General features: G+C 45.4%; 2 protein-coding genes across 2 annotated transcripts in view; one reads left to right on the top strand and one right to left on the bottom strand.

Moving 5' to 3' along the window:
• P2RX7 (purinergic receptor P2X 7) overlaps positions 1-14,070 on the bottom strand; it is a 22,472-nt gene extending 8,402 nt beyond the window's left edge. Inside the window, exons 1-8 of the mRNA XM_056859289.1 lie at positions 13,943-14,070; positions 10,754-10,886; positions 9,921-9,992; positions 9,295-9,367; positions 7,908-8,004; positions 6,522-6,602; positions 5,612-5,741; positions 1,270-1,406 (exon numbers count right to left, since the gene is read on the bottom strand). Of these exons, the coding sequence (XP_056715267.1) occupies positions 1,270-1,406; positions 5,612-5,741; positions 6,522-6,602; positions 7,908-8,004; positions 9,295-9,367; positions 9,921-9,992; positions 10,754-10,886; positions 13,943-14,067 (848 nt within the window). The 5' untranslated portion in view covers positions 14,068-14,070. The remainder of the gene's footprint in view (positions 1-1,269; positions 1,407-5,611; positions 5,742-6,521; positions 6,603-7,907; positions 8,005-9,294; positions 9,368-9,920; positions 9,993-10,753; positions 10,887-13,942) is intronic.
• A 6,632-nt stretch (positions 14,071-20,702) lies between these two features.
• Positions 20,703-70,731, top strand: IFT81 (intraflagellar transport 81). The gene is made up of 18 exons (XM_056859341.1): positions 20,703-20,851; positions 23,547-23,650; positions 24,842-25,022; positions 27,655-27,744; positions 29,965-30,030; positions 30,353-30,463; positions 31,027-31,111; positions 40,196-40,359; positions 44,926-45,021; positions 47,459-47,605; positions 60,400-60,549; positions 62,490-62,618; positions 63,421-63,510; positions 65,026-65,112; positions 65,507-65,578; positions 65,713-65,798; positions 69,323-69,368; positions 70,533-70,731. Exons 1-18 carry the CDS (start codon positions 20,708-20,710, stop codon positions 70,713-70,715), a joined length of 2,031 nt encoding a protein of 676 aa, XP_056715319.1. The 5' UTR covers positions 20,703-20,707; the 3' UTR covers positions 70,716-70,731.
• The last annotated feature ends 331 nt before the right edge of the window (positions 70,732-71,062 follow it).

Below are 71,062 nucleotides of genomic sequence, written 5' to 3'. Positions count from 1 at the left end.
GACACCTTCACCGCATTGAAGGGACGATGGACGGGACCATGTATCGTCAAATCTTGAGTGAGAACCTCCTTCCCTCAGCCAGGGCATTGAAAATGGGTCGAGGATGGGTATTCCAGCATGACAATGACCCAAAACACACGGGCAAGGCAACAAAGGAGTGGCTCAAGAAGCACATTAAGGTCCTGGGGTGGGAGACCTTAATCCCATCGAAAATCTGTGGAGGGAGCTGAAGGTTCGAGTAGCTACACATCAGCCTCGAAATCTTACTGACTTGGAGAGGATCTGCAAAGAGGAGTGGGACAAAATACCTCCTGAGATGTGTGCAACCCTGGTGGCCACCTACAAGAAACGTCTGACCTCTGTAATTGCCAACAAGGGTTTTGCCACCAAGTACTAAGTCATCTTTTGCAAAGGGATCAAATACTTATTTCATTCATTATAATGAACATCAATCTCTGACTTTTGTCTTCTGGGTTTCTGGGGGTTTCCCTGTTGTTATTCTGACTCTCACAGCTACAATAAACCTACCATTAAAATTATGGAATGATCATTTCTTCGTCAGAGGGCAAACGGGCAAATTCAGCAGGGGATCAAATACTTTCCCCCCTCACTGTACAAGATATGTTGATGGTCACTGGCTCAGATGGATTTAAAAGGGGGTTGGACAAATGTATGGAGGAGGGGTCTATCCCTGGCTGCTAGCCATGATGGCTCAATGGGACCGTCAGGGGAAAAATGCCTCTGATTGGCAGATGCTAGGAGCAATCAGGTAAGGGCTGCTGTCCAGGTGTCTTGTCTGCAGGCTTTCCTGGAGTATAAGACTGGCCACTGCTGGAAACACGATGCTGGACTAGGTGGGTCATTGGTTTGATCCAGCATGCCTGCTGTTATGTTCTTATGCTACATGTTATCATTAAATTCCAAACTGAAGGACAGTGTCCTTCAGTGTTACTCCTCTGAAGATGCCTGCCACAGCTGCTGGCGAAACGTCAGGAAAGAAAATACCAAGACCATGGTTACACAGCCCAGATAATCTACAAGAACCAAAGACTGTGTTGCATTCCCATGGTCTCCTGAGCAGGATTTCCAAATTCTGTTGCCCTTCGGAAGGAAAAATAAATAATGCTTCACAGAATGGCTGCATCCATTTCCTCCTGTCCCTGACTGGTAATTGTGGGGTATCTACTATATATTCGTTATTATTTTATGTATTTATTTATTTAGGTGAGCAGATGCCTCCTGTGGCAGCAAATTCAATGACATCCTTACCTGAAGTTGTAGCCAGGGTATAATGCTTCACTTGCTTTTTTGTCATCCAGGCGCCGGAAGCCATACTTGGGGCTGCAGCGATGGAGCCATTGGTCCAGATTGCAATCCCAGTTGATCTCGATACCCACAATGCCTCCCTTGAATGAGACAGTAAGAGGTACAATTAAAAACAACAACGATGGGGGTTGACCGACCAGATGCGGCAGCTGGCTCACCAAAATCAAGAGAGACTGGTCTGTTCTCCATGAATTTCCCAATGCAAAGACATACTTTGCACACTGAAAAGAGTTCTACTTTGCCTCTCCACACAAGCATCTCTGAGGTAGCTTACAATATAACATGCAAACTGATAAAACAACAGAGCAGTTTACTTCAGTTCAGAAATCATCAACCACAAAAATTAGTCTTCCAGCTGTGTGCGTGTGTGTGTGTAAAGTGCTGTCAAGTCGCAGCCGACTTATGGCGACCCCTTATGGGGTTTTCGAGGCAAGACACTAATAGAGGTGGTTTGCCAGTGTCTTCCTCCATATAGCAACCCTGGACTTCCTTGGTGGTCTCCCATACAAATACTAACCAGGGCTGACCCTGCTTAGCTTCTGAGATCTGACGAGATCAGGCTAGCCTGGGCCATCCAGGTCAGGGCAGCTGTACTGGAACCCAATATGACTCTGTTCATTTTAGTTTATTATTACTACTTTATTAATTTGAAAAATCGTTTTATTTTACATCAACGTACTGAGCACTATTTAGTATTCATCCTGTTTTTTTCAGGTTACTTCCTCACAGGGATGGTTCCCCCATTTTTCTCCCATTGCACCAACAAAGCCTATAGCTACAACTTTTAAGTGCCATACCATGAGTTTGGAGGACCCTAGGAACCCTCTGTAAACAGAGGTAATAAATTATTTTAATAGATATTTTCCAGTGGCCTTAAAATAAGCACTTGCTACCAGAGATCCTTTCAAAGATATCTGAAGCACACAGAGAGCTTATCATCTTTCCTCTCTTAGTCTCAAAGACTCAAAGAGCAGTGCAAAGGAAGAATAAGGCACTTCAGTTTGGAACTGGGACATAATGCTTATGGGTCAGATCTCCTCCGCGGGACAAGGCAGGCCTCTCATCAGAAACATATTTTTAACAATGGTTACTTTTCATCCCATTTTCAAAAGTGGGGGTCGGCCTCTCTGAAAAGCCAGCTAAATTCCCCATTATTTGGTGTATATGAACACTGAATAATGGAGGCAGCTATATCATGAATTGTTCTTCAGTAAGATCCCTTGCTCAACGCTCGTTTGCTCTTTTTCCTGTGTTTTTCTTCTTTTCTGTAATTACGTTTTGTTCATTATTATTTAGTGTTTCCAGACTGCAGTTTAAAATAACTTTTAAAAATGTTGTCCGATAATGGGCTGGGGGACGACGACAATGGGATTTTTTAATGCCTTTGTTCGTTCATTTATTCAAAATATTTTCAAAGGCCGTCTCCTGGGGTCCCCGACCTTTTCCAGCCTGTGGGCACCTTAGGAATTCTGACACAGGGTGGTGAGCTGAACCACAAAACAGCTGCTGGAGGAGGTGGAGCCAACCACAAAGTAGCTGTTATGGGGCAAAGCCACAAACACAGAGGAACCCCAAGTGCAGAGGGGAAGAAGGGCAGTTGTAGATTTTGTCCATTTGACACTTGTAGAAGCCCTTGCTGACATGAGTAGGGTTGCCAGCCTCCAGGTACTAGCTGGAGATCTCCCACTATTACAACTGATCTCCAGCAGGTAGAGATCAGTTATGGCATTGGAGCCCCTCCCCTCCTCAAACCCCACCCTCCTCAGGCACCGGTGGCGAAGAGCGACCTGGCAACCTGGCTGATCATAGGGAGAGGGGTGGTCCCACAAATAAGAAGGGCCAAGGCCATAAACAGCTTTGTATGTGATAGCTGTAATGTAGGAAGTCCGAATCAGCCAAGAAGAGCGTGCATAACTATATTTATTGCTGATGTACATCATAAGGCCTCAGCCAGGCCTCCATCTTCCAACAGCCAGGGAACAGGAACAACCACGCTCCACCCCTCCACACTCAAACATGCCCAGTGATATTCCCCAACAATTATTACATAAGGCCACTAGGTGGCAACAACTGAACATATATTATAACAGCCAATACCTTAAACTGAGTTCATACAACTATAGTGCTATATAGTGGTTAGAGCAATGGTAACCACTCTGAGAGTCACCAAGAGCCACACAGGCAATTACCATCAACCAGAAGAACCACGTTCATTTCCATCCCAAGCAGGAGGCCTGCACTTCACGGAGGCTCGCAGCTTTTCTGTTCCTTTGGCAGTAGCTGTTTCAAAGTGAGAACCACCTGCCAATCAACAGTCAAGGGCCTTGCTCACTTTCCTGAAGACAGGATGGGTGCCACACTGGGGAATGATGTTCAGACAAGCCACAGGTGGCATATGAGAGCCACATGTGGCTCCTGAATCACTGAGTGACTATCATTGGGCTAGACAGGGTTGCCAACCTTCAGGTACTATCTGGAGATCTCCCACTATTACAACTTATCTCCAGCCGATAGAAATCAGTTCCCCTGGAGAAAATGGCCACCCTGGCAATTGGACTCTATGGTATTGAAGTCCCTTCCCTCCCCAAACCCTTCCCTTCTCAGGCTCCACCCCTAAAATCTCCAGGTATTTCCCAACCCAGAGCTGGCAACCCTAGGGCTAGAGGAATAGATGTGGACTTGCAATTCCCTGAGCAACCATGGTTCACTGGGAGTGAGTTTGTCTTTCAGCCTAACCTCCTCCAGAGGGTTGTTGTGAGGATAAAATGTGGGAGGGAAGAGCTGCCCCCGGAGATTCCTGGCGGTGGTGCAGAATAAAAACGTGATGGATTTCTCTTGACAATAAAACAGCCAAGAACCATACTACCGACTAGAATACTCCGCTACATCAAAGCAGTGTTAAAAGTAGCAGAAACTAAGAGCAACTGACTGAGAAGAGACATGAAACAATTATGGAAGTTAGCAAAAGCCCAGGGCTTTAAAAAAAATCTATTTTAATGACAAACTGAAACATCTTGCAAGTGTCTCCTGGCAGTTTGTCAAAAGACAGAAGGAAAAAACAAGGAAGTTCTTTCTAAAAATGCACCCCTAACTGGGACCCAGGACTTAGCAAGCCACCCCCCTGGACAGGGGGCAGAGTATGGGAAAGGGATAAAATTAGGTCAGAGACTAGGCCCAGTTCACACAACCCTGTGCACAGGGAATGGAGATTTGTAGCCAAGCAAGTGAGAGCCACCCAGATAAGGTTGCCAGCTCTGGGTTGGGACATACCTGGATATTTTGGGGGCAGAGCCTGAGGAGGGTGGGGTTTGGGGAAGGAGGAACTTCACTGGGGTGTAATACCACAGAGTTCACCTTCCAAAGTGGCCATTTTCTCCAGGTGAACTGATCTCTGTCGCCTGGGGATCAGTTGTAATAGAGGGAGATCTCCAGCCACCACCTGGAGACTGGCAACCCTAACAATCAGAACTGGGATCACCACCTTTCAGATCAACTTGAGGGACCCAGAATGAAGACCCTTTTAGAGAAAGAGCTTTTCTCTTAAACCCGTAGATCGTCTGAATCACTGCTTTCCAGGGCAATCTCTGCCTTCCCATGGAAGGTTACTAGGTCCCTCTTTGACCGGAGGAAGGTTTTTGGGGTGGGGCCTGAGGAGGGCAGGGTTTGGGGAGGGGAGGGACTTCAATGCCATGGAGTCTAATTGCCAAAGCGGCCCTTTACTCCAGGTGAACTGATCTCTATCGGCTGGAGATCAGTTGCAATAGCAGGAGCTCTCCAGCTAGCACCTGGAAGTTGGCAACCCTATCCCCATGGGAGTTTTCACAGGATACTGATAATCCTAGAGGAGTAGCTTGCGGCAAACATAAACAGGAGTCCTGTGAGTTCCTAGATCCGGGTTGGGAAACACCTGCAGATTTTGGGGGTGGAGCCTGAGGAAGGCGAGGTTTGGGGAGGGACTTCAATGGAGTATAAAGCCATAGAGTCCAACACCAGGAGGTTGGCAACCTTGTGAGGCTCCTCCAAGACTAAGGAAGTTTTATCCTAGCATAAGTTTTTGTCAACTACAATCCACTGTATATCTGACAAAGTAGCCTCTAGACCACAAACGTTTGTGCTAAAATAAACCCTGGTTATTCTTTAAGATGCTACAAAACCTCTGTTTAGAAAACACCTGGTTGCAAGGAACTAGTCACCTTCATGCTTACCGTTTTAGAATTTACCTACTAGGAAGCACAGAACACTCATGAGTATCGTTGTTGTTTTTTAAAGGAGAAATGCCACATACCTGAATGGCCACCTCTGAAAAATTCTCTCCTGCTGTGTGAAGAATATCTCCCAGGCGGAAAATGGGGCAATATGGAGCAGAGATTTTGTTGTATGTGCAGGAAATATTGAATTCCGGTGAAATGTTTCTTCTGCAGGGAAACCCCACACACAAAGTTTTTAACTCAACAAGTAACATAAAACTAAATTGTATCAAATGTTATACCTTTCTGAAAACAAATTGTTTAAAAAAGCGTAAACATTCCATACATCTGCATTGTATCTCTATGGATTCCTTCAACATTTAAAAGAAAATTGAAAGCGATTGGAAAACCATTTCTTAATTTTGTTTCTGTACTACCGTATATACTCGCGTATAAGCTGAGTTTTTCAGCCCAAAAAAAGGGCTGAAAAAGCCGAACTCGGCTTATACGCGGGTCAATTCGGTAGAGGGGGGAGGGAGGAGGGAGAGGGGAACTTACCACCGCTGCCGCCGCCGCTTTTCCCCAGCCGGGGGTGGCCTCCAGAAGCCTCCTGCGGCTGCAGGGAGGCCGCGCCGCCGCCCCCGCCGGGTCCGCACCGCTTTTCCCTGGCCGGGGGCAGCCTCCAGGGGCCTCCTGCGGCCGCAGGGAGGCCCGCTGCTGCTTTTCCCCAGCCAGGGGCGGCCTCCAGAAGCCTCTTGTGGCTGCAGGGAGGGCCGCCGCCGGCGCTTTTCCCCGGCCGGGGGCGGCCTCCAGGGGCCTCCTGCGGCTGCAGGGAGGCCGCGATGCCGCCCTTGGCCAGGGAAAAGCAGTGTGGACCCGGCGGCCGCCCCCGCCGGGTCCACACTGCTTTTCCCTGGCCGGGGGCAGCCTCCAGGGAAAAGGCTGTATCTTAAAACAAAAACAAAAAACCAGTCTTGTTTCGGAGTTACAGAACTTTTCAAAACTTACTTGGTATAATTAAATTTGGGGAAGTGGATGTTGTTTTTGATGAGGACGGTGAAGTTTTCGGCACTCCTCAGAATAGCAGGCCTAGACGGAGAATGATTTCAGACAAGTTCCTTCTTGTTAAAGACTGCAACCATGTATCACAAAATTCAAGGGCTAGCCAGAAAGCCTGTGGTGTTTCATAGGTGGAAACGAAGACGTGCTTGCAACACCCCGAATCCCATACCAAGAATCACAAGCCTTTTCCCCCCACTCCACATTACTCAAGGCTCTTCCCTACCTACTACGCACTGCATACATGCATTCCATAATAGTTTGGCCGCCACTGTTTTAAAAGCCCAGAGCGTGACAGTTCTTTGGACTAATGATACCCCAGAAGAAGAGTTGGTTTTTCTATGGCAACTTTCTCTACCACTTAAGGGAGAATCAAACCGGCTTACAATTGCCTTCTCTTCCCACAACAGACACCCTGTGAGCTAGGTGGGGCTGAGAGAGCTGTAAGAGAGCTATGACTAGCCCAAGGTCACCCAGCTGGCTGGAGTGGAGGAGTGGGGAAACCAACTTGGTTCACCAGGTTAGCCTTCGCCGCTCATGTGGAGGAGTGTGGAATCAAACCCGGTTCTCCAGATCAGAATCCACGGCTCCAAACCACCACTCTTAACCACTACACCACGCTGGCTACACCAGAAAAGCATAATGCTCCTGGCAATGTATTTTCAACCACTGAAGACACACCTCTTTGTTTCCAGTGTGAAACAGCAGATGGGAGACCACCCTAGTGCCTTTAGTGTTCAGGTGAATCCATTTACTTGCATCTACACTAGAGTCCAGATGGAGCCATTGACATACTCAGTTCTTTCTCGAGCAGGGATCTCCAATTTGAGCCTGAGGCAGGGTTGCCAGGTGGGTGGTGTTGGTGGGCAATTGCCCGCCAAACCACCTGGCAGCCCCAGCCCTGCCCCAAAGAAACCTCCCACCGATGGAGAGGGGGGTATCTGGCAACCCTAGCCTGATGGCACTTTTGGAATTTTGAGAAACATGGAGGTTGGCAACTGTAATTACAATGCTAGTACTAAAGACATTAACAAAGCATCCCCCAATGCGAAAAAAGGGGCAAAGTGGATGCCGTGATTTTCCAGGAACAGGTTCCATAAAATAGGGACCATTAGAGCATTTGAAAAGTCATGACACATCTAACACTGAATGGGTTGTAAAGTCCCCAGGAACAGTAGATGAGATTTACAGCTATTACTGGAGATGTAGAAACATCAGATAGGCCTTCCATTATCCCCAGGACTGGGACAGTGTGAGTAATTAACATGCAGAGTATTAAAAAAAAGAGCAGCGCATTATAGTGAGCTTATAAAAAGTAAACAAAAAACGCCTTACCTTGGAGCACTTTTGATGGACTCCACTGGGCACCAGGCAGCGACCTCACACGTTTTAAGGGTAGCGTTGTACTTCACGCACCTGCCCGTTTGAATTCCTGTAGAGGGGAGCTTTTATTATAAGGGGTTTGCTTAGTTTATTCCCATTAGAAAAAGCAGAAATATCATTGTCCTAGAGTAGGGGTGTCAAATTCATTTGTTATGAGGGCCGAATATGACAATAAATGTCACTTGGTCAGGACAGGTCATGTTTACCATAAAGCAGAACGCCAGGTACTGGAGAGTCAAACTTTATAGAAGACACCGGCAAAGCCAATTAATGATTTTATTTTTTACTTAAAATATAAAGGTAAAGGTCCCCTGTGCAAGCACTGGGTCATTCCTAACCCATGGGGTGACGTCACATCCCAACGTTTCCTAGGCAGACTTTGTTTTATGGGTGGTTTGCCAGTGCCTTCCCCAGTCACCTTCCCTTTACCCCCAGCAAGCTGGGTCCTCATTTTACCGACCTCAGAAGGATGGAAGGCTGAGTCGACCTTGAGCTGGCTACCTGAAACCAACTTCCGTTGGGATCGAACTCAGGTCGTGAGCAGAGCTTGGACTGCAGTACTGCAGCTTACCACTCTGCGCCACTGGGCAGATAAGAGCTCTCAAGGGGCCAGATCTGTCCCTTGGGCCTTATGTTTGACACCCCTGCCCTAGAGGCTGAATAAGATCGACTGCCTGGCAAGTGGCCACCACATTCTTTCAGTAAATATTATGCTCATACCTGATGCTGGAGCCAAAATCTGTTAATTCTTAAAATGCCCAAAGATTTCTGCATGCTAATAGGCAACATATTTGTTAAAGTCAATTTAATGTCCAAGAAAATAATGCAGCTTTCACTCAGTCTATTAATTTACTACATTTTTATTTCATCTTTCCTCCAAGGAAGTCAGAGTGGTATATGTGGTTCTCTCCTCCTTTGTTTTTTCCCTCATGATAACCCTGTGTGGTATGCCAGGCTAAGAGAAATTTATTGGCCCAAGATCACCCAGTAAGCATTGTGGCTGGGGATCTGAACCTGTGTCACCCCAGACCTAGTCCACTGCACCACACTACTCCTAGTGGTGTAATGGCATTGTTGTTGTTGTTAAATTGAGCCTCCATGTACCAGAGCAGTATATCTCTGAATACTAGATCCCAAGGACAAATACCACGGAAGGCTCTTCTAGGGCACAGGCTCTGTTCATTTGGGGCACTGTTCGTGTCAGCTGGCCTATGGCCGTAAATTGAAGGTGGAAAATCAGTCATGGTGGGCAGTTTGCCTTGTATTGCTGATGTATTGCTCAGAGATGCAACAGAAGAGGAAACTCCTACAATGCGCTGGCAAGATAAAATCCACCTACCGTTACTCTGGGGGTCCATACGACCTTTAACACAGCTCTTGTCGGTAGAGCAAACTGCTTTGGCTTTGGGGAACTAAGCAAAAGAGAGGAAGGGGAAAGTCGATTCACCAACATACACATGGATATCGAGCTTTATAAGATGTTTAGGCTTCCACCTCCCCTCACCTGCCTTGCAATGGGCCAAGTACAGGAGTGGACTGGAAAGTGAAAACAGCCCTGGAGCAGGACCCTGTGGCGCTACAAGCCAGAGCTGAAAAGCCAATCAGCCCAGTGAGGCCAGCAAACGGGCGCTGGGTAACCTATTGCATTCTCCCCTAAACTCTTGAGGAAACAACTTGTGAGCTGACACCAAGCGTCAATCAGGCACCGGATGCATCCCACTGATTCCCAGAGCCAGAAGATTCAAACTGAACAAAAAAATGCAAAGAAAGATGGCTGGACAAGTCCTTGCTTGTTCACGTTTTACCCAGTCACATCAAGCAACTGAAAAAAGATGACTCAACATTCACTCGCATAGGATCACCACAGCTATAAGACACTAATTAAAAATCTGCTGCTGCTTACTGTTTCCAAAGAATGTGTTATTTTTACAGAGACGATATGATCGCTTGCAAACATAAAGTTACCTCAGGGCAAAGTCCTTGGATTTGGTTTTCAGTCATAATGATGTTTGTTACCACAAAGAAGGAATCTATTCCCTACACAGGAAAAAAAGAGAAAAAGAGAAGAAAATTAGTTTGTTACAATCAACACCCTAGAAGATCAGGTTTTCAACTGGTCAACCAAGATTTGAAGAGGCCAGTGGATTTCCTCAAGGTTCAAACAGAGGAGGGCTGGTAGGTCAGCCCCTAGGGTTGCCAGCTCCAGTTGGAGAAATTCCTGGAGATTTGGGGATAGACTCTGGGGAGGGTTGAGTTTGGGGAGGGGAGTTCAGCAGGGTATAATGCCATAGATGCCACCCTACGAAGCAGCCATTTTCTCCAGTGGGAGTTATCTCTGTAGTGTGGAGATAAATTGTGATTCCAGAAGATCTCTAGGCCCATCTGGAGGGTGGCAACCCTAGCCCGCTTCCTACTGCCCCCCCAATGAGCTTGGGCTTCCAGTTGTGACCCCCATCTTAAAACCACTGGAGCACCCATATACCCATATATGAGGGATGATCTTGATCTTTAAAGCCCTTTCCAGACTTGACCTTTAATGCCAACAGAAAGCTTGTGAGGTAGGTGAGGCTGAGAGAGCTCTAACAGACCTGTGACTGGCCCAAGGTCACCCAGCAGGCTTCATGTGTAGGAGTGGGTAATCAAACCTGGTTCTCCAGATGATAGTCCACCACTCTTAACCACTACACCACGATGGCTCTCTTGAGACCCATAATGGAAGAAAGGAAGCAGGAGAAAGATATCTTAACAACTGACAATAAAAAGTGGCTACTTGTGACACGGGGAAAAAAGAAACTCACTTGCATGGGGACAGTGTACTCTGCTGTATCCCAGATTCTCTGTTCAGTCTGAGCTACCCCTTTCACTTTGGTATGCACTGAACTGATGACGGTGTCCCTCTTTTGATAGCGTTTGTCAGCAATCAGTACAATGCTTGAAGAGATGACAAGACAAGAAGGACATAAATTGCCAACCTCATTCTTCCCGAGAACATTTGGCATGTTCTTTTTATTCCCATTTTACAGATTGGGAATTGAGGCTTAGAGAGATTAGTTCCCCCTCCCCTGGCCACCTACTGAGTACGTACCAACTGACCAAATAAGAAAAACAAGAACGGCCACACCCCAGTCCCTGTACACATTTGCAACTGGTCTCCTTAGTTCTCTCAAAGAGATGACAATTTTAAAATGAAATGATGTCGTTATTTTTTAATGTTTCTTAATCTGTTTTGTGACAGACTAAGGAAGCATACATTTCCCCTTCCTTAACGTTGAAAAGAAGTGTGGAACTTTAAGTGTGGAACAGTTAAGTCACAAGCCCATCCGGCGTGAGTGGAAATGTCAAGTGTCAAACGTACAATGCTGAGCTTGTCTAGAAGACATTTCTCATGTGAACCAAATGCTAAATGATACATGTCAGAGATAAATCTACATTTCAGACAACTGGGCCAATTAATACACTATCAATATAAGTGGAAAAGCTTTGCAGCTCTGGGAGTTCAAGTCCCGACGCTGGCCTGTGATGTTTCCAAGTTAGTGCGGATAGGAAGGGCCGCATGATGTGTGATGTTGAATTTGCACACGTGGAATGCTATAATATTTATTGGTACAGTCAATCAGACCAGTAAAAACTATACAACAATAAACCTCGCATGAACAATATAAAAAAAGTTTAAAAAATGAGACATATTTATATAAATTTTAAGAACACTTTACATTTAAGTGGATGGAGTAGAAAAAAGTGCAATAAGTACCAATAACATAATTCTAGCAGAAGTCTATGAAGCTTCATAGAGACAGCACAAAATTTGGCAACCTGAGTTTAACCTGAGGGTTCTCGCCGCTTAACAATTTCGCGACCCTATCCACTGAGTCCTGGCCTGGGAATCTTACCAACAACTGAGAAATCACTTCAGCATGAGCATTTTCATGAAGAGGGCAGAATAGTAAAATGTGTTCCGTGGTATCAACTTGCCCACTGCCACACAGACAAAATCTTTGAACCCTGGGGATTTTTTTATAATGACCCTCTAGTAAGACTGAGGGCAATGCTGAGCATCTGGCATGTGTGAATGTTTTTCTATGTCTATTTGCTTCAAGGGAAAGCAAATATGTGGCTGGCGCCAACAGGTATCTAGTTGTGGCTGAGGCAATAAAGGATGGTGTTCTAGTCAAGTCTAATTGTCGTCCAATGTCCTTAACTCTCTGTTTAACTGATGTTATAGCCTGATCTAAGCTTAGCTCTAATATAAAGTGGGTAGAAAAACCTAAATGTGCTAATTTACTTTGGACACTTACAAGCCATGACGACTGAAATTTGTCATGTAATATCAATGACGACAATCCCTGAGGGTTTTTGTTAAGTTTGAGCCATTTTGTAATGGATGCCGTGCCAGATGTGTTATTTGACTCTAAACAGAAACCATGAGGTGGGGGGAGCCTTCCAGGATGGATCTAAGCTGGGAAAGGATGTTAAATTGTCCCCGTTTCCCAAACTGCCTGTCTACTTGGTCAAGTCTAACAGAGCGGTTCCTCAGTGGAACAGGCTTCCTCAGGAGGTGGTAAGCTCTCCTTCCATGGAGGTTTTTAAGAAGAGGTTAGATGGCCATCTGTCAGCAATGCTGATTCTGTGACCTTAAGCAGATGATGAGAGGGAGGGCATCTTGGCCATCTTCTGGTCACTAGGGCTGTGGGAGGGGGAGGGAGTTGTGAATTTCCTGCATTGTGCAGGGGGTTGGACTTGATGACCCTGGTGGTCCCTTCCAACTCTGTGATTCTAAGTCAGTAGTATTGGAGCACCATCTTGAGACTTGCCTGGTTTTAGCTAAAATGTTATTGTCTTATTGTTTTAAAATCTTATGGCTGATATACATTTTAAATGATGTGACCCGCCCTGAGCCTGGCCTTAGCCGAGGAGGGCAAGCAAGAAATCAATCAATCAATCAAATAAATAAATAAATAAATGAATGACAAAGACATCTAGAAGTAAAATTCTTCTCATAAATCATGCTGTTAGCAGCACCATCCTTAACAGGTCTACTCAGAATCCTACTCAAGCCTATTTAATGGGGCTTACAGCTAGGAAAGCGTTCTTAGGACTGCACAGTAAGTTAAGCACCCTCCCTTTCCTTGGGATAAAGTAGTTAAAAATAGATAGGTTGTAGTTCCAGACAATAAACTCCAATTCTGAATATACATCTCAATTATTTCAGTCTTTATATTCAGGAATGCAGTTTCAGTTTCTTTTATTTTAACACGCTGTATTAGCTAAATTTGCCACGTTCAAACTCTGAGTAAACTGGTACCTTTAGCCTTTACAGCGAGGGAGAAAATTCCATCACATGCAGCTTCTCCCATCACTGCATCAGTGTGACTGATAAAAGCTACCCCAGACAGAATTCTGGGGTTTGTCTGCTGATCTTGAGCAAACTGCTCTTCCAACCCGCTTCACAGGTTTGTTGTGTAGACAAAAGGCAGGGAAACAACGGGGTGAAATAAATGCAATAATGGCTTACAGTACAATCCTAAAGAGAGTTACTCCAGTCTAAGCCCATTCATTTCAATGGGTTTATACTGGAGTAACTCAGCATAGGATTGTGCTGTTAATTTTCTGGCAATACATCTGCTTAAACCTCTGTGGCAGCCGTATTACCAGCACAAACCAAAAAAGAGCCTGTGGTTCCTTAAATGCTGGCAGATTTATTATCACTCAGTCTGGAATTAAAGTTCGTATTTCAGTCAATCTTTGAGGTCCCATGGAACGCCTTTTTGTTTTCAACTTCACTTAACCAACTGGTTTCCCCTGATACTTTTAGTGCAACTTAAGAGTTTTAATCGATGAGGGACTCTTACAACTTGATCGCAGCCACGTTTAGAGAGGCGAATCCCATTGATTCTGACAAAAGTTATATGTCAGGATTGCAGCCCGCGCCACTTCCCCTGTTCACTCAAACCTCTGGCCTATTTTCAATGTTTTTCTTTTCAACTTACCAGACATACAAGAAGACGACGGAGTGGATGGCCCACTTAATGCTCCCGTAGTAAACACTCTGAATGCGTACCACTTTAGAAGTTTCATATTCACACACACTCTTCAAACTGCAGCAAGCAGGCATGGTGGAACTGAAGACACCCGCTCTTTGCGCGGCAGCTGTTTGGTTTCTGGCTTCCTAGACACACACGCCCACCCGACACAAAGCCAAATCACACCACTTAAAGGCACAGCGAGCCAGCCAAAGAGGAAAGGAAGATGAACCAAACAGATCAGAAGACCTGTTACTTGGTGATTTGTGCCTTAAAAAAAGAAAGCTGCAGAGAATAAATAAAACAAACAGAAAGGAAAAACATTAAACTCATCTCTCTTTCTTTCTCTCATTCATATATATAGACTGCCCAATGGTGTGGTGATAGATTTCAGGGAGAAACATTTCTGAATATGTTTTGTTTAGGCATTAAATAACAAAAGAAATAACTTACTGTTGCAGACCGCATCGACATTATCCTTCCAAACCATCGCTGAAGTGGTATGGCCCCCACACACATTCCAGATGTAGGACCGTTTGGATAACGTACCCTGGTTTATGGAATGAACATTTAGGTATCTGGAACATGAAAATCTTTTCTCTGGATCCAGCCTTATTAGTTGAATATTCTTGGGAAATATTCTCAAGTTTTCCAGCCAAATGCAAGTGCTCAATTTGGTATTTATTTATTAATAACATTTCTATGCCACTTTCCACCCAACTCAGGGGTCCCCAAGGAAGGGAACATTTCAAACACTGAAACAATGTTTAAAATACAAATATATACAAAATATCTAAAACAATTAAATATATAAAAATATAGAAATGGAGGGAGAGCTAATAAGAATTAGTGAGAGAATGCTAAGCAAAACAGAAAGTCTTCATCCTCCAGTGGAAGGCAACTATAGAGACAGATGTATCCCCCTGGGAAGGGAGTTCCAAAGTTTCAGTGCCACAACCAAGAAGGTCCTTTCTTGGGTTGTCACCCATCTAGCCTCAGATAGCAGGGGCACCCCAAACATAGTCTCCAAAGATGACCAGGGTAGAAGGGTAGTAGGCACTCCTTAAGGTATGCTGGGACCAAGCCATATAGTGCTTTAAGGGTCAATATGACCTTGAATTCTATGTTGAGCGCCAGTGTTGTGTCTGCGGTCCAGTTCATATGGGGCAAAAACGCATGGTCACTTTGTGTGTGTGTGTAAAGTGCCTTCAAGTCGCAGCCGACTTATGGCGACCCCTTTTGGGGGGTTTTCATGGCAAGAGACTTACAGAGGTGGTTTGCCAGTGCCTTCCTCTGCACAGCAACCCTGGTATTCCTTGGTGGTCTCCCATCCAAATACTAACCAGGGCCGACCCTGCTTAGCTTCTGAGATCTGACGAGATCAGGCTAGCCTGGGCCATTTAGCCTCCTTTATTCCCTGTTTCACCCAGGATTTAGCCAGGATCAAACGCAGGCGTTTTGCTGAACGTGCATTCGATCCTGGCTGAATCCTGGCTGAAACAGGGAATAAAGGAGGCTAAAGCGACCATGCGTTTTTGCCCATACTTACAAGCCACAGACTGGGGTGTGGGGGGCTGTGATGCATGATAAGAGCACTCAGTGCAAAGGCCCAGGTATGTATAGATTTGATTTGTATGCTGTCTCTACCCCCTTTTTATTTTTGTACTAGGAAGAATTATTACATTAGGTGTATAATGGAAAGGGGCACATAGACTATGGAGCTTGGTTGCAGCCCGGTAACATGCCATTGGTATTACTTATTAATTTATTCCCCACCTTTCTCCCCAATGGGGACCCAATGCAGCATATATTGTTCTCCTCGTCTCCATTTTACCCTCACAACAATCCTGTGAGGTAGATTAGGCTGAGAGTATGTGACTGGCCCAAGGTCACCCAGCAAACTTCCACAGCAAAGTGGGAATTAAAACCTGGGTCTCCTAGATCCTGATGTGACACTCTAACCACTACACTACACCACACTGGTCGGGTACAGAGATCTCATTAGGATAGTTGTCATGTGTACATGGACTCAAAATATGGATGCCAGCATCTAGGTAGGACCTGGGGATCCCCCGGAATTACAGCTTATTTCCAGACGACAGAGATCAGTACCTCTGGAGAAAATGGATGCTTTGCAGGGTAGACTCTGTGGCATTGTACCCCGCTGAGGTCCCTGTCCTCCCCAGGCTCTACCCCAAATTTATAGGAGTTTCTCAACCTGGAGCTGGCAACATTACCCCCTCCCCCACCCCGGTGGTCAGGGGGGACCTGGCAACCCTACTGGGCAGGTGGAACCACAAATTAAGGCTTTGCCCAAACTCAGGGTCTTATTAAATTGTGCTGCAAAGTACCTACTTGGGATTAGTTTGCATGCCAGAGATCTGTAGCCCTTACAAATATTGTTCTGGCTTGCTCAACGGTGTAGCTTCTTTGCATGGTTTGCAGCACAACAAGACCCTAAGCCCATGCAAAGCTCTTTTGCCTCATCAGTCACCAGCATCAAGTTTAAAAATAGTTTACTTCACTCATCTGATGAGAGCATCAAACCAGAAGGTGGCAATAAAGCACAATTTTTAAACTGGAGATGTCTGGCAAAACTAACTGCAGAAGAGTACCCCCAGCAAAAAAAACAAACTGTTGCCCAACTGTGGTTGTTTTTAATCTGCTGTTTTAAAATTTCTGCGCCTCTATTAAGTTTAACCAATCTAAATGATTTTATTGTTTATTTTTAAACTGTGATGTGAGCAGCTTTGAATAATCTTTTTGGAAAAGAGGGGTAATAAATACATTTAATAATAAACGGGAAGCAATTTTTACTCAAACGTTTTACTATTTCAGGAAGACTAACATTTGATAAAGAAATCTACAGCATCTGATTTACACTGATATTTAGCCAATGCTGCATGAGATTGTTCTAAAAGTATGAAAGATTTTCTGTCCCCTTTGGTATTCAGAGGTAGACTGCTACTGTTCGCTGAAGTTCCATTTGGCTAAAAGGCACTCTTGCTGCTTTTAATAAATTGCATTTTATGCCACTTTATATTGCTGGGATTTTATGTTGTGATTCTGTTGAATTGTCTTTCTTGTTTGAAGCTGACTTTGGAAGGTAAACTGCTTAAAATAAATAAAATCCTTCATAAATTTCTTATTGTTTAAAAGACATTTATAATAGCAGATATCACTTTACCAGCACTTTTTACCCATTTTCCCTATATAACCAAGTCTCTCTTTCACACACACAGGTATGGAAATAAAAAATGATTATATTTATTCTGCCATGAACTTTCATAATCCAGAGTCCACTTCATCAGCTGCATGAAGTATTACCCTTATAGTGCAGTATAAAGGTTAGTGTCAGACTTGGCTCAAATTCCCACTCAGCTATGAAGTTAGTCACTCTTAGCCTAATCTACCTCACAGGGCTGTTGTGAGGGGCGAAATGGTCAGAACCACATAGATCCCCCCTTAGCTCCGTGAAACAAGGTATTTTAAGAAAAGTGACAGGTACACGAGCACAGCAATTCATGCACCTACAGAAACGAGATCTCTAGTCTGCAAAGGTTTGCCTGTTAGCCTTTAAGGCAGCTTTTCTCAACTGGGATTTCCCGGAACCCTAGGGTTCTGTGAGAAATTGTTAGGGATTCAGCGAGAAATAGTGATGAATAATCATATGCAAATCATATGTTACCGATACAGTGTTACGGAGTGTTACGGATATTGTGAACTGCCAAAAAACCAAATCCGTGGGTTATAGATCAAACCAAGCCTGAACTGACCCTAGAAGCTAAAATGACTAAACTGCGGCTATCGTACTTTGGTCACATTACTAGAAGGCAAGAGTCACTAGAAAAGACAGTCATGCTAGGAAAAGTTGAGGGCAGCAGGGAAAGAGGAAGACCCAACAAGAGATGGATTGACTCTATCAAGGAAGCCACAGCCCTCAATTTGCAAGACCTGAGCAAGGCTGTCAAAGACAGGACACTTTGGAGGACTTTCATTCATAGGGTCGCCATGAGTTGGAAGCGACTTGACAGCAATTAACTGAGACATGGGTATTATTTCAAGGGTTCTGCAAGGGTAAAAAGGTTGAGAAACGCTGCTTTAAGGCGACACAAGATTTTTTTGAGCTCGTTGCCATAAAATAGTATGGACTTTATTACTGTTAATGCAGGAATTCATTTATTATATAACTACTATGATTAATAGTAGTTATATAATAAATACTGTGTAAATAAATAAATAAATTTGGAATACTGTGTACAGTTCTGGTCACCACACCTAACAAAGGATGTTACAGAGCTTGAGAAGGTGCAGAAAAGAGCAACCAAAATGATTAGGGGACTGGAGCAACTGTCCTATGGGGAACGGTTAGGACGCTTAGGGCTGTTTAGCTTGGAAAGAAGGCGGCTGAGGGGAGACATGATGGAGGTCTATAAAATTATGCATGGTGTGGAGTGGACAGGGAGAGGCTTTTCTCCCTCTCTCATAATACTAGAACACGGGGTCATCTGCTAAAGCTGGAGGGTGAGATTCAAAACAGATTAAAAGAAGTATTTTTTCACACAACGCATAGTTAAACGGCGGAACTCCCTGCCCCAGGATGTGGTGATGGCTGCCAGCTTGGAGGGCTTTAAGAGGGGAGTGGACATATTCATGGAGGAGAGGGTTATTCACGGCTACTATTCAAAATGGATACTAGTCATGATGCATCCCTATTCTCTCCAGGATCAGAGGGGCATGCCTGTTATACTAGGTGCTGAGGAACACAGGCAGGATGGTGCTGCTGCAGTCGTCTTGTTTGGGGGCTTCCTGGAGGCCCCTGGTTGGCCACTGTGGGAACAGACTGCTGGACCTGATGGGCCTTGGTCTGATCCAGCAGGGCCTTATGTTCTTAATAACCACAACTACAAGTGGGACTTGCGCTTGCCCACACAAAAACAACCCTTAACCCTCTTTTGCACGTTCTGGTCGGAGGCCTCTGCGCCCCTCCGCGCCCTCAGCCTTTCTGGGCGGGAAACGAAAAGCAAGACAGACCGCCTCTTTCGCCTCAAAAATCTGCGCATGCGCAACGACGCCCTCGCGCGGCTAACGCCTCCCGTCGACTTTGAGGCGGCGTTCTCCCTCTCGCTTCCCCGCTCGTCAGGCGCCGCCGTGTTGGTCACGTGAGCCGACGTGGCGGCGCCACCGCGCCTTAGCAACCGTTACCAAGGGCCTGGCGACTCAGAGGGAGAGTCTCTTTCCGCAAGGGAGGGGGGAGTTTGGAGGAGCGTTTCGGGTCAAATCTGAGGTAATGAAGGGCGGGTGTGTGGGGGATGGGAGAGGACGTAGTTTTAGGGGGTTGTTTTTTTTAAGTTTAGGAATGGCTATTCCCTCACCCCGAGAGGTGCAGCACGAAAAACCTCTCTTTGGTGTGTCGTGGACCTTGTCGAATTGGGTCGTTTGGGGAACAACCACCCCCCCAGGGGCATTTGGAAGGGTCATTCTGTTAATGGGGGCCACCTTGTTGAAGAAGGAGGGGTGTCCCTTGAAATACGGGAACCCGAAGGAATGTCTTTCGTTGAGGGGGGGGATTGTGGTCTTGTTAGTAGTCTGTTATATTTTAAATCTCATTTTCAGATAGTTGTCTTCCAAAGTGACATTCTTGTTCTTGGGTAACGTAGTGCCATCAACGTGCGCGGTGTGTGCTTGTTAGTAGTCTGTTATATTTTAAATCTCATTTTCGGATAGTTGTCTTCCAAAGTGACATTCTTGTTCTTGGGTAACGTAGTGCCATCAACGTGCGCGGTGTGTGCTTGTTAGTAGTCTGTTATATTTTAAATCTCATTTTCGGATAGTTGTCTTCCAAAGTGACATTCTTGTTCTTGGGTAACGTAGTGCCATCAACGTGCGAGGTGGTTTACGGGCCAGCGTGGTGTAGTGGTTAAAAGCAGTGGTTTGGAGTGGAGGGGTCTGCTCTGGAGAAATGGGGTTGATTCCCCACTCCTCCCCACGAGCGGCGGAGGCTGATCTGGTGAACTGGATTTGTTTCCTCGCTCCTCCGCATGAAGCCAGCTGGGTGACCTTGGGCCAGTCACAGCTCTCTCAGCCCACCTATCTCCCAGGGTGTCTGTTGTGGGGAAGGGAAGGTGATTGTAAGCCCGTTTGATTCTTCCTTAAGCGGGAGCGAAAGTCGCCACAGAAAAACAAGCTCTTCTTCTAATATCAGTAAAACGAAACTAAAAGTTCCTGCTGTGAAGAACCTATACACTGAATTTTGTCCCAGGGCAATGAAGAGAAAGAGGAAAGGAAAAGGCTGAGGTAACCAGCAATGCATATGCACCAGGGTTGTGTAGGTAAAGAAAGAACTCACCATTTTCTTTCCCTCTCTCTTGCAGTCAGAGGAGGTGTTGTAGCCAAGATGGTCTAGTATTTTTATTTGCATTAATGTATGGTTTGCCTTTCTCACTGGGACATGAGGAGTATTACAGTCACTATTTGTATGCATTTATTGGCTGTAGAGGGTGGTTGCTACAACACACAAAGGCTTAAATTCTCAGACCTAAAAATGAAGCTAAAGCGTACAGTCTTTGGTTGAGCTGTTATTCTGCTATTCTGCAACCTCTTCAATTCTCTGTGTGGACCATTTTTATAAGTGTGTTTATTGTTTTCACAAAGAAGCATAGATTCCTTTGCATTGTTCCATAAAGCTGCTTTCCCTCTCTTTCTCATAGGACCACTCTTGGCGGTGTCAAGATGAGTGACCAACTTAAGTTCATCGTTGAGAAGCTCAATAAGGAGCCCTTTAAGAAGAACTTCAATCTAATCACCTTTGACTCCTTGGAGTCCACGCAGCTGCTACAGTTACTCAGTGATGTTCTGGGGGAGATTGACACAAAGGTAAGGGGTGAACTTTTAAGATGTTGAAATGTGGGTGTTAGAAAGCTGGCTACTTAACAGTCTCATCCTCTCAGCTGGCTAGCACAGGATTCTAAGCCCATACTTAGAGCCAACGTGGTGTTAAGAGTAGTGGTTTGGAGTAGTGCTCTAATCTGGAGAACTGGGTTTGATTCCCTGGTCCTCCACATGACCAGTGGATGCTAATCTGGTGAACCGGGTTGGTTTCCCCACTCCTCCACACGAAGCCAGCTGGCTGACCTTGGGCTAGTCACAGCTCTCTTAGAGCTCTCTCAGCCCCACCTACCTCACAAGGTGTCTGTTGTGGGGAGGGAAGGTTTTTGTAAGTTGGTTTGATTCTTCCTTAAGTGGTAGAGAAAGTTGGCATATAAAAACCAACTTCTTCTAAGAACACTTATTAAGGAGTGAATCCCATTGAACAAAGCAGGATTCATTTCTGTTAAGTCCGCGTGGGGAGGACACATGAGGTCGAGACTGAGTTCCAACAACAACGCTTTATTGTATTGAAGAACAGAACTGAAGAAGACAGTGCAAACAGCCCTGCTTATATGCCCCCCTGGCCGCCCATGGCCACTCCCCCCCTGATCCGTGATAGGGGGCGAACAACCCCGGGTCGTCAATGGCGTGTGCCGGCTTAGGGCCAATGGCGCGTTATGGTTTGGGCCAATGGCTCATGCAGGGTTTAGGATCCTTCATCCCAGACTCAAGTTCCTAAGTTTCCCCCTGCATATCGCCTAACTATGTACATACATAACAATTTCCACGTAAAGGCCATAAGGAAGACTAGCAAAAGATGCATGGAGTATGTTGGAGTTGTGGCCTCCATCTCGCTGTCTCCCAGTCCCTCATTCAAATCCTGTGGTGAAGATAGGCATAATAGAAAAAGGTGTTGGCTGGTCCGAAGGTAGTGGTTTATAGCAATTGATTGTTCACAGTTGGCTATGTTAAAAAGATTCCAAACCGTAGAGGTTGAGCTGAAAAATGCTAAAATTACAAATATATAAATTTTAATAAGGTGCTCATTCAAGTTAAAAACATAAGGCCTCTATGCGAAATGCGTCTTGTCCTTTTTTGGATCCTACTTTGGTCAATGTAAGATTGTAATCACAAGTGTTCATGTTTGTATACACTGAATGTGAAAGTCTTGCCTATGCTAGAGGCTTTATGTTTTTAACTTGAATGTGCACCTTATTAAAATTTATATATTTGTAATTTTAGTATTTTTCAGCTCAACCTCTTTGGTTTGGAATCCAGTACTCTGGTTGAGTTCCATTTGGTTCCCCCCCGCTTTTCGTTGTTATGTTAAAAAGATGTCACAGTGTGCCCCTCAGCCTCATGGGAGAACTCAGTTTCCCTTTGCTCAGCTTAAAGCAGGCACACATACCAACAAATCTAACACTGGTTCAGCTGTTAATCTGCCCCCATGTTGTTGGTGGGTACGACTTTTTAAAAGTGTAATTTGTTAACTGTTTGGCCCTTTCTGTTAAGTGTAACTTGTAATGAACCTGTATTTAAACAAAAAGCTTTTTTGAAAGTGTAATTGGTTTAATTACCTTGCTTAAAAAAAAAGCAGACAACTGTTCTAAGAGTCAGGGTAGGAACTGTTTTGGTGATGTCATGGAGGGAGGGGGCAGTCAGTTGGTACTGTGCTTCTGTGCCAGCGAGCAGAGCCATTTTTTTTTCAGATGTCACCTCAGTAAAAGAGAGTACCTTTAGACTGAATGCTGCAAAGGTACTTCCCATGTAGTCCCCATGTTCTGAAAATGTTGCATGGTCTTGGCCCTTAAAACAAAAATGCCTGAGTACCTAATGCATTGGCAGCTTCTCTCTCTCTCTGTTTTGTAAACCTCCTCTGGCTCAGAAATGTACATGGCCATAAAAAGCAGGCCTGCCATCTTGCACTGACATCCTCTTGCATCACCAGATGTCCCAGCGAACCATAAAGCTGTCCTGTTGCAGTAGGTGGATTGTGTCTGCGGAGGAAAACACTGTCCGTTCAGCAAAGCCAATAGTTTGATTTTCTGTCAGATTTGATTTAGTAAAAGCTGGGGGTGGTTTTTGTCAGGATCTCGGCAGTTGTTAGCTTGAGGTATCTTGCTCTGCATAACTCTCTCCTCATCCCCAGGTACTTATATGCCCCGTCTGAAGAAGTTTGGCCCCTGCCTGTTCCTTTTTAATTCCCCCAGCATGCTCATCCCGCCCTCCCCCAAAAACAAAAATTCCTTGAAATCTTAGGAACAGAATGATGGAAAGATCTTATGCATGTTTACTCTGAAGTATGTCTTTCTGAGGTCAATGGAAAGTACTTTGAAAGTAAATCTGAATGGTATCAGGCTATAGGGAATGCATGTTTACTTTGTGATTTTTGGCCAGTGCAACTCTTAATTTTTTTTCTTGCACAGAGTGTGCCTAGTCCCTCCTCACACCTACAAATTTTTTAAAAAATCCTGCTGTTTAATAGTACCCCCTCTCTCTTCAAGAATTACTTCTGTATTTTGTATACTTTGTGTGTTGCAATTGATGAACAGCCCATTGAAATCAATAAAATGGCTTAAATTCGTGGCCAGGGAAGAGACAATCTGCATTAAGCCTGCCTACGCTCATTAATGTAGCCTTGTTTTAAGTGTGCAACAAAGTTGTCATATTAATTATACTGGGTTATTTTTAAACTTTTCAGCATGTTGTTGACATTAGAGAAGAGTCGCCAGAGCAGACTGCTAAACGGATGTTGAGCCTTCTCGGTATTCTGAAATATAAACCTCCAGGAGGTACTAGTGACTTGTAAGTATTTATGTTCTGTTGATGGCAGTGAAATGTAGCCAGTACTGAAGTAATTTGAACCTGTAAAAATACATATCTGTGAAGTCTCAATTTTATCCCTTGTACAAGCATCCTGCTGTTAACATTTGTGTCGTGCCTTATAGCAGTAACTTGTTTGCTTGCTTGTACGAAATTATTTCTCATGACCAGCTAATTGCTTGATGCATCTTTGCTTTTGGCTGAACTTAGGTTTCAGAGTGTGCTGCTAGTCAGCTTAGAACTGGATGTAGCAGTGGCGACACCCCAGGTTTAATGTGGCGACTGAAAGCATGTTTTCTGTGGACTTCCCCACAGCTGTGTTCCTTTGTACATCTATCAGAAAGCTTCACTAAGATCCAGGGGGCTTCCTTCTGAGTAAACATGACCAAGATTACCTTGCATTTTGTTCTTGCCGGAGCATGCTGCTACAGTTCGCTTGTTTCTTCATCAGCTCTGTGTGTATCTTGCATTGGGCACTAGAGGGTGCTACTGTTTTAACTATGGTTGAGCGTCAGTGGTCCCACTCCGGTACTGTCAGGGCACTGTGGGGACTCCTTGGTATAATCTTGCTGCAGGGCAGATACAGCCACACGTAACGTGGAAATGGCTGGCTGTGTCAGCCAACCACATGATGAACCTGAGGCATGTTGCTTTCTCCCTGCTTCCCCCCCCCCTCCAGTTGCCTACCGTTCCAGGGGCACGGTGGAATTGGGTTCATTGTGCAGCACTGTACTACAGACAGCCCTTGCCAGTGCTTCCCATGACCATGGACGGAGCCGCTGTGCAGAGAGATTACCATTGGGGGAGGCTCTTCTAAGCTTTTGGTTGTCTGAAGCCCCCCACCCAGGATCAACAAAAGTGACTGAAGAAGGATAGGGCTGGAGAAAGGAGCAGTGAGGTGGCAGCAAGAGGGACCTGTTTGGGAAGGGTGTGTATGTGTGTCTGAGATGGTGCATTTTGTGGGAGGCCTAGGGAGGCAAGCACCATCTTCCCTGCTGCGCTCTATGATCAGAAGAGGCTATAAAGTGGTACATGAATAAGGACTGTTGTTAATTCTGAGCTTTCTAATAGGCACTCGGGGGGAAAGCGGTAAGAACCGCTTAGGTTTGTCCCGAACCTCCTTCCTCCGATTTGAAATGCCTTGATAGAGCCTGATGCTCTGCTTTCATTTAGGAGCACGTTCCGCCAAGGCTTAGTTACTGGAAGCAAGCCTGTGATTCATCCTGTCTTGCATTGGCTCCTTCAGCGGACAAACGAGCTCAAGAAAAGAGCCTATCTGGCACGCTTCCTAATCAGAGTGGATGTGCCAATGGAGTTCCTTCAGGATGATACAGTGGCTGATACTAACAGACAGGTAGAGTTTTCGATATATTGGTTACCCTGGCACTGTTGTAAGTACTAATGTAAGTAAAAACAGGGAGAGTTCATTGCCAGATCTCCTTGATGCGATATATACCTACTACGGACCAGAAGAGTCATGCAAGCAGTATATTAGGTGACACCTTTTTGATTGAATTCCTAAAGATGATCAGAGCAAAGCTCAACCAGACTGACCACTTATATATACCCATTCAAGCTTGTTAGATTATGGCATGCTCTGAGCCTTGGGTAGTTATATGCACTTGGACATACATACTTCCTACACTGGCTACTGACAGCATTATAACAGCAATAATCAGCACGCAGTCCTGTCATTGTTGTCTCCCTCCCAGATCCTTTTGTGTAACTCCCAAATGTCTTGAATTGTTACCGACAAGAGTGGTCCTTGGGGTTTATTGGTACAAAGACAATTGATGCTTCACAGAAGTCTAGCCCACCCTAGACCACATCATATCTAGAGTATAAAATGGCAGCACACCTGTTGTGTGGCCCCAGTGGGGCATCGGGGGCATTCATGGGCCTGACAGAGTAAAATAAGGTCTGTGGCCTGCACTAAGTTAATATGTCCTAAAGTTTGCGATGTAATTTTCTTCTGTAGGGGCTTGTTAACATAAGATGTGATTCATCCAATGCTAAGCATTTTTAAGTTCTCTTGATTTCTTTGGGAAAGTTGAGCATGAATTTAAAACTTTCCCATTGAAATCAGTTTAACTTTAAAGTGTTTAGCTTTTGCTGGATCGTCTCAGTAATTTTTAAGTGTTCCCATTTCCATGATGTGGATCGATTAGGGTTTTAAAACGGTTAAAAACAGGGTTGCCAACCTCCAGGTGAGACCTGGAGTTCTCCCAGAATTACATCTGATCTCCAGACTATAGAGGTTAGTTCCCTTGGAGAAAATGGCAGCTTCAGAGGGTGGATCATATCCCTTCTGAGCTCCCTCCTCTCCCCAAACTCCATCCTCCCCAGGTTCTACCTCCAGATCTCCAGGAATTTGAAACCCGGAGTTGGTGACCCTAGTTAAGTGCAGCCACCTGCAAATCTCCCATTCATGGTGTTGAATGGAGACCACCCATAGGCCTCCCATCTAAGACTCTAGTTGTGGGGAGGAGGGAATGTTGCAGATTAAAGATTGGGATTTTGCTAGTGCCTGGCAGGATCCTTCCTCAGACAACCTGAGCATGTCCAGCTGCGTGCCATCAATGGGTATGTATGTGTGGATGCCTTTTTAAAAATAAAAAGGTCTTTAGTACCACACCTATCTTCTGGGGTTAGGATCTGCCCTTTAAGATCCAAAGGAAAACACAAGCGTGCTGAGGCGGCGGGTGTTTTTTTGTCTAGCATTTTACATTTTCCTTTTTCAGTTTTGTATCTTGTAATCCCCCACCCTCCAAGAGAGCATAAGGAGACAAAGCTTCTGCGAGCAGGTTTGTATCCTCTGATCAGAGGCCTGTTTTTATTTGTGTTTCACAGAAATATTCCCTTAGTGCAGCCACCTGAATCAGAAGGGCACCTCAGCTTTGGTGGGGAGGGGTGTTATCTTTTTTGACTTGTACTGTTTTGCTGATTAAATCACCTCCTCAAAAGCTGCTACTTGCTCTCAGGGTGGGAAATATAGAGGAAATAAAGAGGAAGAGAGGATATTATGCCCCCTCTTCTGTGGCCTCAGCCCCCAGTTGAGGAACATACCCCCACCCCTGGTGACTGCTCTTCTTACAGAACTTTTCTAGTTTGGCCTTCTGTTGCAACTGAAAACTCTTGTTTTCTGATTGATTCCTGATACACAGAGTAGAATATGTTGATAATTCCATTCCTTCAAATAAGTAAATATTAGTGATTGAATGGTTTTATAGTTGTTAATTTCAAATTACCAGGCAGGGTTTTCAAAAATAAAATATAAAGCCAGTGTGATTTGTTAATATTTATGACATACTTTGTAGCTATATATTAGTTTTTCTCATGCATTCAGTTACAACCTTTCATGGAAATCTTACTTTTCCATGTTTACATAATACTCCATATTGTTCTAAGAGTCTGGAGAGGCATAGATGTTAAAAAAATAAATTTTCTCCCTGTTGACAATAGCCAAATTTGTAATTAAAATAACTAAACAAAAACTGTAGTTAAAGAAAGGAATGCAACTTGTATGTTTGTTCAGTGTGTGCCATTCCTAATTTGTATAAAGATACAACTCTCCATTTTCCATTATGTAAAATGCACGCCAATAATCCACTGGCTTGTTCAAAATAGAAACTGTAATAATAAACCACCATTAAACAATACCGGCTTGCAAAATTGTTTTAACAGTGGTAAATATCAACATATATCTGATTGTTTCTATGTACAATATTTTATGATCAGATCAATTATTTTGGTCATTGTTCGCTGCAAATATTTATTTTGTGCATTTTTGTCCAGGGTTCCTTAATACAGAGCAAGCCAGGCTCTGTAGCTTCTAGGCTGTGGCTTGCAAACCCAATTAACTACGAGGTTGTCATTCACCCTGTGGTTCGCTCACCAACCAGGTCACTGAATGTAATTGATAAAACAAAACCAGGCTGAGATGCTACAGTCCTGCCGGCATATATAGAAGTTCTCTTTTTTCACAGTATGAAGAGCTGGTGGAAGCCTTCAAAAACCTCCATAAGGAATGTGAACAGCTCAAGACGTCTGGTTTCTCAACTGCAGAAATACGAAGGGTAAAACAGAAAAATAGCCAAGGTTCAGTGTAGTTACTTTATGTGTGTGTTTGTTTTTAACAGTGTTGAATTGGTAACATGACCAATGTGAACTGGCAGTAGATAGGAAAATGGATCCATCAGAGATCCATTTTAAAAATGCCAAAATATTTTCCAGTTTCTGTTCTCCTTGGGCCATCTGTGATGCCTTCACTCTTCAGGTCCGTCCTGTTCATTAAATACCTGGCCCAGTGTGCGAGTTGGGAAACGGAGCAGGAAACCCAAAGTCCAGCCTTGCGTGGTACCTGCTGCAGTGAGGCTCCCAAGCCACGAGGACTGGGCTTAGCTGTGGATTTCTCACGTAGCATTGTGTGACGACTTGCAGGCCATGCTCGAAAAAAAGAACATGAGCACAAAGTCCCCGACTTTTCTGATAAAAGCACCCACACATGCTCATGCTTGACCCTGCCATTCCCACAAACATTTGTAGGCTGAAACAGAATAGAGGCCATTAAGTACTTTGACTTTGAGTGCAATCCTGAAGGGGGGGTAGATCAGCGCAGCTGGGAGCAGCAGAGCTCGCCTCCTCCTCAGACACTTCCCAGCCGCCACAGAGACAAAAAAGAGGTTTAAAAAATAAAAACACTAAAAAAAGGGAAAACTCCCCATTGAACAAAGTGAGGTTGCGACACCAAAAAAGGCGACGTAGCCCCGCTGCAGCTCAAGGGGGTGTTCCCGGGGCGAACAGGGTTAGGAAGATACCCAAAAGAAGCTCCGCCTTCAGGAACACACCCCCAGCACATATCTTTCAACACAAGGGTGACGTTCCCTGCATCTTGTTGCTGACAGATGGCTGCATTTTGGACCAGCAGACAGTTTGTAAAGGCAGCTCCACATAGATCACATTACAGTAATCGAACCCTGGCCAGATTACAATTTTGAAAGCCTTAGCTGGTGTTCAGCTGATTAAGGTCCTACATGCCACAGAGGAGATCTGCATCTTCAATTATAGGCCAGGATCCAGCAGGCTAGGAACAAGCTACAAACCTGCATCTTCAGAGGGGATTGCAGCCTTAGGGGAGGGGCCGTGGCTCAGTGGTAGAGCATCTGCATGCAGAAGGTCCCAGGTTCAATCCCCTGCATCCCCAGTTAAAGGGAGCAGGCAAGTAGGTGATGTCAAAGACCTCCGCCTGAGACCCTGGAGAGCCACTGCTGGTCTGAGTAGACAATACTGACTTTGATGGACCAAGTGTCTGATTCAGTATAAGGCAGCTTCATGTGTTCATGTGCAGCCCCCTCCAGGACAAGCTGACTCCTTAGTCCTCAAGCAGCTTTGTATTTGACCATCATCACCTCAGTCTTGTCTGGGCTGAGCTTCAGTTTATTGGCCCTCATCCTTCCCATTACATTCTCCAGGTTTCTGTTCAGGGCTTATCTGTCCTATGGAGGTGTCTCTGAGGATGCTGAGATATTTCTGACATCTTGGTGCAGTTTTTTCTTCTTACTACTTTGAAGCATCAACCTGTTCTGCTGAATTTAAATGTGCCTGTTGAACATGTTGGCTTGTTTATTTACTTCTTTCATATCCTACTTTTCTCCCCAGTGGGGCCCCCAAAGTGGCCTACAGCATTCTCCCCTTCTCCATTTTATGTGAAGTAGTTTAGGCTGAGAGTGTGTGACTGGTCCAGCGTCACCCAGCAAGCTTGCATGGAGAGTGTAGATTCGAAATCAGGTCACCCAGATCCTAGTCCCACACTCCACCCAAATGTACCATGCTGGCAGTCAATATGTTGATATAATTACTGAGTTGAGGATAAGAGGTGGCGTGACTGGAATCCATAGAGTTGGTTTTTATATGCCGACTTTCTCTCCCACTTAAGGAAGAATCAAACTGGCTTACAATCACCTTCCCTTCCCCTCCCCACAACACACACCCTGTGAGGTAGGTGGGGTTGAGAGAGTGTGACTAGCCCAAGGCCACCCAGCTGGCTTCATGTGTAGGAGGGGGGAAACAGATCCAGTTCACCAGATTAGCATCCGCCACTCATGTGGAGGAGTGGGGAATTAAACCCGGCTCTCCAGATCAGAGTCCACCACTCCAAACCACCATTCTTAACCACTATACCACTCTGGCTCCCGGACACGAATATCAAAACATCCTTAAATTTTGGAGATTCCAATTTTGTAGAAAAATAACAGTCTGGCCCAGATCCTCAAAATTATTGTTGTTCTGCTTTCTAGGATATCACTGCCATGGAGGAAGAGAAGGATCAACTGCTCAAAAGAGTGGAGCGTCTTAAGAAGCGGGTAAATGAGAGAAGCAGAGCTGTAGCAGACGAGTGTGATCATCCTTGGCTGGCACGTTTGTCTGGGGAATGCAAACAAGGCTGACGATTAGCATGCCACACGTCTGGGGAAAGATTCAGATGGCTAACTGGAGGAAAAGGAATCTTCCCTGGGAAGCAGTCCAAAGTGTTTAAAGACCTTCCGCCCAGCTCTCCAGTGTCGGCTCGAAGAAGGGTCACGTACGGGAGGGAAGCATGGCGTGAATCTGTGAGACACACAATCGCACCCTTTCATTTCTCAGCTATGTGACGGGTAACTTGCGCCGCTTATCCTTTTGCTGTAGGTGGAGACGGTGCAAAATCACCAGCGGATGCTTGAGGTAGCGAGGCAGCTGCGAGTAGAGAAAGAGAGAGAAGAATCTCTTGCCCAGCAGAAGCAGGAGCAGAAAAACCAGGTACCCAAAAGAAAGCACATCTGTTAAGCAAAGATATAAAAATTGCTTGGGAGGAAAAAAACCCAGTGCTGGTGTCTTGGGTAACAGCACACCTATTTCATTGAGGTATATAGCTGTTATTTATATGAATTTTTAGGTTAGGTTAGGATTCAGGGGTATCAAGGATGGATACCTTTATGTACCAAATACTGTGGACAAAATGGGGGATGGCTGCCATCTTCACTCCCTGAAAGCGTTTTGACAGAAATGGAGAGGACAATGGGACCCCCAGAAACAGTGAGAATCAAGAGGGGTGCCCCATTGTATTAAACCTATTCTAGGTTGGCTCAACAGAATAACAGGTTGCAGTAGCTTCTCGTTGGAATTATTTCTTATTACTTCCATTAATGGCTGAAGAACGAGGACACGATCCACTGAGAATTTGTGTGTGCTTTCAGTCCTTTTAGTTGGTCCTACATTGAAGTTACCAATGGGTCCCTTTTTTTTTCTATTTTGGCTGTTGTTGTTTGAGTGTATGTTTCCCAAGAATGAGCTTATAAATAGATCCATGCATATTTTCTAAGCTTTTTCATGCAGAGCAGAGGCTGCAGAGAGTCCAACTCCAGCTCAAGGATATGCGTCATGCAGCTGTAGATTCCAAGCCAGAAAGTAAGTAGGAGTTCTAAAACGTGTTTGTGTTTTTTTCCCCTCCTCTCTTCTTTTCTGGTGCCAAAAACCACTGAAGACTTTTAAAAAGAGGAAATTTAGATTTTCTTTTTTACATGTTCTGCTTGACACTTCTGAAATTCTGGATGATTTTTTTAAAAGACCTGAACTCCAAAATATTCATAACTAATTACTTTGTTATTATTAAAAATTGTTGCTATCCTTTGGATCCTCATCGCCAACTGAACTGAAGCCAGAATTTGGAAAACTGTGTTTGTTCACATTTCTCTCTTGTTATCCTTGTGTCTCCTCCGGGGTGTTCATCCATCTTGTTGATTATTTTGTTTATTTAAGTAATTCATTCATTTAGATATTTATTTAATTCATTTATATCCTGCCTTTCTCCCCAATGGGAACCCACAGCACTTTGCATCAGTCTCCTCTCCTCCATTTTATCCTCACAAAAACCCTGTGAGGTAGATTAGGCTGAGAGTGTGTGACTGGTCCAAGTCTCACCCAGTGAGCCTCCATGCCAGAGTGGGGATTCGAACCTGGTTGTCACAGATCCTGATCCAACACTCTAACCACTACACCACGCTGGTTCTCTAGCTGCTTTATCTGATTCCTGCTTTATCTGATTCTCAGTGACTACTAAGAGTTCTGTGCCCCTGCGGCTTGCTCAGTAACCACCAAGCTGAGTATTGTTTTTTGGGTTGGTTATTTCCCCCCCCCCTTTTGTTAACCAAGTCATACCTGGGGTGTCCTCTGTGTATTTCCGGAAAAAACCCCCATCTTGTCTTGTGGGTGGCCTGTTGTGTTCATGATTGGCATGAACCTCTCTTGCTTTTCTTTGAGCCATAGTGCTGATGGATTGGGATGGGACGGAGTGAAATGAGTGTGCAGTTTCTACTGTGTTGTCTTTCTTTAAACCCACGATATAGCTTGTTGCTATTTTGGAAAGTGACTACTAATAGGAAAAACATGAACTGTTTCCTTTCTCTGGACGATAAGTCCTTCTTCTTTGCTGATGAATCTCCCTTCAGCTAAAACGCAAACCACTGGTACTTAAGATGACACCAGAATGCTTTTAATTGCTTCATCCTTGCCCCTGTCCCAAGTCTTGTTTTCTTCACCAGCACCCAGCTGCAAAAGAGAAGACTTGGTTTCACAAACACTGAGGATAATAAGCAAGAAAAATAATGGAAGGGGTCCAGTTCGTGGTACCAACTGGTGATTGATGCCCTACCAGTTCAGGGTTAGATGTGGTCCTTGTAAGAAGCCATTCTGCATTTCAGGTTATTGTGATGAGACAGCCAACAAGCCGGTTTTCTACAGGCAGGGAGATTTGACTTTAGGGCACTGGCAAAGAAGCAAACTGCTTGTACTACACTGTGGTTTTTTCTGTCTGCTGCTTCCCCCTTTCCCCCGTGCATTAGTTGTTGATATGCAGCAGCAAGCAGATTTCCTTGTGGCAGCTTAAAAGCTAATTGCTTTATTATAGCCTGCTGTTTCATAGTCAAGTGTCCTGTGTCTGGTGAAGCAGGCTCACAAACTCCCAGCTCTTTTGGGCTGCATTCAGACATCAAGATAAACTGTGTTTTATAACTCCACAAGGAAAAGAGATAGAAACGTTTTAGAATGGAAGCTGGGAACTAGTACATTCTTGCAATAGACTGCTGTAAGCCTAAAATGATATGGCGATACCCAATTTTTAAAAAGCAGACCTCCAGTGTGGGGAGGGGAATGATGACTGGGGCAGGGAAAATGGAACTGATGCAATTGGGATGGGGAGCAATCTACACTTTCCCATCTACCCAGCACCCATCTCAACTTTGCTGCAATCTTTCCAAAAAGATCAGAGCAAAGCAGTATTTGGAAAGAAACACTAGAAGTGGGGGAAACCCAGAAGGTGCATGAAAGGACCACAGTGCTTGAGGGGCAGGGGGAGTATGAGAAGAATCCACATACTAGCAACATCCAAGCTGAGGCAAACAGCCTGTGTGAAAGACCTCTCTGGGGCCCCAATCCTGAGTTTCTCAAAGTAATGCAAGAGGAAAGAGTGTTTGTAGGAGAGAATTGTCAGCAGGCTTCTTAAAGTTTCTTCCTTTCAGATCCCCCGTCCCTGATTGGGTTTATATCCAACTTCAGAGCCCAACTGGGAAAAGTTTTGTTAAAATGTTCAGGATGGAGGGGTATTTACATAGAGAGGAATAAGTGGGTAGGAGGGAAATGAAGCTATACTTCCACCCTGCATTAAAGCACTATGCATGGTATGGAGAGAGTGGACAGGGAGACGCTTTTCTCCCTCTCATAATACTAGAACATGGGGTCATCTGCTGAAGCTGGAGGGTGAGAGATTCAAAACAGATGAAATCTTCACACAATGCACAGTTAAATTGTGGAACTCCCTGCCCCAGGATGTCGGGATGGCTGCCAACTTACAAGGCTTTAAGAGGGGAGTGGACATGTTCATAGAGGAGAGGGCTATTCATGGCCACTAGTCAAAATGGATACTAGTCATGATGCAGACCTATTCTTTCCAGGATCAGATGAGCATGCCTATTATATTAGGTGCTTTGGAACACAAGCAGGATGGTGCTGCTGCAGTCGTCTTGTTTGTGGGCTTCCTAGAGGCATCTGGTGGCCACTGAGTGATCAGACTGCTGGACTTGATGGACCTTGGTCTGATCCAGCATGGCCTTTCTTATGTAAGGAGAGAATATACAGGAGGAAGGAAAGAGGTAATAGTGTAGAAAGAGGGATGCAGGCGAAAGTGAGGTCCCCCAGCAAGTGTTTCCCACTGCATAAATGGTCCTGGCGCAGCTGATACCGTATAACTGAGTCAGAAATTTCCTGGGGAGCGTCTGCCGAGGGAGGGAAAGCTAAAGACGGGAGCAGATAAAAGTAGGTTGGCTGGTGGGTGGGAAGGAGAGAAGGAAGCAGGAAAATGGGAGAAGCTATGGGGGCTTTTACGGGAAAAGGAAATAATGGGGAGGGGGAAATGAGATTAGAACATAAGAAAGGCCCTGCTGGATCAGACCAAGGCCCATCAAGTCCAGCAGTCTGTTCACACAGTGGCCAACCAGGTGCCTCTAGGAAGCCACAAACAAGACGACTGCAGCAGCATCATCCTGCCTGTGTTCCACTGCACCCAAAATAATAGGCATGCTCCTCTGATACTAGAGAGAATAGGTATGCAGCATGACTAGTATCCATTCTAATAGCCATGAATACCCCTCTCCTCCATGAATATGTCCACTCCCCTCTTAAAGCCCTCCAGGCTGGCAGCCATCACCACATCCTGGGGCAGGGAGTTCCACAATTTAACTATGTGTTGTGTGAAAAAATACTTCCTTTTATCTGTTTTGAATCTCTCGCCCTCCAGCTTTAGCAGATGACCCCGTGTTCTAGTATTAATGGGAGAGGGAGAAAAACCTCTCCCTGTCCACTCTCTCCAAACCATGCATAATTTTATAGACCTCTATCATGTCTCCCCTTAGCCGCCTTCTTTCAAAGCTAAACATCCCTAAGCATCCTAACCACTCCCCATAGAACAGTTGCTCTAGTCCCCTATCATTTTGGTTGCTCTTTTCTGCACCTTCTCAAGCTCTGTAATATCCTTTTGTAGGTGTGGTGACCAGAACTGTACACAGTATTCCAAGTGTGATCTCACCATAGATTTGTACAAGGGCAGTATGATATCAGCAGTTTTATTTTCTATTCCTCATCTAATTATGGCCAGCATGAAATTTGGCTTTTTTACAGCAGCCGCACACTGGGTTGACGTCTTCATTGAGCTATCCACTACCACCCCAAGATCCCTTTCTTGGTCTGTCGCTGCCAGCACAGATCCCATCAGTGTATATGTGAAGTTGGGATTTTTTGCCTCAATATGCATCACTTTACACTTACATTGAATCTTATTTGCCATTTTAATGCCCATTCTTCCAGTATGCAGAGATCCTTCTGGAGCTCTTCACAGTCCGATTTTGTTTTAATCACCCTAAATAATTTGGTGTCATCTGCAAACTTGGCTACTTCACTGTTTAACCCCAACTCCAGGTCATTGATGAACAGGTTGAAAAGCACTGGTCCCAACACAGATCCCTGAGGCACCCCACTGCTCACATTCCGCCATTGTGAGAACTGACCATTGATTCCTACTTTCTGCTTCCTATTTTTCAGCCAGCTTTCAATCCATAAGAGGACTTGTCCTCTTATCCCATGACTATGAAGTTTGCTTAGCAGGCTTTGGTGGGGGACTTTTGTCAAAAGCCTTTTGGAAATCCAAATACACAATATCCACAGGCTCATTCCTGTCCACATGCTTATTGACACTTTCAAAAAACTCTAATAGGTTAGTAAGACAGGACCTACCCTTACAGAAGCCATGCTGGGTTTTGCCCAGCAGACCTTGCCCTTCTATATGCTTGATAATTCTATCTTTAATAATGCTTTCCACTAATTTACCCGGAACAGACGTTAAGCTAACTGGCCTGTAATTTCCTGGGTCCCCCCTGGAACCTTTTTAATAAATGGGTGTTACATTGGCCATTCTCCAGTCCTCTGGTACAGAGGCTGATCGAAGGGACATATTACATGTCTTTGTTAGAAGTTCAGCAATTTCCCATTTGAGCTCTTGAAGAACCCTAGGATGAATACCGTCTGGTCCCCGTGTCTTGTTAGTTTGCAGTTTGTCTAGACGTTCTAGGACTTCCTGCCTTGTTACCACTATTTGCCTCAGTTCCTCATTTTCCCCTCTCCAAAATCTCTGTTCAGGAGAAGGAATCTGCCCTGTATCTTCAACAGTGAAGACAGATGAGAAGAATTCATTTAGTTTTTCAGCAATTGCTTTATCCTCAGAGTTCCTTTACTCCCATTGTCATCCAATGGTCCAACCGCTTCCTTAGCTGGTTTCCTACTCCTAATATACTTAAATAATTTCTTATTGTTTGTTTTGATGTGTTTAGCAATAAGCGCCTCAAAAACTTTTTTTGCTTCTGTTCGCCTTGTTTGGTCAAGCCTCTGAAGGAAGACTTTTTTCTCTAATTGCTTCCTTTACCTTACCCGTTAGCCATGGTGGTGACCTCTTGGACTTATTACTACCTTTCCTGACCTGCAGTATACAAGCTAGCTGAGCCTCTAGTAATGTGGAGTTGAGTAACCCCCAAGCCTTTTCAAGAGATTTAACCCTCTAAACCATTCCTTTCAACTTCCTCTTTACAGTTTTCTCATTTTAGAGAAGTTCCCTCTTTTAAAGTCAAAGGTAATTGTGTGAGATTTCCCAGTCACTTTCCCACTTGCATATAAATTAAATTTGATGCCATTGTGATCACTTTTGCCAACTGGCTCAACTACATCCACATCCCGCACTAAGTCACCGGCAGCACCACAGAGTATTAAATCCAGAATCGCCTCCCCTCTGGTTGGGTCTATGACCAACTGTTCAAGGGCACAGTCATTTAGGGTGTCTAAAAAAATTATCTCTTTGGCTTGACTGGAGCATACATTTATCCAATCAATATGAGGGAAGTTGAAGTCTCCCATTATTACTACTTCGTTACCTTTACATGCTTCCCTAATTTCATTCTCCATCTCAAGATCACCCTGAGCCATTTGGTCAGGGGGCCGATAGAACGTCCCCAGTACTAAATCTCCTTTGGGGCCCGGAATAGTCACCCATAAGGATTCTGTGGACGAGTCTGCCCTTTTTATGGTCTCTAGCTTATTAGACACTATGCCTTCCTTGATATACATAGCAACACCCCCTCCAATACGCCCTTCCCTGTCATTTCTATACAGTTTGTAACCAGGGATGACTGTATCCCACTGGTTCTCTCCCCTCCACCAGGTTTCTGTAATGCTCACTATAGCTATGTTTTCTCTTAAAACCATGCACTCTAATTCCCCCATTTTTGCTTGGAGGCTTCTAGCATTAGCATAGAAACACCTCCACATTGTTTATCTCTTTCGACTTGCCTGGCATGTGCCTTTGGGCATCATTCTTTTTCCATTCCTTTTCATGTCTAAGTAATTCCTATGTGGGCAATCTGAAGCAATTTTCCCTTTGTCCATATGCACTGAGTTTGCCCAAACCGGATGCTTCTCAGCTCCTGTCGGCTTTCCCTCCAGGTTCAGTTTAAAAGCTGCTCTGCCACCTTTTTTATATTACGCGCCAGCAGTCTGGTTCCATCCTGGTTCAAGTGGAGCCCATCCCTTTTGTATAGGCCCGGCTTGTCCCAAAATGTTGCCCAGTTCCTTACAAATCTAAAGCCCTCTTCCCTTCACCACCGTCTCATCCGTGCATTGAGACTCACCAACTGTGCCTGCCTAGCTGGTCCTGCACGTGGAACAGGTAGCATTTCTGAGAAAGCTATCTTGGAGGTCCTGGCTTTTAGTCTCCTGCCTAGAAACCTAAATTTGGATTCCAAGACCTCCAGACTACATTTCCCCATGTCGTTGGTGCCAACATGCACCACAACCACTGGCTCCTCCCCAGCACTATCTACCAGACTACCTATATGACAGGTAATGTCCGCAACCTTCTCACCAGGCAGTCAAGTCACCATGCGGTCCATGCACCCGCCAGAAACCCAGCTATCTACATTCCTAAGGATTGAATCCCCCACTACAAGAAGGCCCCCTCCCCTCTGAGGCATATCCTCGGTACGAGAGGATATCTGTTCATCCACCAAGGAAGAGGTCCCTTCTAAGGAACCACATCTCCCTACCTCAGTGAGATGGCCTCCTTCCCCAAGGGCTCCATCATCCGTGACTGGCAGGTTGCCATCACCTTGGGACTGGGATGTGACTATATCATCCCCGGAGTCCTTAGTCACCTCTCTGTCTGCCTGCCTCAGCTCCTCCAATTGAGCTTCCTTAGCCTCAAGGAAGTGAACTCGCTTCCTGAGAGCCAGGAGCTCCCTGCACCGAGCACACACCCATGACTTCTGTCCAGCAGGCAGATAATCATACATGGGACACTCCATGTATGATGTCCCCTGCAAGTCATTGCTATCCTCCGTTTGTGACATATAGTTATGCCCAAAGTTCTACTGCATTCAGTAGATTTCTGATTCGAGTCCAGTAGCACTTGGACTCCTTAAGGGAGCTTTGACCCTTGAAAGCTCATACCCCAAAAATCTGGTTGGTCTCTAAGATACTACCAGACTCAAATCTAGCTGTTCTACTGCAGGCCAACACTGCTACCTTCTAAAACTGTCTCTGAGCCTTGTTACTTTTCTCCCTCACAACAGCCCTGTGAGGTGGGCTAGGCTAAGAGTGGGGGACCAGCCCACAATCATCAAGGGAGCTTCCATGGCAGAGTGGAGATTTGAACTTGAGCCTCCCAGGATCTAGTCTGATATTCCAACCAGTATATTACACTGGACTTCTTGATGACATGGTGATGGCAGTGGGATTCCCCCCCCCCCACACACACACAAAGAAAAAACATCCTGCTGGGCTCTGGATCTTAAAAGCAAAGTGCCTTTGGAGTTGAGCAGTGCTGCCTTCATTTTTGAATAGGTGGGTGTACGTAAGCCTGCATCTTGGGGAAAGGAAAGAGATTCCATCTAGACACTAGGAAGAATTTTGTAACCGTTAGAGCTGTTCCTCAGTGGAACAGGCTTCCTCGGGTGGTGGTAAGCTCTCCTTCCCTGGAGGTTTTAAAGCAGCGGCTAGATGGCCATCTGTCAGCAATGCTGATTCTGTTACCTTAGACAGATCATGAGAGAGAGGGCATCTTGGTCATCTTCTGGGCATGGAGTGGGGGTCACTGGGGGTGTGGGTGGGTGGGTGGGGGAGGTAGTTGTGAATTTCCTGCATTGTGCAGGGGGTTGGACTAGATGACCCTGGTGGTCCTTTCCAACTCTGTGATTCTAAATCTCAGGCCTGGTGCAGATTCATGGTCCCGGTCTAGCAAGGCAGAACGGTACCTTAGCTCCTGCTTGTCTGAGCAAGCCACGGACTGGCTCTTCCTGAGCCTTCCGCGTAACAGTCTGGATGGAAAACATGATGAATAACTATTAATAGCTGTTCGCGTGTAAATATGCCATTGGCAAAAAAGTAACTCAAATAAGCTTTGGAGCCTGAGCCAAGAGTGCCATGCAGCTTATGGACGTGGTCATTCCATCGACCTTCAAGGAAAACTTTTTTAAAATGAAGATTCTGTAATTGGAAGCTCTCGAGCTCTCTGTGTTCTTTGCCCTCTGGCCTGAGAATCTGCAGAAGGCAGGAGGCTCTGAAGAAGTTCAATTAAGCTGCAAAAAAAAGAAAAGAAAAAAAAGTATTAGGTAACATCTTTCCCATGTGACTGTTATTGCAGAGTTTTGGAACATTTAACTCTCTGTGAAACCTCTAAGTAGGCTAGCTACCCGTTTTTTGTCTTTCCTGTTCCTTTGAGTGCACTGAATCAGTCCGTTTTCATGTTTTAACTTGCTCCTCTGGCTTCTGGCATCATCAGAAAGAGCTGGTGTGCTGGCCCTTTCAGTATTTCTTTCAAAGAGTTCTTTAAAAAAAAATATTTTTCCCCTGGCTTCTTTAGTGGTATTGAATGCTTGCATCTCTGTCTTGAGATCAGCGGTATCGATATTTCAGGTTTTCCTTGCATTGTATAGAATTTTTTTTAAATTTTATTTTATTTCTCTTGGCAAGTTCTTCCCCCTCTCCCCGGTGACTGCAAAGGAACATTCTCTTTAACCAGCTTTCTAAAATGCAGAAGCTGGCAAAAGGCCAGTGGCGAGATATCTCCTAAAGACTCCAGAGGTGCTTGTTTGATAGTCTCTGTTCTTCAGGAATTCTTCCTCAGGAGTGTTTGATGGCCATAATATGCCATCTTTGCATTGCTGAGTCGGAAGCAACGTGACGGCACTTACACACACACACATGCTACCAGGTTGTGTGTTTATACATGGAAAGTGCAAATTGCAAAGCAGGTCTAGACACATCTTATTAGTCGGCACAGAAATTATTGTAATTGGCTGCTAAATAGTTGGGGTTAAATTACAGTTATTACAGTATGAAACCAAATTGCCGTTCTCATTGCTGTGTTTAGATGTGTTGATGTGGTTTGTTTTATTTTCTTAGGCTTAATGAAGAGACTGGAAGAGGAGACAAAGTTCAATTCGTACTTGGTGTCTGAAAAATTTCCTAAAGAGCTGGAAACAAAGAAACAGTTATTGCACCTCTTGCAAAAAGTGGTTGCGGAGCCAGCGATGGGCCAGTCTGATCTCAACGAACTTGAAACCAAAGTAAGTTGATGGAGGAAATTCAGTCTCACAGTTAAGAGCTTCAAAAGCAAGTTGCTAATAGCACGTTATCTGCCAGTGGGCAATTGCTGAGTAACTTATTTTAGGACATCTTTACCATTTTCTTAATTGCTGAACTGTTCTGATGGTGTTCAGTTTGCACCATGTGGGGCTATTTGTGGAAGATCCTTTTTTGCATTCTGCTGAGTCATGGTAGAAGATGACACTTTGAACCCTGTAGACTAGAGGAGATAATTGCCTTTATTTGCACTGAGTTGCAGGACTGGAACTTCCTGTATCTTTTTTGCTGTGGGTGGGGGTGAGGAGAGCGTACCCACAATGCCAGCATCCGCGATGGGCCTTCCCTCACCATGTTCACTGCTTGTGGGAAGTCGACTCTGTTTGTGTGTGTGTGTGAGAGAGAGAGTGAGAGAGAGAGAGAGAATTGGTCATTGAGCCAGGCTTAAAATGTACCCTGATCATGCTTAACCTACTTTCACTTGGCCTGTTTCCAGATCATTTCTCCCTTTATAATACTTAATCAGGATGCCCATCAATATTCTATCTTCTGGTCTCTCCCTTAAACCAGAAGGGGAAAAAGATTTTTTTAAAAATCTTCTTCCTTTTTAAAGAAGCTCCAAGCTGCTCAGTAACCACTCGCCCCCTGGCACTGACATTATTCAAAGCTAATTAGGAAATTACATTACTCACTGCACAGAGAAGTTCCTTTTTTTCACACCCTCATATGTTGGAGTAGAGTCCCTTTGGGGCTTGCAAGAAGTGAAGAATTAGGCCCTGGGTGTCTGTTCAATAATGCAAATCACATTTATGCTCATTGTACAGTCAGCATCAGCGTGAGAGGCGCTGCAGACACACTTGGCTTTTTTTTCTTGTTTGGTTTTGCTTTGAATGGTAACATTGTGGCTAATTTGGCCATCAGAGCTGGTATACCAATTCACCTCCATATTGTGGCATTTCAGATGTTGACCCCTAGAGCTGTGACTAGTATATGTGATTGTAATGTATCTCTTGAATTGCAGATGGGGGAAGAGAATGAGACCTTGAAACTTTGTCATGTAAGAACATAAGAAAGGCCATGCTGGATCAGACCAAGGTCCAGCAGTCTGTTCACACAGTGGCCAACCAGGTGCCTCTAGGAAGCCCACAAGCAAGACAGCTGCAGCAGCATTATCCTGCCTGTGTTCCACAGCACCTGATATAATAGGCATGCTCCTCTGATCCTGGAGAGAAAAGCTATGCATCCTGACTAGTATCCATTTTTACTATTAGCCATGAATAGCCCTCTCCTCCATGAACATGTCCACTCTCCTCTTAAAGCCTTTCAAGTTGGCAGCCATCCCCACATCCTGGGGCAGGGAATTCCACAATTTAACTTTGCATTGTGTGAAGAAATACTTCCTTTTATCTGTTTTGAATCTCTCGCCCCCCAGCTTCAGATGTAGATGATGCTGGAACTGTTCCAGATCTGCTTTGACGTTTATGTCATAAAGTTATTGTGGGAAATGTATGAAGTAGCTAGGAGAAGCTGTGCAAGCCGGTAGTGGAAAGAGCCGTCAAGTTGCAGCCCCACTTATGACAACCCCCTGTGGTTTTCAAGCCAAGAGATGTTCAGAGGTGGTTTGCCCTTGCCTGCCTTTGCGTAGCAACCCAGGACTTCCTTGGTGATCTCCCATCCGTATATTAACAGGGGTAACCATGCTTGGTTTCCAAGATCTGACAAGATTGAGCTAGCCTGGGCCATCCAGGTCAGGGCCTTGCAAGCCTACCCACCCACCCAAAATTGATCCTGCGGGTGTCCTGACACACACAAGCACACAACCTTGTTAAAAAAAATGTACTCCCTCCTGCAGGTCCCAGGCACCCGTGTTGTCCAAGAGACTAATGTTACAATTCTTTCAAGACACAATAATTAATTTGGGTGTTCTGTAAGATAAAGAGGTTTTTGCTTTCAGAGAGCCGGTGTAGTGGTTAAGAGCGTCGGAGTAGGATCCAGGAGACCCAGGTTCAGTTCCCAGCTCTGCCATGGAAGTTTGTTGGTTGACTTTGGGCCAGTCACTTTCTTTCAGCCTAACTTTACCTAACAGGGTTGTTGTGAGGATAAAATGAAGTAAAGGAGAATGCTGTAAGCCACTGTTGGGGAGAAAGTCCCTGCTGGGGAGAAAGGTGGGGTATAAATGAATTAAATAAATAACAATAAATAAATTCCTGAATAATGATCATCCTGTCCAGCGTGTTGAGATGAAGGTTCCAGTTTTAAAACGGCGGTGGATGGCCCCAGTCCAGCTAAAGTGAATGCTGACTAAGCTTGTTGAAACCAAAAGAACAAATTATTCTCAGTTAGCTTATATCTTATAGCTTTCAAGGCAATTGAGTCACAACTGACTTGAGCTGAATCAGGCACTACTTGGGCACAGTGTCCTTTGGCTGCATGTTCTCTGAAGATGGTAGGGATTTTAAAACTAGGAACTAGTCTTTTAAGTCTTAAAATAGCTGTGTGAGTCAACCTTCAGAAACTTAATTTTAAAATCCTGCAAGCTTATGGTTGATCAACCCAATCTACTGTGTGTGAAAGCTCTCACAGAAAGGAGCTTTCGTGGCATCTTAGTGGGGCCAGCTCTGCACCCCTTGGCAGCTCCTGCCCCCATTAAAGCAAGTACACAGGCACTCGCAAATTGGGTGGGGGCTTTGTGTCTGCCCCCTCCCATCTCTCTACGATTGGATCACTTTAAATATCTCTAAGGCTCATCCAGTTTGATCCTTCATTTCTTGCAGCTGAAATCTTGGATTGATGCCAGTACTGTCCCTTTTCAGCTTGGTGGCACCGAAACCTGGCTTGTGTGCGTTGTGGATAAGGGTGGTGATCCTTTTCCGTATTTTTTTTTCATTTGAGGTGTCTCATTCTCTGATCCTCTGTTAATGATTCCAGGTTACTGTTTTGTGCTAATCGTGCTAAAGTAACATTTGCATGACTCAGGGTAACTGATCCCCTGTCATGCCTTGATTTAATATGTACCATTGTGTGCGTATGTTTTTTTCAAGGCCTTTTTTTGGTGCGTGCAACTGAACTATCTGAATGCCCTGAAATAGATCCTGGGGGTTATCCCAGGATAACTTTGGGTTTCCTGGGGATTATCCTGGGGCACCCATTTTGTATTCATGAACTGAAACTGCAAGCATCCGTTTGACACAATGTCCTTGTTCACGAAACACTAAAAGAATACAGAGTGCTTGCCTATTATATATAAACTCAAGGTCTTTTAAAGGGCTCAGTGCATCCCAGAGAAGGTTGTGCTGTGAAATGTCTGAAGGAGTTTCTGTGAGAGATTTTGCGGACATCATAGAGCTCAAGAGCATACTACCTTCTTTGGACTGATCCTTGTCTACCCAAGGGAAAGAAAAGAAAAACTCTTGTGGAGTTATATGTTGGCATGTTGTTAACGGGAAATCTTTTAGAGGAAAATAAAACCCCACAAGGCTTTGAAACAAGAGCAATTCACTTGGGAAGTCTGGATTATAATATGGGGTGCAAGTCTGAAAAGATTTATCTCAGTGCGGTGGTGAGCCATGGGTCACTCATAACTGGGAATAGCTGCCTGATTAGTAAGCCCCAGTGAAGCTGGAGATGTTTGGGAAAGTTGGTTTGCCCTAGTTTGTGGGCACCCTTGGATGAGTGTCTTGATTTGTAGCCAGCCGTCCCCTCAAGGGCTCAGAGCAAAGAAAGGCTTAAGGTTCACAGTGAAAGGCTAACAGATAGACTCTGCTCACAGAAAGGGAAGGAGACTTTTAACATACTCATCTTACTAGAAACTGTGTATGTGGGGTTGTAAGGGAGGGAGGGAAAAGTCCCAGATTTCACTAGCAAGTGTAATAGATTTTCCCATGCATTTTCTTTGCCAGCTACCTCACAGAGAAGTCAGAGTATTGTCTATTCTGACTGGCAGCAGCTCTCTACTGCTCTCTCCTCTCATACCTGATACCTTTTTTTGGGGGGGTGCAAGGGATTGACTTTGGGGCCTTCAACATGTATAGCAAGTGATTTGCCTCTGAACAATGGCTCCCTCCCTTTATCTTGGCAGATCTGGGTAGTATTGAGGTATGGGTATACTCCTGGACTCCTTACCTCTAGACAAAAAACAGCTACGATTTCCTCTCACTAGCCTAGGCTAAGGTGCTGCTGGACTTGAATCTATCCTAGGCTAATTTGTCAGATGGCTGTTTCTGAAAGAATCAGACCTAAAAGCCTCAGTAACACATTTTTTGGTAACATCCAGGCTGGACTACCTAGATCAGGCTTTTTGGGGCAGCCCTTGAAGGCAGTCCAAAAGCTTCAGCGAGGGCAAAGTGGAACAATGAGAGTTTTGACCAGGGTTTCCCAGAATAAACACACACTGCCAGTACTCTGCCAGCAACACTAACTGTCTATGTGTTTGGGGGGGGTGACATCCAATGTGCAGGTTTCGAGATTGAAAATCTTAACATGGTTTGTGTCTAGGGTACTTAAAGGATTTCTCAGACTTCAGATATATCTCCTGTTTTCCCTTATTCCAGATCAGTGAGGTCAATGCACAAATCAATCAGCTGATTGAGAAGAGGATGATGAAGTATGAACCAATCGATAGCAAATTTTCAATGTACCGGCAGCAGGTAAGAATGATGTTCTTGACAAGCAACAAACGAGGAAACTGATTGTGTGAGCCCCAAATGATTTCCAGCATCCTGCTTTATACATGTCTATAAAAATGTGTGTGTGTAAGTGTGAAGGGGCCGTTGAAATCAGCGGTCAAAGTGTTTGTTGATGCATAAAAAATGTGGGTTTTGCTTTGTGACTGTGACCCGAAGCCTGTTAATTTAGTGAGTGGTGTGTTGCAAGGTTAAGAATGCAACATAATGTGCTGGTACAAGAGACCAGCTGGCTCCTAATATAAAGTGCTGACGTCCCACGGATGAGCCATTCCAGGAATTCAGAGCACTGCTCTTAGCAAAAAACATATGGCAGCCCTCTGCTCCGCTCTACAGGACGCTGTCGTTGGCTTTGCGAGATCACCACGTGAGTCTTAGCACAATTTGTCACCGTGGGCACAGATCGGAGAAGCAGAGAGCTTGAATAACAGACTGGCTGAATCATCGCAGATAGATAGAATAAAGAGAGCGCTCTAATCCAGCAAGAGGAGGCTTCTCCCAAAGCTACTGCTTTATCTGTGTTCAAAGGATGTAAAAACAGTGGTCTTGTGTTTAAAGTCGCACCATGACTTTTGGCTTTGTGACTCAGCTTTGAGAGTTTAGTTCTTGATGCACTGTGGCCTGTGTACTGAAACAGCATTTCTTCTTTTAAATAATGGTCAGAACTTAATATTCTGTACAATTGATAATACCAAATGTCACATAAACACATGAAGCCACCTTATACCGAATCAGACCCTTGGTCCATCAAAGTCTGTATTGTCTACTCAGACTGGCAGCGGCTCTCCAGGGTCTCAGGCAGAGGTCTTTCACATCACCTACTTGCCTAGTCCCTTTAACTGGCGATGCCGGGGATTGAACCTGGGACCTTCTGCATGCAAAGCAGAGGCTCTTCCACTGAGCCACAGCCCCTCCCCAAAATAGAAATGTATATTTTTAGAGGTTCTACTGAAGTGGCTTCTAGCCCATGAAAGCCTGTGAACACATGAAGCTGCCTTCTACTGAATCAGACCCTCAGTCCGTCAAAGTCAGTATTGTCTACTCAGACCTGCAGCGGCTCTCCAGGGTCTCAGGCAGAGGTCTTTCACACCACCTACTTGCCTAGTCCCTTTAATTGCCCCTCCTGGTATGTGTTGTTTTAAGAAGCATTTTTGTGCCTTTTGAGTTTCCCAGAGAGAATGTGATTCTACAGACTTTGATTATGTTGTCTGCCACAGCTCAAATCAGGTTTTGTATTTTTTTACTGTCTGCACAGCGACTTCCTACAGTCCTGTGAATATGTGGCAGGCAGAGGCCAGTGCTCAGTAGCAGAACACGTGCTTTGCTTGTATCGAGGCCCCTGGCTCAGTCCCTGCTGTCTCCAATGGAATGCAGAAAACCTCCTTGAGCGCCTGAGGAAAGTCAGGTCAAAAATATTTAAATGATTAAGTGATCCTGTGTAACGACGAAGACCTCTGAGAGCGGCTGCTTGTCACAGTGATAACACAGGATGGGAAATGACTGTTCTGTGCTCATCAATATATCCCCTCTATTTATTTGCTAGGGTGTGGCTAGCCATGCCCTCCATAGATTTCCCTGTGGCAGAACTAGGATTTGGTGTCAGATAAATTCTGTCTTGCTGAACTGTTCAAAGGGATTGTATAATGTGCAAGCCGCATTCGCATTATAATAGCCATGTTTCTGGAGGCTCTCATTCAAATGAAAGATGGGTCTTTTTCCATAGTACAGGCCACATGGGAAAATCATATACACCATTGTTTTTAAAGGTCAAAAACCACTTTGCTTCTTGCCCCCATCTTGTCTTAATCTGTGTACTGCATATTTCTGTAGGGTTGGTGTAAGGGTCAGGTGCAAAAATCCACATTCTATTTTAGTTGAAATAACTTCTGCATCTTGCTTGCTGCCGCTACTTATGTAAAGTCATGAAAGAGTTGAAATCTTAAAAAAACAAAAACTGACAGAAGAAAAGCATTGAATACTGGCATGGAAGTCACACATTTAAATGTCAGCATTAATCCAGTGCCATTTAGAGCTGTGGATTTTTTTTTTTACAGTCTCTTCCGTTATCATATAATTGGTTCTTGAATGGATCTTATAAATAGCCAGTTGTCTGGCCACCACTGTTGAGTTGGAATTTCTTTCAGGTGACCAGATAGCCATGTCTTTTAAACTGGGTTAGATTTTTATATCCTCCCCCCCCCACCCTCTTTCAGACAGTTTTGTGCCAAAAATAATAAAAAGAATTGTGTGTGGGCAGGCACTCTGGTCAAGCACTCATGTGACAACTTCTGAGCCAAGGCCGACTTGGATGCCAGCTCTTCCCACTGCACTCACCTCCCGGAAATGTTTAAACTTCTGATGTTTAAACCATGCTTCTTAATTGATCTGATTAATCTCGCAGGCCTCCATCATTTCCCGGAAGAAAGCAGCCAAGGCAGAAGAGATTCAGGCTGCCAAGGAGGAGATGGCAAATTTAGAGAGGCAAATGTTGCAAAAATCAAACCAAGCTCAGGAGATGAGTGGCACGGAAGTCTTGAAAGGCGACGAGGTAAGCTGGAATCCATCAGGAGCAGAGAACAAGTAAAAGTCCAAGCTTTTGCTCATATGTGCTTCGACTCCCTTGGAAATTAGAGCACTTATAAACAACAAGCTTTAATTTTTTGCATGTTACAAAAAGCAGGGCCTTTTCAGTTGCGGCACTGCAGTTGTGGAATGTGTTGCCTTCCACACTACTTTTAGTGGTGAGTCTCTTGGGGTTTTTGTGGCACCAGGTATATAACAAATATGTTTGGCATTTTTTAGAAATCATAGAAACATAAGAGTTGGAAGGGACCTCTGGGGTCAGTGTGATTTTTGTGGATTATAATCTCCTGGGCTTTATGCTGGTTGTTAGATCTACTGCTTACCATAATATTTAATGCTTTTTTTAAAAGCCAGCTTTTTGAGCTGATTTTTAATGTTTTTCTCCGCCACTGTATGTCACCTGAACAGCCAGTCTGGTTGGAATATGTGATAGAAATCATAGAGTTGGAAGGGACCACCAAGGTCATCTAATCCAACCCCCTGCATGATGCAGGAAATTCACAACTATCTCCCCCCTCACCCCCCCCAGTGACCCCTGCTCCATGCCCAGAAGATGGCCAAGATGCCCTCCCTCTCATGATCTGCCTAAGGTCATAGAATCAGCATTGCTGACTGATGGCCATCTAGCCTCTGCTTCAAAACCTCCAGGGAAGGAGAGCTCATCACCTCCTGAGGAAGCCTGTTCCACTAAGAAACCACTCTGTTAGAAAAATTTTCCTGATGTCTACATGGAAACTCTTTTGATTTAATTTCAACCTGTTGGTTCTGGTCCGTCTAGCCTCTGCTTAAAAACCTCCAGGGAAGAAGAGCCCACCACCTCCCAAGTTCTAAATAAAGCAAGAGTTCTATGCATGGATTGGGAACTTCACAGACAGGCTACTTCAGTAGCTCCCCTCCACTTCAAAGCAGTTAGTTGGAAGGAAGGCAGATGTTTAGGAATCTAAACATCAGTTACACTGACTCCCACCGCCTCCCAAACACAGCCGGTTACACAGCCTGCCTTGGGCATGGCTGTTCTTTTGTCACCAGGTGGGCCCTTGGGATTCTGATGCAACCAAGGCACAGTTGTCTTCTCTCCTTCTGCGTGGTGTATTGGCCAAGAGTGGTGGTTTGGAGTGGTGGACTCTGATCTGGAGAACCGGGTTTGATTCCCCACTCCTCCACATGAGCGGCGGAGGCTAATCTGGTGAACTGGATTTGTTTCCCCACCCCTCCACATGAAGCCAACTGGGTGACCTTGGGCTAGTCACAGCTCTCTCAGCCTCACCTACCTCACAGGGTGTCTGCTGTGGGGAGGGGAAGGGGAGGCAGTTGTAAGTCGGTTTGATTCTTCCTTAAGTGGTAGAGAAAGTCGGCATATAAAAACCAACTCTTCTTCTTCTCAGGTTGCCACTCTGGGATTGACAGGGCTGGCAGCAGTTGGAGCTAGAGGCTACCATGTGCGAGAGTCCCAGCCCAGGTCTCTGGGGGGCTTGGGCCAGGCTGGGAAAGCTGAGGCGGAAAGCTGTGCCCTGACTGGCATGGGGAAAGTGCCTGGGGGGAGCAACGGGGCAGGGCTGAGGAAGCTGGGTAGATCCAGGGGGAAGAAGCCGTCAGGGCGGTGGTGTCTGCTGAATAGGAAGGGCTTGTATGAAGAGCCGATGCTAAGCGCTTGGCCCGCCCCTGCTCTATTATCATCGCTGTCTGAAGTCAAGGCCACTGTTCCCCATACCAAATATGGCTCTCGCAGTCAGTCTTTGCAACATAAGACGACTAGATGACAAACTCTTGAGATTAGAGTCTTTAAAGGATGCCACCCTGCAGATGTTTCGGCACCTGATGTCCTTTGCTGTCGTGAGCACATGGTTTTCTGTTGCTCCGTAAACCTCAACTCTTTGCTTCCCTCGGCCCTATGTCAGCCGTGGCTTTTTTTTTTAATTATTATTATTTTTAGCCTTTGTTATAGTAAAAATTGAGAGCAGCTTCACGACGTTCCTGCTGTGGGGAAAGAAATGATTAATTGCCCGGCAGCAAAGTGCTGCAAGGGAGTGAGTGAGCTCGCCACAAACACTTTTACCTTATCTGTGGTGCATTAGTTTGCATTGTAAAGTACATAGAGAATGTTCCATGTTGTCAGTGCACCTGACAGGAGCAATCTGTTGAGTAGCTGAATTGTCGGGACTAATAACAGGGACAGAACAGGAAGTGGGCCAGAGAAGATGTGAAGCTCACGGCCGTGTCACAGATGCGGACAAGGGAGCCAACGGGGGGATCCATATGCATGTGTGAAAGTAACTCATAGAGCCAGCATAGGGTAGTGGTTAAGAGCGGTGGTTTGGAGCGGTGGAGTCTGGAGAACTGGGTTTGATTCCTCCACATGAGCGGCAGAGGCTAATCTGGTGAACTAGATTCGTTTCCCCGCTCCTACACACAAAGCTAGTTGGGTGACCTTGAGCTAGTCACAGCTCTCTCAGCCTCACCTATCCCACAGGGTGTGTGTTGTGGGGAAGGGAAGGTGATTGTAAGTCAGTTTGATTCTTCCTTAAGTGGTAGAGAAAGTCTGCATATAAAAACCAACTCTTCTTCTTTAATACTTGGACATGGTGCTGGCGATCTTAAAAAATCATTATTAGAGCTGTGTCGTGTCATCGTCCTCCCCTCCCCTTCTGTTGCTGTATCCCCTTATGGCCTGGCCCCACTTGCTTTGGCAGTCAAATGAGTTAATGCCTTCTCTGCCCAGGCTCTCGCATACCAGCAATTGTATCCTCAGCTGAGGTCTTAGCACTTTGTCCACAGAAAGGTCAGCTCCAGCTTATGTTTTTACTAGTTGGCGTGCTGCTTTCTCCCCTAATGATCCAAAGGAATATCTGCAGCCTTCCAATCTAAGCCAGGGCTGGAGTTTGCACAGCTGGCTGGAACTGACAAGTGAACAGCAGGGGAGGGAGGACTGGAATAGCCAGTGTGGTTGATTTCAAACACACTCACACACCCCAAAAATTGACTGTTGCAATGATAGCAAGATCTTAGAAGAACTTCAGGTGTGAAAATGAAAAGAAAAAAAGAAACCCAGACAAAGCTGGCAGGCTTCTTACTGCAGCTGTCAGATCCTGAAAATTAGAGAATCACATTCCAGCGCTTAGAAGGGTAGGTGGTTCAATTACAAGTGATCCTAGGTAAAGCACAGATATTTTTAGCTCTTTTTCACAGCACATTATATTCTTCAAAGTTGAATGCAGGTTCTGGGGAACCTAGATTTCTTTTTCAACAGCATGCTGGGCAGAATAAAATCAAAGCGCGGCCAGGCCGGGCCCAAGTTTCCTGTGTCTCAGAGCCTGAGGTGCATAATAAGCGAGGGGTGGTGGTTCTTGCTTCCTTTTTGTGTCTGGAACAAGGAGGATAAAAGAAGGGTGGGGGCGCAAGCAGCAGTCACCGGCTCCTCAGACTTTCTACACTGAGGGCCTGCTGACACAATCGAGTTTTGAACAAATTCTCCAGACCTAACTCGGGTTCCTCACAGCCCCACAGCAATTGCACGGAACGGCTTTTAAAACATAAAAGGTGAACTGTTGTGGGGGGAGGGAGGGCTCCTGCCTCCCCCCCCCACTATTTTCCCAAACGGAAATGGTGTGTGTGTGTGTGTGTGTGTAGGGGGGTTATTTTCCCATTTTTGCTGCTCCTTGTGGAATATTCTGTACATGCAAAACAGCAAAAACAGGGTAATGACTCTTCCCACCACCCCCCAGCAATGTTTCTGTGCGGGAAAATGGCTGGGGTGGGGAGGTAGGAGTCCTTCCTTCTGCTGTGGCAGCGTTCTGAGAAGCCATTCCCTTCAGCTGCTGTGTGGCTGCAGAGAATCCAAGTTGGGTCCACAGAACCTGGACCCAATTCATTAATAATCTGACTGTGTAGTCTGGCCTTCAGTTTAAACTTTGGCCCATGTTAGAGTTCTATCCCAACAGAAGTTGGTTTCAGGTAGCCGGCTCGAGGTTAACTCAGCCTTCCATCTTTCCGAGGTTGGTAAAATGAGTACCCAGCTTGCTGGGGGTAAAGTGTAGATGACTGGGAAAGGCAGTGACAAACCACTCCATAAACAAGGTCTACCTAGTAAACGTTGTGATGTGACATCACCGCATGTGTCAGTAATGACCTGATGCTTGCACAGGGATTACCTTTATCTTAAAAGGTAGTTGGTGGGCTAGAGGGAAAATACAAGAAGGGGAGACCTGGAGTGGCGAATCCCTCCAACTCAATTCGCTGTGCTGTATCCACTTGTTAAAAAACTGTCTGCACAGAGGGGGCAGCCCCACAAGCGTTCCTTTTCTGGTGTGGAAGGCTCCTTCAGTCAGGGAGCGGGAGGGGAGGTCAAGGCTCTAAGGCAGGTGGGCTGTCCTAGCACAGTGAAGCCTCAAATTCCCCCTCCCCCAAGCAAGAAGCAAGGCAGAGCCTCAGGAGACCGAGAACCACAAACCCTTGGCCTGGCAGACCACGGGAGTGTTTGTACTGCGCACATCCCCAACCTTAGAGAGGTGTGCTTTTTTGTGTGTGCATGCCTCGGCCACAAATAGGAAATGGTTTGGAGTGTTCCTTCCAATGATACATCTGGGAAAGATGCTGGCTGTTCTGTCACAGCAGGATTTTACCGGCAATATTGAGGCAAGTGCTCAGAGCCAGGAACTTCTCATGCATTAACTGTCACCCATGCCAAACTTATGGTGCGGCTCAGAAGTCAAATGCAGCTCAGTGCCCATGAATGCTCCAGAAGCAGCGGTTGACACTGATGAAGCCTTTGTCTTAGCGAGCTGCACGTTTCCAGCGGGAAGGAGAGAGCCTTTTTCCTCCTGGAATGTATTCCAGTATAAATAGATTGGTCTGAATTGCTAGTCAGGCGTCTGGCATTTTCCCCTTATCTCTCAAGCAGAGAGGGCCAAGGGGGCATCAGCCCTGGCTTCTTTGCTCCCTTAGGTGGTTTTAGGACCCTACGTCTTCGAGAATGGGGCAAGAGAAGAAGAATGTGTGTACGTACAAGGTAGAACGAGTGAGGTAGTCATCAGAGTCGCCCTCAGGCAGGACCGGGAAGTCGCCTCAAGCAGGACTATGAAGAGGCTTCATAGAAATCTCCTAAATAAATACATAAACGGCTGACTGTATTATTCTCAGCTTCTCTGACACAGACAACCCTCTCACCATGCTAAGGTATGCATCCAAGGAGGGGGATATTGATTTATTTAGGACAGGGGTCCCCGACCTTTTTGAGCCTGCAGGTTCATTTGGAATTCTGGCATGGCATGGTGGGCACAGCAACAGAATGGCTGCTACAAAATGGCTGCCGAAGGAGGTGGAGCCAGCCCCAAAATGATTGCCACAGCTTAACCTCAGCAGCACAATGCAGACCCTTGTGCTGTGGTGGCAGCTGCAGCCAAAGCAGCATTTTTAAAAACCTGTGTAGCCAATCAAATCTCCAATAGTCATTCATAAGCCTTGCTGGCAAAAGTCCTACCTGGCCCCACCCACTTCCTAAAAATACTTGGCCGCCAGAAAAGGTGCGGGCAGGTGCCACAGTACCCACAGGCACCACGTCGGAGACCTCTGATTTAGGAAATATGCGAAATCAATATTCCCCCACTTGAACACACACCTTAACGCAGTGAGGGGATTTATGTGTGTCAGCAAAGCTGAGAGCAATACCATAAGGAGTTTAGACTCTGTCAAGAGGCTAAACTCCTGGCAGAATAACTCAAGGCGGAATGGACACAGCTGAGACACCAGACTCAGATGTATCCACCCCCTTCAGGAATCAGTGGCTGCACCAGCAGAAGAGAACATACAGTTCCAGTGATAATGGGGTGGAGGTATGCGGTGATTTCTAGCGAGCCGTCACATTTTCACTCCAGCCTTCCTTCGAGGAACAGAAGGTAATGTGTACAGAATCTGTAAGGTAGGTCAGGGGAACAGAAGGTAATGTGTTCAGAATCTGTAAGGTAGGTCAGGCTGCGAGATAACGAACCAGTCACCCAGGTGGCATCCACGGCTAGCACATGTGTTTAGATGTGCCGTATTCTTTACCTTGAGCTCCTTGAGTGAAAATTTGGTGACTCACTAGAAATTTGTGGAGATTTAGGATGAAAAAAGTCTCAACAATTGGGGTCTCAGCAGCACCCTCAAGGCTTTTCTGGCCCAGCCAGAACTCAAAGCAGAGGTGGGGGAATTTACATTATGTTTCACTGAAAGGTCCCTACATGTTTCTCATGCTGCTTCATCAAAGGATCTGCAGTAAACAGGTTTTTAAAAAATCATAAACATAGAAATACAGAGAATTTTTAAAAGACAGGCAAATTGAGCATGGCAAAGCCATTTTACAGGAGCTATATAATGCTCTGCCCTGACCTGGCTAGCCTGATCTACTCAGATCTCAGAAGCTAAGCAGGGTTGGCCCTGGCAAGTATTTGGACAAGAGACCTCCAGGGAATACCAGAGTCGTGACACGGAGGCAGGCAATAGCAAAGCACCTCTGAAAGTCTCTTGCCTTGAAAACCCTACGGGATTGCCGTTAAGTCAGCTGTGATTTGACAGCAAAAAAATAAAAGTACAATGCTCTGACCCCATAGGGATGAAATAGTTCAGACTTTCCCACAAAACAGGCCCGCATGTATACAGACTAAAACTGTTTACAAAGCTCTGTAACTTTCAGATTAAAATAATTTGGAGACGACCCTTTTGAGATTCCAAAAGCCCTCATCCCCATGTGACAGTGGAGAAGGCCCTGCTGTCTCTTATTTTAAAGGGAGCATCTTAATTTAACATACAACTGCAGTTGTTTGTGTGTTAATCACCGTCGAGTCACTTCTGACATATGTCAACCTGAATTAATGACTTCCAAAACGTCCTATTGTTAACACCCTTGCTCCGGTCTTACAAACCAAGGGCCCTTTAACGGGTCAATCCATCTCTTGCTGGGTCTCTTCCTTTATTACTGCTGCCTTCGACTTTTCCTAACATTATTTTCTTTTCCAGTGACTCTTATCTTCTCCACATCTGCGTCTGCTAGCTGCATATATTTGTATGAAGGAACATTTTGGAGTATTGGTTTGTTTGTTTTTTAAAGCAACAACAATGTTATGGAGCCCGGTTGTTCCAAAATATGAGTTGTTGTGGTCTAAGAGAGATGCATTCATTCATTATAATTTATTGCGGTCCTTGACCAGTATTACAAAGTTAAAACATCATTAAAACAACAATAGTTCAATACAACAACAAAAATAGCTGCAGGAACATTTGAGCTAGTCAAATGGGTTTAAAATTCTGCATCAGCTTTAATATCTTTTCCCCGTGTCCTGCATATCCCTAGACAGAATTTGGGTACTTGTCTGGATAACCAGTGGTTTCTCTTAGACAACAGATATTCCAGTTTAGCTGCATCAGATTCATCAAGAAACCCAATTAACACTGACTGGAGATATTTTAATTTGGCCTCCTTGTAATATGGACATGTCAGAAGCATGTACTCTGTAGTTTCCACCTCCCCCATTGAGCGTAAACATAATCTTTCTGAGTAAGGGATCTTTTTAAATCTCCCTACCAGCATGGCAGAAGGAAGTGCTGCGCACCTTGCCAAGGTAAATGCTCTTCTGCTGTTGTTAAATTCTAGTTTAGTTAAAAAGAGATTCTTCTAAAGCGAAAGACACTTGTCATCTCCGCAGCCAGCCCTGGCAAACGGGCGAGCTAACCAGGTGTGTCCCAGAAAACGCTTCTTAATCAATATTCATTTTAAAAATTGCCTGATTGGCCTGTCTGGCAAGTAGGCAGGAGGACGTTTTTCCCCCTCTTTAATAGATCAAGGAGTTAGTTTCTGCACCAGAGCTGGGCTGCGATCCCACTGCCACTTACGCACGTCGGAACCCCACTGAAATCCGTGGAACTTCCTGGCATGTAACAGGGAGTGGGAGAGATCATAAATCATATCCCCAAATGGCTGTCCGAGCTCTGTTCCAAGGTATCTTTCAAATGATTGTTGAGAGCTTGTCACAGCCGGGGATTTGCTTAGACTCAGTGTTTTCAACTGCTTGTGAGATCACTGTTGCATTAATTGGACTGGCAGGAAGACCGGCCATCTGCTCTGCAATTCTCAGTACATAGCTCCTTGCAAACATTTTTCTATAGCATCCTGCTGTGACAATTAAAGATAGTCGCCCTGTATCTAATTAAGATTATTCTCAGGAACCTAAGTTAATTTCAGAGGGCCGGCCGTGCTAATGATTCGTGGCCAGAATAACCAAGTGTTTTGTTGTGGCACTTTAAGGACTGACAAATTTGTTGGGTGAGAAGCTTTCGTGATCCGGTGCCTGCTTTATAAGATGCATGAAGTCTTACATTTTAGTTGGCAGAGGGATTTATACCCAGAACAAACAGCAGACGAGTGAGGGGAAGTGATGTTATTATAAAGGTTGCTTCCACATGGAGGGTTTGCTCGGGTTGTGGAGGGGAACATCCACATTTAACTTCGCCTCCAAAATGTCTGCTTCTTTGGTTTTTCCCTTCCTTTGATGCAAACCTGGATTGATAATGACCTTCTGTATGCCACGTGGGTGGGAAGGTGTGCAGTTTTAAAGGTCCCGCCCACACAGGCACCATTATCCTTGCCTCAGCCTCCCGTAACCACCATTTCCCCTCTATGCCAGTACATGGCTCTGGCAGGTTTTAAAAGAAATTATTGCAAACATGCCAAATACATTCAACTAAATAAGTTTAAGAAAGGCTACAATATAATAGGGAATATAAATGAATTAACATATAATCTGAATCTGATGCAAGCAAAGATGGAGAAAGGCTTGAAATGTTGATCTAAGATGAACATATCATGGCTGGGTAGGATAGCCATGTGTGTGCGTTAAGTGCCGTCAAGTCACTTCCGACTCATGGCGACCCTATGAATCCATGTCCTCCAAAACTTCCTAGCTTTGACAGCCTTGCTCAGGTCTTGCAAATTGAGGGCAGTGGCTTCCTTTCTTGAGTCAATCCATCTCTTGTTGGGTCTTCCTCTTTTCCTGCTGCCTTCAACTTTTCCTAGCATGGCCATCTTTTCCAGTGACTCTTGTCTTCTCACAATGTGACCGAAGTACGACAGCCTCAGTTTAGTCATTTTAGCTTCTGGGGGTTATAAATCAAATCAAGCCTGAACTTGATTTGATTTATAACCCGCTGATTTGGTTTTTTGGCAGTCCACGGTATCTGTAACACAGGATAGCTGTACTGGAAATAAAAATCCTACTGAGATTCCTATTGCCTTTTCCTGTGCTGCTTATGATTACACAGCAGAGGATGACAGCAATTCAGAGAATGCTTAACTGATTTATTGTGGGTCAAAAAGGCCCAAGGATAAGACGTAATATCTTGTAAGCCTCACATGAACACATGAAGCTGCCCTATACTGAATCAGACCCTTGGTCCATCAAAGTCAGTATTGTCTACTCAAACCGGCAGCAGTTCTCCATGGTCTCAGGCAGAGGTCTTTCACATCACCTGCTTGCCTAGTCTCTGTAACTGGAGATGTCAGGGATTGAACCTGGGACCTTCTGCATGCCAAGCAGATGCTCTACCACTGGGCCACAGCCCCTCCCCAAAAACATCAGAAAGGTGGAACAGCTAGATTGGAGTCCAGCAGCACCTTCGAGACCAACAAGATTTTCATGGTATAAGCTTTCGAGAGCTCCCTTTTTCAGGAGCTTCAGACACACAAAGCTGCCCTTGGCCCTTCAGGATTGGCCACATCTGCTCTGACTGGAAAAGATCTTTCATATAACATCCTGTCTGATCCTTTCAACTGGAGATTCTAGGGATTGAACCAGCAATGATGTTCTGCCACTGAGCCACGGCCCCTCCCCTGCAGGAACAAGCACATGCCCAGTTCCAGTTTGAAGGCAGTGTTGAATCAGTAACCAAAAACCCAGAACGCTATGATGGGAGTAAATTCTGAAGTGCTTTTTCCTAAGCTCTGTGTGCCTTGCTCAGTTTTAAGGAGCAGCGTGAATGCTTTCTCTCTCCCTCTTAGAACTTTTGATTGCTCAGAAGTGGGGGTGGACAAACAGCCCATGTAGCCGTCTGCCAGTCCCTTTTTCATTCTTTCAAATGAAAAGGTATGTGCTACTTTATGTATCCAACAGAGGAAAAAAGTATTTTAAGAGGAACAGTTCTTCCATGGTAGAATATTGATTGGTGCTGGGGAAAGAGAGAGCTTTGTTTTCTGGCTGCACTGTTGAAAGGACTGTAGTGTTAAAGGCAATAGCCCCACCCATGCAAAAGGTGAAGGAAGGGTGGAATAATATCACCGATGTCATGGGCACTACCCAGTCAGTGCTGATGATTATCCTGCAAGTACCTTGCAATGAGCAAGGGAGGCAAGAGCTGGGAGGGGGGCTGTGGCTCAGTGGCAGAGCATCTGTTTGGCATGCAGAAGGTCCCAGGTTCAATCCTTAGCGTCTCCAATTAAAGGGACTAGGCAGGTAGGTGATGTGAAAGACCTCTGCCTGAGACCTGGAGAGCCGCTACCGGTCTGAGTAGACAATACTGACTTTGATGGACCAGGGGACTGGTTCAGTATAAGGCAGCTTCGTGTGTTCATGTGTGATGGTTGCATTGCCCAGGTGCCTTCAGTCCTGGCTTCCTCCCAGTGGAAATGCACCATAAAAGGAGGGGCCCCCCACCAAGAAGGCGCTGCTTGCCTGGCTGAAGGTCCCAGAGCTCAGTACTTGAGACTTTGTTTTACAAGCCTCTCTTCTCCACTATGTAAATACCATCTTTTCTCTGCATTGGTTTTGCTTTGCTTTGCTGTGGCATCCCTATGCTTTTATAATTCCTTCTCCTGAAAAAAACCAGTGTGAATTATATGTTGATTTTACATAATGGTTCTGATAGTTCGATGCTGTGTTCAGGTTCAGGCCTGTGCCTCATGGAGAGGCTCAGCATTCTGGCAACGGAAAGCTTTGCTTCCACCACTCAGGACTTCCCATTTTCTCCCACCTCGGTAAACGATTTGGATTTGACCAAACAACTTCCCCCCCTCTGGTCATAGCCCCATAGTACTTTGCTGCTCATCTCTAGCAGCTTCAACCCAGCCTTTGTGGGGGGGTGGGGGACAATCCCCTGGGATTTGCAAGGCTAGAGGAAGGAGAGTGATCCAGGCACAACTGGGTGTCCTGGGGAGAAGCCGATCCTGTACACCTACTATAACGGTCTAGGCATGTTGTGTCTGTTGATTGGCAAATGTCCACTGAAACAGGTCTGTCAGGGCATTTTGCTCCTTACTTAACTCGGAGCGCATGCCCAGAGATGTTACGTCTCATTGCTTTGGCAGCAATGGTCCCTGGTCTCTTCCCTGCTGAAAATGTGAGCTTTTGAGGGAAAATCGTGCTCCTGTCCACCACTCCCTGCCTTCAATTTTCAAGAAACCAGTTATATGAGCCCAAATACATTACAAGAGAAAGAAAAACATAGCGAAACGGGGAAGCTGAGCAAAGGCAAGAAAATGTGTCATGTTCAATACCGTATTATTTATTTTGAAAACGTATAAGCCACCTCTCCAAAGACCTGTGGGAGGCAGCTCATTGCCACACCAACACTGTTAAAGCAAGCTACAAAAAAACAAGCCGACACCACTAGGAGGGAAGGATGGGATAATTAAATATTTTAAAGAATAAATCTCATTGAAACAAGCAGCAATTGCCCAGCTACAGCTCTTGGTAATCTGCCGCTAACTGTTTACAGCAGTGGTTTTAAAAAGCAAGCAGGAGAGAGAAGCATCCACAGCTCAGTGGCCTTTGTCACTTCTTCCACCTTCTCTGACCTTCTCCCCAACAGAAAAGGCGTTCTTAAAGCTACAACCAGCTCAGCCTGCATAGAGCACATGGAATCATACGCGGGTTTGTTCTTTCACCAGAAATAATTGTCGCTTTTGGCTTTAAAAATAGTTGTAAGGTGGACGGGGCTTCGGCCTCGACCCAGCCCTGGCTGGCGGATGAGCTGGGTTGATTTCACGATGGGCTTTGTGCCTAGGACACTCTTCATAGAACATACAGTTACTCAGGGCAGGGAGGGAGGGGGGATTCTCCAGCTGCAGGGTCTGGCAAGGGGATGCAACCTTGTTACACTTAGAAGGGTGAGAGATGTCACAGGCAATGCTGCTGCTGTTGTTTTTTCAATGTAGAGTGTGCCCCCCCTTTTAAAGGTTTTCTTTGTGTTTGTTTCAAGTCTGCTGTGTGAATAACTATTTTGCAGAGCTCTCTGTCTTGGTGTTCTCTCATTCTGCTCAGGCCCCAATCGAGGAGAAACAGAAAGTGGTCGTTATGCTTGCTTAATTCCTGGCTCCTCCCAGGAACTATACCATATTCAGTCCCCCCACCCCCATATTGCTACAACATTGGTATTAACAGGACTCCTGAGAGATAGATGCAGTGTATACTTGGTACTAGGGTAGCAAACCTCCATGTGGTCCCTGGAGAGCTCCCAGAATTAGAACTGATCTCCAGGCATTAGAGATCAGTTCCCCTGGACAAAACGGCAGATTCGGAGGGTGGACCAAGGGCATTAGACCCTGCTGAGGCCTCTTTCTTCCTCAGACCCTGCCCTCCCCAGGTTTCACCTCCAAATCTCCTGGAATTTCCCATCCCAAAGCTGGCAACCCTGTTTGGTACAGATGAAGGCCCAGTAGGACACTTTGGGCTGTTAGAGGCTTGTGTAATCCAATTATTATTTTGCATTTCAAAGACCTTTTTTTGTTCCATGCTACAGTTTAAGCGCTATGTTAACAAGCTCCGTAGCAAAAACACACTCTACAAAAAGAAGCGCCTGGAAATAGCGGAAATTACTGCCGAGTATGGGATACTGCAGAGGACAGAAGAGCTCCTCCGGCAGCGGCATGAGGACATCCAGCAGCAGTTGGTAAGGAGCCCTTCCAGGCACGTGCGGACTTCAAAATCTGTCTGCACAGGAAAGCAGCAGGCAAAGCTCATCTCGTACAACACAAAGAGCAATCCTGTTTCCTGATTGAGAAATGGTGGGCATTTATACTGGTGCAGCCCCTTTAAAAAACCCACACAGGGTAGGATCCTGCACCAACAGTGGGGCTGTCCCTGCAACACGGAGCCTTCCCCTTTTGTAAGAGGCTCGCTACGCCAGGGGAAAGTGCCAGGATCCTCACCCTCAGTCTTTTTTTTTTACTACCAAAAATGTGCAGTACTGCAGTCAAAAGCTCTGCTTACAACCTGAGTTCGATCCCGATGGAAGTCGGTTGCAGGTAGCCGGCTCAAGGTTGACTCAGCCTTCCATCCTTCCGAGGTCGGTAAAATGAATACCCAGCTTGCTGGGGGTAAAGGAAGATGCCTGGGGAAGGCACTGGCAAACCACCCCGTAAACAAAGTCTGCCTAGTAAACATTGGGATTTGACATCACCCCATGGGTCAGGAATGACCTGGTGCTTGTACAGGGGATGACCTTTACCTTTTAATCCATTTAAACTATTTATTTACTTCATTTACACCTTGTCTTTTGCCCCAGTGTGGACCCAAAGCCACTTACATAGTTCTCCTCTCTTTCATGTTATCCCCCCAATAACCCCTTGAGGCAGGTTACTGAGAGTAGGTGATTGGCCGAGGGTCACCCAGTGAGCTTCCACAGCAGAGCTCAGATAGGAACCTGGGCCTCCCACATCCTTGTCCAGCACCCTTAACCACTGCACCACACTGGTAAGGTTCTCTCAACTATCCTACTCCCTCCATAGCCCTTGAGCTCAGTAAGGAAAAAGGCGGCTATTAAATGTTTAAATAAATAAATAATCCGTGGCCACCTTTGGCACCAAAGCAGAAAGAGGAAAGAAGGGGAGGAGAGGAGAAGGGAAAGAGCAAGAAAAGGCCAAGCTAGCATGGGTGTGTAGAAATCCATCCTCAGGTAGTAACGGCATCTAGACTGCAGCATCAAACTACATTTTGGAGAGCTCCAAGCAAGCAGAGCAGATCATTTGGACTTTCTCAGATGGTTCATTCTGCTGAAAGCCATCTATTCGCAAACCCCATTAAATTGAAGTGAGGCATTTAAAAAAAAATTAACTAGCAAAATCAACATGTGAACACATGAAGCTGCCTTCTACTGAATCAGACCCTTGGTCCATCGAAGTCAGTATTGTCTACTCAGACCGGCAGCAGCTCTGCAGGGTCTCAGGCAGAGGTCTTTCACATCACCTACTTGCTTAGTCCCTTTAACTGGAGATGCCAGGGATTGAACCTGTAACCTTCTGCAAGCCAAGCAGATGCTCTACCACTGAGCCACATCCCCTTCCCTCAAGAGTAAGGTCTTCACTGCATGTACTTTGATTGACACACAAACAACAGTCTTTTCTTGTATTTTAAACTTCAAAAAAATCACATCCCATTATATTTCCTTTTCAGTGTGTGCTGTTCAGCAGCCGCAAATGAATCAGCCCCTTGATTCTAATGAGAACAGGTTCCCACGCACGAGCATTGAAGCTGAAGAAGTCACCTGTGGGAAGCCACTCCAACGAGCCCACGGGTCCCCGGGCTGCTGTCTTGTTCCTATTGCATCTAGTGTTGCTTGCTTCATTAGAAACTAATTCGCATTCAGAGACAGCCCACCTTTTGTTTGGTTTATATTTTTATCAAACACATGAGAAGCTGTGGCAAAACATGGAAACTGGTGTCACCTGTATGGGGCATCGTTGAGGAACAGATTATTTTTCCCAAACAAGCCACAGCCATTCATGAGCAAGGCCCTGGGAGTCCCAGAAGCAAGGCAGAACACGGACCTGGCTTGGTAGCCTACCAGCTGCATTTACTGGGATGACAGTAATTCTTTCCCTTTGTATCCAGCAAGCCATTGAGGCCAAGAAGGGCATCTCCGGATACAGCTACACGCAGGAGGAGCTGGAGAGAGTGTCGGCAGTCAAGAGCGAAATGGATGAAATGAAGGGGCGCACTCTGGATAGCATATCCGAAATGGTAATTTGGGCAGTATTGAAAAGCTGGGAGTGGGACGGAGATGCTCTGTGCTGCACTTGTGCCCCATCGTCTCCCTTCGTCACCGACTTCCTTGATTTTTTTCCATTTCCCCCTTTCCCCCCTTCATTTGCCTTTTTTCCTAACCTTTCCATTCCCAGCTTTCTGATGGTGCTATTTATAGCTGAAGGGAAAAAAAGGGGGGAAGAAACTCATCCTAAAAGTTAGGGGAAAACAAAGGGGTAGAGCTAAACACTATCTAATAAAACAACAAATACATCTATTTTTTTTAAATTTAATTAAATTCAACACTAATACAAAAACAAAAGCCACCATCACCGCAGCAATCCATGTGGATTACAAATACATCTATTTTTATTACACATTGTGCATAATTGTATTTAAAAACACAGAGCCTAAAATAAGGCTTCCTAAAAAGCACAAAAATGTTTACAAGTATTACCAATACATGCACAGTTGATGCTAGTACATACAATGACCAAAATGAGACCAGAAGCGTTTCGGTCTTTTAGAGGCCTTCTTCAGTGGTCATACATACACAATTTTACAATACACACCCTGACAAGAACACAAATGTAGTACAAGGTAAAAATATATATATAAACGCCTTTTATTTTGTGTGGCTTTATATAAAAATAGTTAGTCCATGTGTCTTAAAACATGGCTCATGGCTCACACCTTGTATATGGTATCTAGCGTTTCAGGATGTGTATTACTTCAACAAACGTGAAGGAAAGAATGTTTATAGAACATTCACACCGTGCATTTTCCTCCCGTCAAACAGGTGAAAAAGCTGATCACTCTGGTGGCAGATAAGAAGTCCAGCCTCGCTCCCATTATCAAAGATTTGAGACAGTTGCGACAGAAGTGCCAGGTGATCGGAAACCGCCGGAAGCGTTTTTTGTCGGGCTCTTGGAACACAGCTGGGCTCAGGGATTCGTGACGCTGGGGCAAGATTTCTCCAACCCTGGCCCTAAACCCAGTCCTGCAGTGGGCCATGGCCTTGCCCCCGGCCCACCATGCTCGGCACTCCAGACGCTCTGAGTGGGGCTGCGTAGTGCCCCTGGCCTCCAGAACAGGGATGTGTGGGATCGGTGGCCAGCTGCCTTGTCTGTGCGTCTAATGGGACACGTGATATGATAACCATCTTCAAGGACTTCAAGGGCTGTCATATAGAGGATGGTGCTGAGTTGTTCTCTGTTGCCCCAGAAGGTCGGACCAAAACTAATGGGTTGAAATTAAATCAGAAGAGTTTCTGTCTAGACAACAGGAAGAACTTTCAAACAATTAGAGCTGTTCCTCAGTGGAACAGGCTTCCTCGGGAGGTGGTGGGCTCTCCTTCCCTAGAGGTTTTTAAGCAGAGGATAAATGGCCATCTGTCAGCAAGGCTGATTCTGTGACTTTAGGCAGCTCATGAGAGGGAGGGCATCTTGGCCATCTTCTGGGCATGGAGTGGGGGTCACTGTGGGGGGAGGTAGTTGTGAATTTCCTGCATTGTGCAGGGGGTTGGACTAGTTGACCCTGGAGGTCCCTTCCAACTCTATGATTCTAAGTGAAAATGGTTTTTTTTTATCAATTCTGTCTCAGTTTTCTGTCAGACTCGAGTCCAGGAGCACCTTAAAGACCAACAAGGTTTTCGGGGTATAAGCCCTTGTATCTGACAAAGGGAGCTTTGAGTCTCAAATGTTCATACCCCCCCCCCCAAATCCTGTTCGCCTCTAAGGTGCTACTGTACTCGAATCTATCTCTTCTGCTGCAGACCAACACGGCTGTCCTCTGAAGCTTTTCTGTCAGGTTCCCAACCGAGTTACTGGTCATCTCCATTCCTGACTTTAGCACAGCTGCAGCATCAGACAATGGGCCCTGACTCTGTTTCTTAAAGGCAATCCTCATGTATGGTGTCCATGACAAGGCTGCGTGGACCCCTTGGGTAGGGGTGGGCAGAGAGCAAAGAAACGGTCTTGGTTGCCTGAAGTCAGACCACTGGTCCATCCAGCCCGCTGTTGTCTTCTCTGACAAGCAGAAAGTCTCTAGGCTCTTCCCCAGCCCTGCTCTCTGGAAATGCTGGGAATTGAACCAGGGACCTTCTGCATGCCAAGCCAGTGCTCTGCCATTGAGCAAGGGCTGCTGCCCTGTAGTGGCTCTTGCGATATTCTAAAATATGAGAAACGAAGGAGACTGGAACAATTAAAGAATCTTGTGGTGTAGTACTTACCTGAAAGATGTGTACCATCTCTCACTGTGGCAGCTAATGGTCAAAGTGGATGTGAAACAGTTGGGGGGGATTATTTGCCTCATTGGAATGCTGCATATGTACTGATGGGCGAGAGGGTGAGACTGACTGCACTGTTCTGGGCCTCACATTCCCCTTTTTCCTGCCCCTCCCCAGGAATTAACTCAAGAATGTGAAGAGAAAAGAACCCAGTATGACAGCTGTGCAGCAGGGTTGGAGAGCAGCCGTTCTGCCCTGGCACAGGTAAGATGGCAGAAGGAAGGTGCAGTTCCAACGCTGGCATATGCACGTGCTTGGCCCACTGAGTAGCACCTGAGGGCATGTTCCTGGAGAGGTGGCATAACTGTTTTCTAAATAAATACTTATCATGGCCTGCGCGTCGTGAGCCGCTTGTCGGCACCATCCTGCCTTCTGCACAGGTGTGGCAAAACTCTTGCCATATCTGTCCAATTAAATGGATCAGCCACCAACTTGAATCCTTTCTTGAATGAATGAAGCTAAAGGGAAGTCTGTTTACACATCTGTGTAAATCTTGGGCCTTTGACTCCATTCCACCAATGAAAGAAAGCAGAGGGTTCTTTTTAACCAAAGACCTTTCTGTGAAGCTGCCCGTTAACTTGTAATTCTTCTTCTGCAGGAGGTGAAAGTTCTTCATGAGGAGTGTGGGCAGGAGGAAAGCCGTTACCATCATATCAACTGCATGAAAATGGTAACACTCATCTTTGTAACCTCTGTGTGTTTGTGCCTTGGGGAGTGAACATGACTTGACGACCCACACACAAAAAAGGAGACTATTTAAGCTGGACCCATCCTTTGCATCTAAACTTGTGCTTTTCTTCTTAGATTCTGGAAATACAGCTCCAGCGTGCCAAAGACGAGATGAAGATGTACGTATCGCCAGATCCTCAGGAGAGAAGAAAGGCGATTAGGTAAATGTGCCTGAGAGTCTCATTCGTGAGCCAGTCCAAAGAGTTTTCAGAAGGGAGGCTGCATCACAAGCACTTGGACTAGAACTGGCCTCTTGATGGTTCTCTGGAGTAAACAGCCTCCCTGCAGAGGGTGGAGCTGCTTCATGCTTACTCTACTATGAAGACGCTTCTCAGTCCTCAGAGCCGGTGCTCTGGGTGCACTACAGTCAGTTTAGGACAGTCCGCCTGCAGAAATGAGGCCGCAAAGAGAAACAAAGATCTCGGAGGAACAAAATGCTTGTTTATCTTGCAAGACACCATTTATGGTGGCTAAATTGAAGGGCAGCCGAGGACAGTGTGCAAAGTACATTTCCTTTACTGTTTGCAGTGGACTTATCTGTTTAGCTGGAGGGAATCTGAATGACATGAAGGGAAGCAGGAAGACACTAGAGCCCCAGTGGAAACACGGGAGCAGGTGGATCAGACGTTAGCCAAGGATGGTCAGCTCCATGGCTAACAACCCCTGTGTTTCAGCTCCCTTTTTGTTTGCCAGATCTGTGTTTTGTAGCCCTGTTACCTGCCCTTGCTGTGACACAAGAGCCTTCTTGCAGCCCATGTTTTAACATGTCTATTAAGGCCACTGGGGCTTGCCTGGAATCCAGAGGCTTATAGTGGGGTAAGGCCAAGATGGAAGGGCATGCTAACAGGCTCTGTTTCCAGGGTGGATAGCTGGGATCTGTCTGAACATAAGAGGATCCCTGCTGGATTAGACCAGTGGTCCATCTAGTCCAGCATTCTGTCTCACACAGAGGCCAGCGAGTTCCTCTGGAGGTCCAACATCAGGTCATAGAGGCCTTCCCCTGGTGCTGCCTCCTGGCACAGGGATTCAGAGGTTCTCTTTAGTCACCTCTGAATGTGGAGGTTCTCTTTAGTCACTATGGCTAGTAGCCGCTGATAGGTTTATCTTCCATGTATCAATCTAATCCCCTTTTAAAGCTACTCCACATTTTAATCACTCTTAAACAAATCTGGTGCTTGTTCAGTTCCAACAGGTCACGTGTCAGTCTGTGGCTTTCAGTGTGGATCCCTGCCTTTTGGGGGTCATTGGGTGAGCATGTTTTAGTCTTCTATATGAGCAGCTCAGCCTCCTCATCCACCAAACCCTCCTAGAGGAGATCCTACCACCACCTAGACATTTTGCATATATTAATCAGCCAGCCAAGAATTCTCCTTTCATTGGTAGAGTGAGCTTAATCAACCAATCCATGAGAACATAAGAAGAGCCCTGCTGGATCAGACCCAAGGTCCTTCTAGTCCAGTATTCTGTGCACACAGTGGCCAAGAAATGGTTAAAAAAAAGTTCTGTGGTGTGCACACCCAAGTAAGCAACCTAATGGGAAAGTCTAAGAGGCGAACTGCAGAATACAGAATGCAAAATTAAAGCACAATCTGTTGCTGCCTACCACTTGCAAGGCTTTAGACATCTCCTGCCTTTTTGGAGATGGATTTACCATTCCCCCAGCAAGCATCTGGGCTTGGCAAAGGAATGACAGAGGCTTCCTCCGAGTCATTCCTTATTTCAAGGGTTCCCTCGGAAGCAGGAGTTTCTGTTGTGCCCTAATCAGAAACCGGTGCTCTCATTCAGCCTTTCCACAAAAGGAGGATTTGATCTATAAGCTGTTATCTAAGGATGATCGGGTTCTTAGCACTCCACCCCTGTAATGTAGAGGGCAGAGGAAGTGGGTGGGGTGCGTAGGGAATTAATGGGCACCAGAGCAAAGAAAATAATCTGTTGCTTCCCTCCCCCCCCCCCAAGTCAACAGGTCATAGTGACAGATGGCCTAGTGTGACATTAAAATGTTGATTCTCCCCCACCCTCTCAAAAATCTGAGGGCCATGGCTCAGTGGTAGAGCATCTGCTTGATATGCACAGGATCCCGGCATCTCCAGTTAAAGGGTCGAGGCAAGTAGGTGATGTGAAAGACTTCTGCCTGAGACCCTGGAGAGGCTGCCAGTCTGAGTAAACAACACTGACTTTGATGGACCAAGGGTCTGATTCAGTATGCCGCTTCATGTGTTCATGTGACAGTTTCCACGCTTTGCTCATCTCAGTATAATGAAGTTTGTGGTTGATCTGAACTTGGCCTTTTTATCTGCCCAAAATATGGGGGTATTCCATTGCTGTTGGAGCAGGGCAGGCTGTGAATTCTCCCCAGCAGCTGCCTCTCTTTCCTAGGGAAGAAAGCTGCTTCCAAGTTCCCTCCGTAACCACTGGCTGCACTGTAAATTTCTGGCTCATTCGCAGCAGACTGCGACTTTCCCCCCAAAAGCCAGTCCCAGGGTTCAAATTCTCCCAGACCGAAGATCTTGTGAAAACTTTGCTGGGCAGCAAAACAATAACAGCAGACTGGAAAGAGAAGGCAAGGGTCTCAAAATGCTTTCCGGACTTCGATGTCTCTTCTGTGGACACTGGAATGTAAACGGAGCTCAGCCGACCCATAAGCAAAACCTCAGTTTGGTAATGAACCAAAGATGGCCTAATTCTGATCTCTATCCTCGTCTCTGTTCCAGGGAGTCAGTCCTGAGGAATTTGAAAAGTTAATTTTATTCTCTAAAAATAGTTTAACTTTAAAAATTAAGCTGCATTCTTTCCAGGCATCATTATAAATAGTCCAAAAGCAGATATTTTTAAAAAGTCTAATTTTCTGGTCGCTCTCTCTTTATAATAAACCAAAAAGTATTTTGGGGGCTGAAGTGGAGGACCTGAAGAGTTGGGAAGGGATGTCAATTGAGGATTTTTCTCTCCAGGTAACTGAGGCCACCTTGGCTCTGGCACAGATTGTAGCAGCTGCATGCAGGTTATGAGAAAGATGAATGTCCCAGGCGGCCAGAGTAAAACATAGAACATGCAATATACGGGGTAGGAATGCATGAATGGTTGGCACAGACCCCGTCTCCTGTCTTCCCTAATGGAAAGCTACAAGTGTCTGTCCAATAGGATTTCCAGAATGTGGGGAATGTTCTGGAAGTTCCTTATGATCCTTGCATCAACCTGTTAAGTCCCCTAGCCCAATCTGGAATGCGGTCCTGCTCCTACAGAAATCTAGGACTTCATAAATTTAAAAGGGGGGGTGGCTTGAGCATGTTCTAGGAAGCTCTGACTGCTGAGGGCAGTTAAGTGTTGGGGGGGGAGAAAACAGAAAGAAGGTGAAATTCAGCAGCTCAGAAAACTCTTCCAATAGCCCAATGTGAACTGAGCATGCTCACTGCCCTCCGGGAGACATGAAATGCCAAGGGCAGTTGAATGGCAGTTGTGGGACGGGACGGGGGGAGCAGAGATAGATGGGGAAATATAGGGGCTTTGAAAGCGTTCTGGTAGAAGGAGACGCCGGCTCCCTGTAGCTGATTTCCAGCATAATTCCTAGCATACAGGGATCATGATAGGAATCTATTTTATAGGATGTTGTCAGAGTTAGCACTAGACTGAATCACCTTGAACTTTCTGAATACTAAATTGTGGTGGTTAAATTCATTATTCTTTTTAGGGAACAATATTCCCGGATGATCACCGAACAAGAAAACTTGGGAAAGGTAGTGATGCGTTTGTTTGTTTGTTTTCCTATATCTTTCTTCCCGTTTTTAGAAAGACATGCCATACATGTCAGTAGTTGTGCTGGGCCTTATTCTTAGCCCCAAGAACTCCATCCAAGTGGTGGGGAATTGTTTTCTGAAAATAAACTACAAACCATTCTGAACTCAGTTTCCTACAGATAATGCCTGAGCTGTTTGACTATCTTCTGTGAACAACACATTCCCCGGGAAGCCCCGGGATAAGATACTGTAATGCAGATGAAACTTTGCCAGATCAAATTTGAAGTGGTATATAAAAGCAATTGACAGAAGACAATATGTGTTCCAGGAGTTGTACTTGCTATCTTTTTAGCAGGCGACAAATTTGATGTAGCTGTGCTGATGAGAACTCTTGTGGAGTTCTAAACATTTTTAGTCTTTTATGAAGTTCAGAATAACACCAAAAAGAATTCCAAGTTCATTGTTCTGAACTTTGTTCTCTTCAATTTCACCCTTTATAAACCTAGCTACGCACATAGTTATTCTTCAAATGCAGAATTTTTTGTAAAGTTTAATTTTAGGTTTTCTGATTTACTCTCGGGTGTAAAGTATCAAGTTGAGAAGTGACTGATTTGTAAACACTTTCCCCAAATGAGTTATTCATTCCAAACAGAAATCAAATACACTCGAGTTTGTATCCCTGAGAAGGTTTTGTTGCCATTTTTCCTTTTAACACTGTCTCTTTTGTAGGATTGTCATAAAACCACGAGTTGTACTGGTGTGGAGCATGCATAATGTTTAACAGTGTGTAACTCCTGAGTTGCCCCAATCCGCCAGCACTACTGGGGGCTGTGTGCCACGTACAAAGCTGCAGCTGACCCTCCCATTCACTTCAATTGTTGATTATGTTGTTCAGAAGAACAGTTGCTGCTAAAGCAAAGCAAAGCTTTAGATCCAATCAATAGGGTATTTTGCAGAGACCGAAAAGATAATGTCAGCATCAACTAGCAGATGCAATTGGGTGGGGGGGTCTGACTGTTCTTTTTCTGAAGAAGTGAGCTGTGACTCACGAAAGCCTGCCAGAAATTTTTGTTAGTCTTTAAGGTGCTACTGGACTCCTGCTCTTTTCTACAGCTTACAGACAGACTAATACAGCTACCCATCGTGTTCTTTTTTTAATAACAGAAACTGCGAGAGAAGCAAAAAGCTGTCCGGGAGAGCCACGGCCCAAATATGAAGCAAGTGAAAATGTGGCGGGATTTCGAGCTGCTGATGGAGTGCAAGAAGGAGTGTTTCCTCAGGCAACAGAACCAGGTCTCCATCGGCCAGGTCATTCAGGAAGGAGGAGAAGACCGGCTGGTGTTATGAACGCCGGCTGCCCCTGTTTCCCTCAGACCCTCCCTCTTAGGAATGCTAGCGTAGCTCTCCAGCTTCTTTGGCACAAGGTAAAATTTAACCAGAGTTTAGGGGCTTGCCCATGAGAAGGGTTGGGTTGGAAGGTCTTGGCTGGTCCTGAATTAAGCTGAAAACGTTTTGGCCACCCCTCATTTTAAGGAGAGACAACCAACTCTTCTCCTGCATATGGAAGGTCATTCCTCTCACTTGAAGGCCAGCCTAATGGCTTAGTGGGAAGGGCAGAAGGGGCCTCTCTCCCGTATGAATGGGCCAGGCCAAGCGCATCCATTTGGCTGTGGGTTGGCTGTTTTCCCAAAGAA

The sequence above is a fragment of the Euleptes europaea genome, chromosome 13 (genome assembly GCF_029931775.1).
Source record: "Euleptes europaea isolate rEulEur1 chromosome 13, rEulEur1.hap1, whole genome shotgun sequence".
Lineage (NCBI taxonomy): Eukaryota > Metazoa > Chordata > Lepidosauria > Squamata > Sphaerodactylidae > Euleptes > Euleptes europaea.
Note: the sequence above shows the minus strand (reverse complement) of the source record. Positions and strands in the feature narration are given on the sequence as shown.

What these genes read in the sequence shown, in the direction of transcription:
- IFT81 (XM_056859341.1), top strand. Translation starts at nt 20,708, where the DNA reads ATGAGTGACCAACTTAAGTTCATCGTTGAGAAGCTCAATAAGGAGCCC. An exon ending in TGGGGGAGATTGACACAAAG is followed by an intron (nt 20,852 to 23,546) that starts GTAAGGGGTGAA and finishes TAAACTTTTCAG; the next exon opens with CATGTTGTTGACATTAGAGA. An exon ending in AGTTGCGACAGAAGTGCCAG is followed by an intron (nt 63,511 to 65,025) that starts GTGATCGGAAAC and finishes GCCCCTCCCCAG; the next exon opens with GAATTAACTCAAGAATGTGA.